Source organism: Cavia porcellus, unplaced genomic scaffold (assembly GCF_034190915.1).
Source record: "Cavia porcellus strain 051 isolate PalLab524CR breed Dunkin Hartley unplaced genomic scaffold, mCavPor4.1 scaffold_17, whole genome shotgun sequence".
In the NCBI taxonomy this organism is placed as follows: Eukaryota; Metazoa; Chordata; class Mammalia; order Rodentia; family Caviidae; genus Cavia; species Cavia porcellus.
The window spans coordinates 323,096-395,184 of NW_026947500.1; the positions used below are offsets into that span (position 1 = coordinate 323,096).

A 72,089-nucleotide genomic window follows, 5' to 3' on the forward strand; every position below is an offset into this window, starting at 1 on the left:
TCTGCCTGACTCAGTCAGGAGAACAGGGGCCTAAGGTGGGAAAAATAAATACATAAAGAAAACAGAGGGAAACAATGGAAGGGGTGTGTAGCTCAGTGGCAGAGCACTGGGGGTTTAACCCCCAATACCATACACAAAACAGTCTAGGCATAAAGAAATTACCTGAAATCCACACACTGTCAGAGCCAGGAACGAGCCCCGCTTGTATTTTACAGTGATGTTGTATATATTTAACATGCACTTACAATGCACACAATTTGCCTTCAAACTTGGGGTAATATTGTTTATATATTTAAATCTATTTTACTGAACAGGTTGTATGACTTATTTGCATATATTTTATGTTATTTTGAAGTGAAAAATGTAATTTTTTGAATGCTGCGTAGTATACTTTTGCAGACACACACCACCATTTATTGAACTAATTCCTTAGTCCAGAGTGTCTGTGGTTAAGTTCTGCATGTTGCTTCCTGGAGGTTTTCGTCCACACTGTACCAGCACTCTGGGTGTACTCCCATCCTCCCACCTTGGGCAACTGTCTGCTCAAGGCTTCTCCCCACCGAAAAACTTGAGGAGTTCACTTCCTTCCTGTTGAGTCCATCTATGTTCTGGGCATAAGCCCTTTGTTAGATATATGACTTACAACTACTTTCTCCCAGCCTGTGGATTGTGGCTTATTTTCAGTGTCTTTTACTTTGGACAGAGTCTAAGGAAACAGCTTTTCTCTGTTGGATGTGCATTTGGCATGCAGGAAGTCTGCGAGGGCGCGGGGATTTCCTCCTGCACCAGCGCTGTGGCCTGCTCGGAGTTCAGTGTCCTGTAATGCACAGGGCATGTGAGGACCCCATTTCAGGCTGGCTTTCAGGACGGCGCCCGCTTGTCCCGCCTTCATCCCCGGAACCTGGCTGTGTTCTTGGGCCGAGGCTCAGGCACGGGCGTCACTGCGGTCAGGCTGGACACAGGAACGCTGCTTGCCCGGCAGGTAGCACCTTCCTCGAAGGCCCAGAGGTACCCTAGGCTGGGACCTGCGGCCCTGGCTGTATCCAGTGAGCCCTAACACTGTGCGGTCACGCCACCTCTGGGCTCTGGGTTTCCTCATCTGAACCAGGGAAGTAAAATGGTAAAGGGGACGACCTCTCTGGTTACCGGCGAGGATGTGGCGCACAGCTTGGTGACAGGATTGAGGAGACACACAGGTGTGCACACGAGCATGCTCACACGCACACACACAAGGTCTGCACACACAGGCAGAGGCACGTGTGTGCTCGCATGCAGCTATTTGCCGTGGGAAGGGCTCGCGCTGCAGCCCGAGGCTCCGTGTGACCTGGGAAGGCACTGTTCCTCGGCACAGGCCAGGGGCAAAGAGGGCAGTTAGCTGAAGAGAGCGCGGGGGCTGTTCTGACCTCCCAGCCCTACCTGCAGCTCCCCGCTGGAGCCAGGGGACCTGGCGCAGGTCTCCGCTGGCCAGCAGGGGGCGCTCGCGCACCTGGCGCACAGCACTGAACACAGGTCTCTGGGCCTCAGTCCGTCGGGGCGATGGTGGGGTGTCTCCCCGCCGCCCCTGTGTAAGACCCCAGAGACCGTCCCCACTTCTTCCTGTTAGAGGAGGGAGCGAGCACTTGAAGAATGTCATCAACAAACAGATGCGTCAGGGAGTCAGGGCACCCATTCGGTGGCTGTCAGGTGGGGGCGACTGTGTGAACAACACGTGGTTTTATTTTGATAAAATATTTAGTAAGATATAATTACAATGCCAAAAACATCAAGTGGGATCCCAGGTGTCATTTCAAGTTTTTATCATTACTATTCATAATTTCTCGCTTTTTCCATTTAGGAGACAAAATTTAATAGTCTAGGATAAATAAAATTATTTTTATGTAGATTTTCAGAGAAGTTCACTTTTACAGTTGATTTGATTGAACGTGAAGATGCATCCCAATTTTATACTCGCAGTGTAATGAATTTTGTTTGCTGTTTTTTGTTCGGTTTTTGAGACAGCGTCTCATCATCATGTAGCCCAGGCTGCCTTGAACTCAAGGTGACCCTCCTGCCTCAGCTTCCCAAGTACTGGGATCACAAGTGTGTGCCACCACACCTGACTCGTTTATTTATATATTTAAATTGCATTTGCATACTGACTAATAAGATCGTAGGTATCAACTATGTACAACACAATGCCTTGAAAAGCATATATATAAAAAACTATATATATACATATATATAAAACATTATATATATACATATATATAACATTATATATATATGTATATACATATATATATATACATATATATGAGTAAATCTAGCTAATGAACGTATACATCCCCTCATGCAGTCATCATTTTTGGGGTGAGAACACCCAGTGCCAGGCTTGGCATTTTTCTAGAATGGAAACCTGTCCCGTGGTCACCAAGTTGTACGATGTAGCCCAGGGACTCATTGCTCTTCTGACTGAGATTTGGTACCCTTTGGCCAGCACCTCTCCACCTCCTCCAACTGCCCTCCCTCCCTCTCTCTGCTACTGTCTGAGTAGCTTCTTAGCTGCCACATACAAGAGGCACCCTGGCATCTATCACCTTGAGATAAACTGGCAAGGGCACTGCCTTTACCAGTTTATTTCCCCGTTTTAGAGGAGGTAGGCCTGGCTCATTTCCTGTGACACAATGTCAGCCAGGCCCAGCCTTGTTGGTATAATAGACAGGATTTCATCCTTTTGGGCTGAATAATACTCCGCACACACCACATTTTCTTTCTTTGCTGATGGCCACAGAGGTGGAGCCCATGTCCTGGCTACTGGGAACAAGGCTGCATTGCACTTGGATACACGGATGTCTCCGACATACTGATTTTCTTGTCCTGGAGTCCTGTGGTAGGCAGGCTTCCATGATAGGACCCAGCGCCGTGTGCTGGTAGCTGGGTGCCCAGGTGCTGAGCTGCCCCCCAGTGTCTCCACCTGTGCTCCTGCTCTAGGCCCTGGCAACACTGGAGGGCAGAGCGTCAGGCAACCCTCACTCCCTGCTCTCCAGAGGCAGTGAGGCATCATGGGAAGCTCCCTGGCCAGGAGACGAGGGCTTGGCTCCCCGCCTTGCTGCCTTCCAGCACCATGATGCAGAAGTGGCCCTGCCTGCTACACAGCACTGCTTAGAAACCGAGTCACACTCTGGGTGTGAAAGGGCACCTAATCGCAGAGGGAGGCCACTGTCCCGTGCCCAGGACTCCCTGTCCCTACTGTTCCTGCTCCTCAGCAGGCAAAGGCAGGCACATTCCTACCACAGGCAGCTCCTTAGCTCGGGGGACCCCAGTGGCTAAGGGGCCCACGGCTTAGACTTTCGACTAGAGGGGAGTCGGTTTTACAGATGGGAGGGGACTAACACACGGAGGGAAGAAGGAGGACCAGACAGAACAGGAGGTAAAAAGAATTCAACAGGGGCTGGGGATTTAGCTCAGTGCCATAAGGGCTGGCCTGGCAAGCACAAGGTCCTGAGTTCAATTTCAAGCACCAAAAACAAAAATCTCATTCAAATGTACCAACTCTGCAGTATGCATGTGATCATTATATGCTGGGCAAATGAAACATAGGCTAACAAAAATTTAAAAATATAAAAACAAGCCAGGCATGGTGGTGTATGCCTATAATTCCAGGATTCAGGAGGCTGAGGCAGGAGGTTTGCTGTGAGTTCAAAGCCAGCCTGGGCTACATAGGAGTTCAAGGAGAACCTGGACTGTATAGCAACACCCTGTCTCAAAGAAACAGTCAGTCAGTCAGGATAAGGATGAGCTAGAACTGAAAAGAACACTTTGACGTAACCACTTGTGTGTCTTCCTCCCATCCAGGGCACCCTGACCTATGCACCCTAAGCAACTTGGAAGCTCCATACCCTGTGCTGTTCTCTCTGACCCTTCCCTGACACCTGTCTCTGTACTCACCTATGTGGAAGCTTCTTGCCCTAGTATAAATTACTGCACAGTCGTGGCACAAGGTCAAAGAGGAAATGCCTACCACTTCCTGCTTCTTCTTCAGCCCTAATGCAACCCCTCTTCCTGTTTGCATGCACAGAGAATTCCAATCAGGCACCCCAATCCACCCCAGGCACCACTTCAATCAGAGGTCATAGACAGCGAGCCGCCATGGGTCGTGTGCTCCTTTCCACGTCCTGTTCGTTTTGTACTTTTGCTTCTCTATTGCTCCAGAATACTCTAATACCATGCAGTCACCAATTCCCTCCTGATTTAAACTCAGAAACAGCCACCAACTTTTGACCCAGTGCATGGGGAAGTGAACAGCTGAATCAAACAGGTTATTATCAGCTAGACAACAGGAAAGAATAGAACCTCCTTGATGCAATTAGAACAAAATTTGTGACCCAGAAAACAGATGTGATCACAAAGATCACCAAAGAAGACTGGCCATGGCAGGCACAGTCATCACTGACATTTGATAGTGATAGAAATGTCGCATTTGAACAAAATTTCTGGGTAAGTGGAAAAAAATTGGTCCCAGGAAGGTTTCAGTCGATGGGAAATAAAAAGGGGAAACATTGGAAATAGCTTAACTGAGTGTTATAGGGGATCAATCCAAGAATTAAATTGCCTTAACAGAGTCCATTCCAGAAAACCCATTCCCAAGGAAAATTCATCAAAGTTACGTGCTTCTGAGTTTCAAATATGTGTTTAAAAGGCTCTGGTGAGCTGGGTGTGGTGGTGCACGCCTGTGATCCCAGCCACTTGGAGGCTGAGGCTAGAGGATTGCAGGATGTTTGAGGCCAGCCTGGACTACAGAGTCTCAGTAAAGCAAACAAACCAAACAGACCAGACCACACAAGATGAAACCAAACCAAACCAAACCAGACCAGACCAGACAAACCAGACTAGACCAGACCAGAAAAATCAAAGCAGACCAAACCAAACAAAAAACAAAACAAAACAAAAACATCAAAAAACAAACGGAAACCAGTAAGAAAAACAAAACTCCAAAGAGCCCCATGGCTATTCCCCCAAGCTGTCACTAAGGAAGCAGGAAGCTGATCTTCATGCAGTGGCACCTGGTAGACATAGGAACATTGTATCCTGTGACAATCCAGGTTGGGTTTTATTATTAGATTATTATTATCATTAATTTGATTTTGGGGCTCACTTTGGGCCAGGCTGGTGTAGAACTAACGGCCTCTTGAAGAGCCCCCCCCCCCACCAGGCTTTCATGATTTTCTTTTATATATATATATATATATAGTCTTTTTGAGACAGGGAGTTCTGGCTGGCCTTGGGTTCACTCTGTAGCCCAAGCTGGTCTTGAATTCATAATAATCCCCCTGCCTCAGCCTCCTGAGTGCTGGGATTACAGGCATGCACTGCCACATCTGGCTTTTTCTTCTGATTTTAAAGTAAGTTAGAACATGTTTGAGAGCTCTGAAAAAGTACTATGGACCCTCAGCTATGTGGTCAGTGGATACACTGGCCATTGTGGGGACCCGGGTTAAGGCAGCAAAGCAAAAGCTTGGGCAAACCTGGGGAGGTATAGCCATCCTGCCCTTCCGAAGGCCCAGGGTGCAGGTTTGCAGCTCTTTGCCAGGTGCATTCTGTTCCTGCAGCCTAGAGCCTGCCTGGAACAAACCCCAGCTCTGTTGGTCCTGGAGCATGGGAGTTCCACTTCTGGAGAAGGTGAGCCCCATGACCTGGGCCTGGTCTTCTCTTCCGATCCAGCCCATGCTGGTGACCCTATCCCCTGTCTGGTGTCTGCTGCAGGCTGGCCCCTGGATGGTGTTACAAGTTCCTGGCCCTGTAGAATGTTGAGCAGCTTTCCCATGCTAGTGATATCCCTTTTCTACAAATGATGACATTAAACATGTCCCCAGCACTGTCCACCATTTCTTCTTGGACCACTCTAAGTAAGTTGAAAAATCACTGGACCTTCGGGTCTGCTTACTGCACGGGGAGGACTGGGCAGAGCGAGTTGCTTTGGAAAGTCCTGTTAATGATACCTACACCTGAAGACAACACCACTTTGGAGGACGAGAGGGCCATGCAGGCCCTCAGGAGGCTAAGGACCCCTGACTCTGGTGTAGAGGATGAGGGTGGCTCAGGAAGTGGCCTGCTGGGAGCTGGGTGAGAGGAGGGACTTTGGGAAGGGGCCTATGATCTGGGATGGGGGAGCAGGGTGGGATGTCACCCCCAAGACCTAAACTCCTTTCCCTCCCTGGGCATTGGGATTGTCCTTTGAGACCCGAGGACACTAGGGCATGTCTTCTAGAGGATTCTAGCACTGGCACCAGCTGAACAAACCAGGGCAGACTGTAGGTTTTCTGCTAACATCTCCTCCCTACCTCATCTGCCCACCCCACTGGAACTATGGATTTTTAAACTGTTTCTAGTTTTTTTGAGACTGAGTCTTGCTATACAGTTATAGTTCATGCTGACCTTCAACTCACCAAACAGCCGAGGCTGAGCTTGAGCTCTCGGCAATCCTCCTACCTCTGCCACCTGAGTACTGGGGATTATGGGTGTGTGCCACTGTGCCTGGCTACAGCATCATAAACATTAAAAAAAATTTTTTTAAACTAAAGTCATACATATTTGTCATGTGTTTGCTCATGAGACCTCTCAGCCTCATCTCACGCCAGAGAGTGACTTTCTTCTCTGGTCCCCAAAGATGCACCCCAGATTTCCTCAACTGTCCTGGTGATGGTTTCACTAGGTGCTCACAGGAGGCCAGGCAGGCACAGCTCTTCCTAGGCTCAGAAGCAGCAGGCCCTGGTTGCCCCACTGCCCCCTGTGCAAGTTTTCCTGCACCTCCTTGGTTCTCTCTGCTACTGCTCAGTGGCTTGCTTTGAAGTCTGTCATTTCGCAAAAATCCTCCTTCCTCGGGAAAAGGATTAGCAAAGCTACACAGCCCCTGCTGCTATTTAACATTTGGGAAATTCAGCAGTGCATATTCGAGATGTCAATCATCTCTGCCAGATGCAAATGGATCCCTTTTAACTAGAAACTGAGCAGCAAACATCTGAATTCATCACCAACACCACACTGAAATTCACATCTATTTTCTTTCTTTCTTTTTTTTTTTTTTTTGTCTTTTTCCTTTTTACTGGTACCAGGGATCGAACTCACGACCACCTGCTTCCAAGGCAGGAAATTCACATCTATTTTCAATTTGACATCCTTAATGAGTTAGTGCAATGAAAATCAGTATCTTAGCCTTATATTGTTGACTGTTTTCAACAGTTCTAAGAATGCAAACCTGGGACTGAAAAAATTGTCATTAAACAAAATCTCACAACTTTTTATTTTTGGTATTGGAAGTGTGAACTAAGGATTTTGCAGAGATGTAACCCAAGGCAGTGCTACAACTTGCAATGAATCTTCCTGTCTGAGCCTCACAAGGTGCTGGGATTACAAGTGTATGTTTCTATGCCCAGCATAATTTGCAATTTTCGTATACTCTAGCTATAATGTTAGTTTTTGGCCTCTAACACCTGAGAGTTCTATATTCAGAATGGGCTAAGGGGTGGAACATAATTCTAGTTGTTTGTTGGTATCTGTGTTAACATCAACATTTAAATTTAGTATTACCTTGCATTTGTTTAAATCAATGAGTTCTCTACTTTGTATTTTTTAGACAAGGTCTTGCTATATAGCTGTGGTTGGCCTTGAACTCACTATGTAGCGGGGCTGTCTCCAACTTGAGGCAATTCTCCTGCCTCAGCTCCTGGATTATAGACATGCGCTATCATGCTTGGCTGTCTTTATGGGATTAAAGCCCATGGGGTAAAAGGATCCATTTTGATACTCCAGGGCCAAGGTACAGATTTCTGCCCAATAAATGTTCCCCAAAGGCTTCTGAGATCTGGCCTTGGCCAGTCATCATCAAATTAAATGGCAGCCTTGGCTGGTCCAGTTTCTGGGCACTCAGGGTGAAAAGTGTTTGTTAGGGGTAAACTGTGACCCCCCAATTTATGTGTTCAGGTCCTAATCCCCAAGGCCTCAGATGTGACTGTATCTAAGGACAGGGTCTTTAAAGAGGTGACTAAGGTAGAATGAGGTCAGTCAAACTGAGCCAAATCCAGTGTGCCCCAGTGTCCTTCTGGGAAGGGGGAGGAATTCAGGTGACCTTGTGGGACAGGGCAAGGCTGATCCTGCAAGCCAAGGCAGGGTGGCTGCACAAGAAACCAAGGCTGCAAACATGGCACTTGGACTTCTGGCCTGCAGCCCCAGCAAAAGCTGCAGGGGTGCAGACTATAGGACAGCGCAGAGTTTAAACTACATTCTCCTTACTATTTCTAATTAGCAATCAACAGTTGATAATTACCCCTCTGGAAGGCAGGCCACCTTCCATCCGGGGCAAAGAGGGAAGCACCTGAGTGTGCGTGGCGGTGCTGAAGCAAACGTCCAGTGAGCAGCAAGCCCTGCACAAAGTGCAAAATCAAAGCTAGGGGAGCGGGTGACCTGCTCTGGCCCCAGACTGCTGCCCCCTTCTTGCCACTTCCCAATGATGGAGTAGAGAGAACAGTGGCTGTGGTGCTGACCAGCAGCCGGCTAACATCTGTGCCTGGCAGCTGGAAAAGGGGCTGTTTAGTCAGTAGGATTGCACCTCGTACCTGGAGGGGAAAGCGAGGCATGTGGTATGGTGCAGGAGGCACAGGAAGCCTCAGGGCCTGGGAACTCGCTCAGTGCTCTGGAGAGCAGGGGTAATCAGGGTGAGGCTTATGGTCCCAAGGAAGGAACTACAGAAAACCCAGCAGGCGCAGACCGGCAAATAAATCTAGTCACCCAGGTGAATCAGCAAGGGAGAGGGCGACCTGCTTTTGCTCAGGCTGCCCCTCCTCTCTCCACTGGGACCCCACTCCAGGAGGCCCCGCCAGGGTTGCATCTCCTCCTCACACACCTTTGTGGCCCACTCCATTTGCTGCACAACTGGCAGTCGCAAGTCAAAGCAGAACCTGCTGCCAGAAATCTGCCAGCTGGGGCCAAATAATTAAGAGGACAGACATTCAAGCGTATTCCTTTTAAGATAAAAACTTTATTGTACAATTTTATAAAGCAGCTTTACAGGAAGCACAGACAATCCAGTTACTTTGTATAGAAAAAAATACCTTTCCATCTGCAAAAAAATCAAGTTCTGCTGTATAGAAAACTAACATGTGCACCTTGTGCTTAAACTGCAGAGTCTGCACAGCCTTACAGAGGACCACCCTTCGGAAGGGCATCCGGTAAACACTTTATTGCATATTTAACACATGGTTTAGAACGCACATGTAGCACAGAGGAGGAACAAGACGAATGACCACTCATGTATATACAAACAAACATGAGTGTCCTAGGTGTCTGTGTTATGTATGTAGGTACACATACACACAGATGTGTATTCTGTAGCTGTGCACATTTATCTCAGAAGTGACTTACATGTTATATTCCTTGAGAAAAGACAACTTTAGACAGGGCAAAGAACAGTAAGTCATGATGGTACTCCTAAATCACATGACAGGATTGTGTGGCAGAATGAGATATCTAGGGAAGTTCGAAATGAGGACACTTATAAAAATAGGATGGATTGTCATCTGTCTGAGGTTGTCATTGGAATGGATTAAGTGGCCTTTTAAGTCTCCTTGTAATTCTAAACTTTTATGAATTTTGCTTTCTCTAAAGTGTTTATCATTTTGCTTCTTAAATTTCCTGTTAAGCTTTTTACATGTGACCCTTATTCATTCATTTGCTGGTCATGTATTTCACTCCCAATGCAGACATCCTGGTTGTGTGTTGGGGAAGAAAGCAAATATGAATGCGTCACTTAATCTGCTCATTCATATGGATATCTTCTGAAAACCCCTTTTGATTTAAAGCAATTTCAGGAAATGTTTTGCTGATTGGGCTGTATGTTGGTTAGTAGATGCACATAATAAATAGTAACACAATTCTATTGTCCAAGCAATTTTTTCCCAAAAGAATGAGACTGAATTATCCCTTAATATTTTAAACAGGAAATAAAAGAATACTGGATACATTGAACACCTGTTCTAAAGTTCAGATTTTGGTCCTGGTGATATTGCTCAGTGAACTGTCTTTTGCTGGCATATGTGTGGTCATTGGTTCAATATCCAGCCCTGCCCCCAATCAGATTTTCAAAACTTCAGGTGACAATAATGATGACATTATGATTTGGTGATTTGGATGGGGGGGAGAAGCTTATTTTAGGATAAAAGCAGACTTTTGAAACAACTTGAATTCTGTAGTTGGACAACTTTATAAGTGATAAACTTTGTTGAAGACAATTTTTTTTCAGTCCAGGGCCAAGTTTATGCTACACCACTGCTGTATCACTTACTAAGCTCTAAGATGCTTTTATTATTAATAAACTCAGCTCTAAGATACTTTTATTATTAATAAAACTTTGGCTTAACACACATAAAATGGATTGTTCGATGCCCGTGGTGGGAAATCTATAACATGAGTGCCACAGTGGTCTGTTTGTTCTCGTTGAGAGCTGTAAAAGGTTCACCAGTCTTGTAGACAGTCACATTCTGCAGATTATCATGAAGTTGAAAATAATGTCCAAGTCATTAAAAAGGAATTTGCAAACTGAAAAAGTACAATAAGGGAACATAAGATAGGTAGTTTATTTATCAGATGGTAAATCTGATTTTTACTTCTCTAGTGTGTTCTGCTGCACTTACGGGACCCTCTGAATTAGTAGGAATGTTGGAGAAGGGAAAGGAGGGGAAGGGAAAATAAAAATAATTCAGATATGTTATGCACATGCACATGTACATGTACATGTACCAACAGTATGTATTACAGACATGGAGTACTAATAAAAAATGAAAAATAAATTAATGGGAATATTAAATTCCAGATGGGATCCCTGAGCAAGAAAATATGACAGGTGAATCTGATGATTGATTTTATCTACTTTTAGGTTTTTTTCCTCTAAATAATGTTAGATTTACAGAAAAGTTGCAGATTTTTTCTTTTCTTCATTTATTTATATCAGTATGTCCTTGTGGGTATATATTTTATCCTGTAGATTATCATCCAGTGCTACTTTCTGTTTTTGTTTGTGTCATTGCTCCTAGGCCTTCAAATGATAGGGCTGGGAATTATGTATATGGTCGGTCTTGCTTACATAGGGGTTCAACATGCACAGATTAAAAAACACTGGGAAAAAATTGTATCTGTATTGAACATGTGTAGACTTTTTCCCTTGCCATTAGTCCTTAAACAGTGTAGTATAACAAGTATTAATATAGCATTTATATTTCATGAGATATTAAAAGTAATCTAGAGATGATATATATTAACACAGCATTTACATTTCATTAGGCTTTAAAAATAATTTAGAGATGATATATACTCGATATATGATGTGGGTAAGCAAAGAATATGACATTTTACAAAAGAAACTTAAGAACAGTGGTTTTTGTAATATGTCAGGGAAGGGAATCAGCCCTGTAACAATTGTGTACTTCTCTGTATATTAAATACCAAGAATTTATACTGATAGTTTGAATTCTAAGAGAACAGCAAGGCTTCTTCACCCCCAGTATCAAGAATTAAACCCCATAAGGGCAGTGTTTAGTTCATGACGTAAGTGCTTGCCTGGTAAGTGTGAAGTCATGAGTTTGATCCCTGTACAAAAAAAAAAAAAAAAAATATATAGAAACAAAGGATTGAACCCTAGGGTCTTGCTTTGCTTGGCCAGCTCTCTACCACTGAAGTATATCCCTTTTAAAAATTCTGGTTTTGAGACAGGGTCTTGCTACATTGCCCAAGTTGGCCTCTAAATTTTGATCCTCCTGTTTCAGCCTCAAAATAGCTGTGCCACCATGCCTAGCTGTAGGGGACTCACTTTTGGAATGCTCATCCTAAGTTAGAAATCATTTATACCCTTTTGCAGCATACAGTTCTGGTTTTTAGTGGATTTACAATATTGTGGAACTGTCACTATCGTCTAATTCAGAACATATTCATCATCCCCCAAATAACCCTATTCGAATCTAATTTCTGTCTGTGTGGGTTTGCCTATTATGGGTATTTTGTATAAATGGAGAGGTATATGTGGCCTTTTGTGTTAGCTTCTTTTGGCTAGCATAATTTTTTCAAGGTTTATCTATGTTGTAGCATGTATTAATACTTCAGTTTTTTAAATGGTTGAATGATATCCATTGTGTAATGTATCACATTTTATCCATCTGTGTGTCAGCTGGTGGAATTTGGTTTTTCTACCTTTTGGCTACCATGAAAAATGCTGTGAACATTCATGTACAATTTTTTTTGTTGGATATATGCTTTTAGTTCTTCTGGCAATATACCTAGGAGTAGAATTTCTAGATTATTGATTACTGTTTCTTTTTTTTTTTCTCTTTGTTTTTGGGTGCTGAGGATTGAGCCCGGGACCTGAGACGGGGTCTCAGAGCTATCTCTGGGCTACATCGTCTGCCCTATGCTTAACTTTCTGAGGAGCTATAACACTGTTACGGGTTCCCTTCTTAGGTGAAGGGTGTATTATGTTGTTTTGCACTTCAACAATTCTTTTCATACTCTTTGTTTTTTAATTTAGAGAAAAAATATGGAAAGCTTCAGGAACTTGCATGTCATCCTTGTGCAGGAGCCATGCTAATGTTCTCTGTATCATTCCAGTTTTAGTATATGTGCTGCCGAAGTGAGCAGTATTCTATTGTTTTTAAAGGGCTGTTGTTATTCCAGTGTGCACATGTACATTAACTCCGCCATTCAATGGATGGGTAGTTAGATAGTTTCCTCTTTTTTACAACTGTGAACAATGTGACTATAGATGACTTTCTTGTGTTTTTTTTTTTTTTATACACTGATACCAGGGATCGAACTCATGACCATGTGCTTGCAAGGCAGGCAATTATGCCACTGAGCTAAATCCCCAGCACCAACTCTCTTGTATTATTAGACAGGTTTCTGAAGGGGGAGATTCCTATGAGTAGGATTGACAAATAAAAAGTTAAATGTACATCTAGTTTTGCTAAGTAATCCTAGTTTTTTTTTTTTTTTTGTCTTTTTCCTTTTTATCGGTATTGGGAATCGAACTCATGACTGTTTGCTTGCAAAGCAGCCGCTTATGCCGCACAGCTCAATCCCCAGCCTCTTTTTTTTTGTCTTTTTTGAGACGAGGTCTCACTATGCAGTTGAGGCTGACCTTGAGCTCACTCTGTAGCCCAGGCTGGTCTCGAACTTGCAACGATTCTCCCACCTCAGCCTCCCGAGTGCTGGGATTACAGGCCTGAGTCATCACGCCTGGCTGAATTAATCCTAGTTTTCCTTCACATAACTGGTACCAGTGGCATTTCCACTAATAATGAATGAAAGTTTCTGTTTTTCTTTCCTACAGTCTATCTAATGGAATGTGTTATCAAGCTTTCCAGTATCTTATTTCATTCTTTCTATTTAAAAAAATGCAATAAGCCCTCCTCTTATTCCAATAGTACTAATAGTCAGAGATGGTTATATACACACACATAAAATGAGCCAACATAGAAAGTTTTTTTCATTTTATAACTTTGCTTTCACATTAATTATGGCATTGCTAGTCACAATAACTACAATAATATGCGTATCAGTGTAGGACCCGTGTCGCGAAGGAGACTCCAAGGGCTCCGCTCTCATGTAAGAACAAAGGGGTTTTTATTATTCCATGCGCACGGGGTTCTCCGAACAAGCAGGAACAGAGGGCCCCGAGTGTAGGTGAGGCAGGTGCTTTTAAGGGGAAAAAACCGCAAAGCAAGTGTTTTTTACAGAAGCCAATCATAGCAGTTAGAGCGGGATAGTCGGTGGTCTATCTATTTGTGGCTGGTTAGCTCATAAGGGATGACCAGCGGGTCAGAGTTAATTAACTGTCTTGTTCTGCACAACTTATCTTTAGGACACCTGGTTTCTGTATGGTTCGAGTTTGACATGCTTTACAACCCTGATTAGCGTAATCGGCAGGCTCTATCTCTGAGTTCCCTGGCACAGCACAGCCCGAGCATATTACAGTTACAGATGTTTTCTTTTTGATCCTCCCTCGGGGCTGAGTTTGGACTAAGTCATGAGGCCCAGTTCTGTTTTTAGCTGAGAAACAGCATCTTGTTTTTAACCTTTAAATTTCTGGTCCTTCATTACCCCCTTTTGTTGTATGTTACCTCTAATCCTAGAGGTTAGTCGTAGCTAAGGGAGTATATTGTTGTCTAAGGACCATTATTTTTACCTGAGAGACTTGGGAGTTAATAAACTGAGTTGTGCGATTTACAAAGAAACCTGCAGAGCCATCAAACTTGTTGACCCGAGTCTGGAAATTGTATTGCTGTCCACTTAGCTCTGACAATCTCGGGAGTTCCTGTGTCAAGGTCAGGTAAAGGGTTAAACTCATACACAAATCTCTCTGCACACAAGCAGGTTACTTTAAATAAGTGTAAATTAATGGGCCATTCTAGTTTTTTTTTTTTTTTTAGCTCTTTAGCGGAGAATAGAGGTGCCTAACAGTGATTAACAACCCTTGTTAGCTTGTTTTAGCACAACTTCTGTAGTTTGTAGAGGGCAACAATGTTTAACGTATCAATTAGGTGAGATTCTTGCAATTGTTTACAGAGGAGAGTATTGCTCAACATATCAATTAGGTCACTTAACATATCAGTTAGGGAAAAAGGACAAAAAAAAAAACGTAGCTTTTAGTAAGCCACGTTGTAGGTTTGTTATAATATACATATAACGAAGCTATTTTCTTAGAGTACAACATTCCCCACTGATTTGGGTCAGTGAGTCAAATCATTGACTCATTGGCATCTGTTTATAACCTTGCATGTGTCTTTAAAATCATAAGCTTTTAAGATCTTTGACATAGTTTATCAACTTTTTTACAACATAAGGCCCAGTAGGAGGAATAACAAAGGTCTTGCAGCTGTCATTAAAGCTGTTAACCAAAAGGAGAAAGTAAACCAACATTTAAATTTACTCTGTTTTATCATATAAGTAACAATTTTTAAGTCAGACGGAGGCCTCCTTGGGGTCTCTACAAAGGAGGAGAACACAAAATTATCAGTTATATTAGACAATCTTAAGCTTTAAAGTGTCCTTGGAAGAAATGACAGTTTACTTATCCGCAGGCTGATGGTGTTTTGAAGCTGGGACCTGCTTCCAGTGGGAACGTTGAATCCAGGCAGGCTTTCAGCTACTTTGACAGTCCATTGCGGCTCAAGAGATTTACGGTGAGGTCGCTAGCCTAGGTGTCTAGGCTCTTTAGTTCGCAGTGGGCAGCAGCGAAATAACCAGTGGATGGAAGTCAGAGCTAGCAGAAAAGTCTGGGGGAGACTTAATAAGATCTTGATTAGTTAAATCAGCTAATTTCTAGAAAACTTTAAGGATAAGAGGAAGATCTCTCACATAAAACCTCAAAAGAGGAAATATCTGCAACATAGGGGGTGCATCATGCATGCAAAAGGGGCAAAAGGAAAGGAGACTCACCTAGTCTTCACCAGTTTTTAAGGCCATTAGTAATTATAGTCTTTAAAATCTGACTTATCTTTTTACCTCTCCTGAACTCTGAGGCTGGTAAGCCCAATCAAGTTTTTTTAATTGATCTGCATAGCTTAGGTTAATTTGAGTTACTAGGCTATAAAAGCCAGGCCATTGTCGGACCCCACGGATAAAAAGGGAGACCAAATCAGGGAAACTGCTATCAGAGCTGACTCAGACTAAGTAGAAAACACTTTTACCTATCTAGTGAAAGGATCAACCATTATAAGTAAACACTTATATCCTTGAAATTCAGGCTTTTTATTTTTGTAATATCTATTTTTCAGTGTTTTTTAGGCATAGTCCCACGATAACCAGTGGTTTCTATTTGTTGCAGTACTTTTGGATTTACCAATTGGCACTGAGGGCATCTGAAGTTCACAGACTGGGCTAGCTTGATATGAGCCCCCAGGGATCTCTCGGAAGTTGAGCTGTCAGATGCTGGTCTTTCTAAGTGTAAATGGGCTCTGACAAAGAAAGTAGGTGTGATCAGCAGTAATGTCACGCTTATCTAAATCCCCACTGATTTTGGGGCTTTCTGGCTGTCTTTTGGAAGGTGGCATTTGCCAAATTATTTTTTCGTATAACAAATCATCTTCTGCCCAATGGCTTATACAGCAGATAGTAGCCACTCTCCTTGGCATCTAGATGGCAGCCAACAAGTCCAAATTTGGGGAGCATTTTAATTTTTTTTTGACCCCAGAAGACAATAAACACCATTTTTGATAAAGAGAACTTGAGGCCTCAGTGTGGGCAATGAGTTTAGCCCACTATGCTGATATCTCTCTGGCTCTAAGATTTGTTCCCATAGAACCTAAGATTTTGTGTAATGGCAGCTCCCATGACCCGCTTACCTTGATAGACGTAATTGTTTCCATCAGAGAAGTAGGATGGAACTCTAGATAGTAGCTTATCCACTAGATAAGGTCAAAGTCCCATGAGGTGATCAATGACCTCAGTACAATTGTGGTGAGGCAATGAGGGGCCATCCTCAGGCAGCAAAGTAGCTGAATTTGAAGCTTCTGTTTCCAGAAATAGTGCCTGATAATGTATGGCTCGGGAATTAGACATCCATCAGTCTGGTGGGGCCTTGATGAGAGTCTCCAGCGAATGGGAGGAAACAATTAAGAGTTTGTGTCCAAAAGTCAATTTCTAAGCCTCCTTTATGAGGGGGCCACTGAGGAAATCACTGCAGACAGGGTGGCCATCTGGCTGCCACAGAATCAAGTCTCTTGGAAAGATAGGCAACAGGCCTCTGCCAGGGTCTCAAACTCTGGATCAGTCCTATGGCTCCTAGAAATTTTGCACTTGTCTTTTAGTCACAGGGACTGGAATCTGTTAGATGGTTCACAACAACCAGTGTAGTCTTTCTTTGTGTAGACTGGTTCTGACAAGGTCGGGGGGACTAGCATCAGAGCAGTTCCTTTTTTGGTTGACCCCTCTGATGTGGTTGCTATTTTTTAAGTGGCTTGATCTGCCAAACTGTTTCCTAAGGTGACAGTGTCATCTCCTGTCTGGTGAGCCTTGTAATGAATAATAGCAACCTGTTGAGGCAGCCAGACAGCTGTCAGCAAGTCTAGAATCTGTGGAGCATTTTTAATCTTAGTCTCAGCTGAGGTTAGGAGACCTCACTCTTGATAGGTGGCTCCATGTATATATACAGTAGCAAAGGCATATCTACTGTCAGTAAAAAAAAAAAATGTTTACCTTCTTTATCGTGGCTAGTTTTAGCCTCTCAGTCAAAGCAACAAGCTCCGCCTTTTGGGCAGAGGTCCCAGGCTCTAACCGCTTAACCCAGATACCTTCTTTTCAGTGGTCATTGCTGCCCCGGCCACTCATTTGTCATTCTGGATGAAGCTGCTTTCATCGAATGGTTGTCGGCATTAGCTGGTCGGTAAGATCAGCCTGTAGGTTCCGCGGCAGTTCGAGGATGTCAGCACACTCATGGAGAGAGGTGTCCTTTGTTCCTTCGGATCATCATCAGGCATAAGGGTGGCTGGGTTTAAAGCTGAAGTCTTGAGTATCACTGACTCTGGGTCTAGAAGCAGGGCTTGACAGTAGAATTTTGGCGTTTGAGAGCCTTTTTTTAGGAGGGGTTTTGATAAGAGTCTCTAAACTGTGAGAGGTTACTATAGAAATTACTTGCCTAAAGTGAGTTTTCTCGCCTCCTTAAGTAGCATTGTCACAGTAGCTAGTATTCTTAGGCGGGGGGGGGGGGGGGTGGGGGGGGGGGGACATACTCTTGTCATTGGATCAAGTCTTTTGGAGAGGTAGGCTATAGGCCTCTTTCAAGGACCAATGTCCTGAGTTAGGACTCCTTTGGCAATGTCCCTGAGTTTATCTATGAACAAGGCGAAAGGCTTGGTAACGTCAGGGAGTCCCAGGGCTGGGGCCTCTGTCAAGGCGTGCTTGAGCTGCTGGAAGGCCTGTTTACATTCATCAGTCCAGTTCAGCGAATTTTGAGTTTCTCCCTTATGGGAGTCATATAGAGGCAAGCTTTTCAGTAAAATTTAGCCTACAGTATCCAACCGCCCCCAAAAACTCTCATCTGTTTTTTTTTTTTTTTTAAGTTTTCTCTCATAGAGCAATTTTAACACCTTGGTTATCTTTTTGTAAATTTTTTAGTTCTCAAAGACCTTTATGTGTTATCTCTATTAACTGGCTGAGGGGCATTTTTTAAACCTCTCAAACCTTTGTAATTTTTGTCTAACATGTGGGGCCGACTGAGTTACAAAGAGAACAACTGGCGATCCTGGGAAACCCCCTTACCTCTGGATGTCCAATCGGGGTGGCACAAAAGGAGAACATGGTTTTGGCATTCCGGATCAGAGAGCCGGCTTTATCTGGATGGCACACCACTTTTTGTCCAAGGGTGTCACGTGGCAGGCCATCATTTTACTGAAATTACATACTTAACAAAAAGAGGCTTTTACATAGGTAACAAAATTGTGCTGTATAATCTCCCAGATGTTTACAGCACATGCAAGAACTTGTATCTTATCTCTAGTATCACCTATAATCTCATTTTAATGGAAACATTTTGCAGCAAAGTACAATCTTATGAATACTTTTACCAAAACTGATCTAATACTGTCAAACTCTGAACACATTTACTTCTTGTCAAACCTGTTATTTGCAGTACTATAAAACAAGACAAATAAAATTTACATCTTCTTGAGCCTTTTACAACTTATAATATACCTCCCAAGCAAAGCTTTAATCTTTTTTTACATTCTGGCACAGCCAGATATCTTTATTTGAAGACCACTCTCTTTGTCCCTCTTTTTACTATTACCAGTCAATTACCTTTTTTCTCATTTTTCAGACAACATCAAAACTCTTAACAAAACCCTTGAAGTCACCTTTTAGTAGTCCAAAACATACTTATTTTATGTCCTTTTACCACATAAAAATGCTGTATTTTAAAAACAAAACTGTAACCTTTTAACTGGCTCAAATATAGTACGACCTGGTTTTTACTTGGTAAAAGTTGATACGATTTTTATGATTTTTAATAACCATAAATATACATATATATGTGCACATGTTTACATTTTAACCAGAGAGAAAAAAAATACTCTTTTTAAAAGGCATGCCGAGGTTGCAAGCAATCAATTGAAGACTTACATATTAAACAAGGTGCCATAACATTAAAGACATAAACAAAGGGTGCTTCTTGCACAGTTTGGTGAACTAAAGGAAATAATTTTTCTTATCATGAACCTTGAATCTAATAAGCCATATGGATCCTGCAACAGAAATGGGCAACCAGTCCCTAAGTTAGTAATAAGTTTAAACAGGCAACCAAGGAGGAAAATGGCCAATACTGTAGGGAGGGCATTTTTCCCTCAGCTGTACCATCATTAACCATGCCCTTCTTAACCTGGAGAGAAAGATTGTGAGCTCGATCCCGAACCTCGGGCCAATGGTCCAAGGTAAGGGAGAGAGGGGTTGAAGTCGTCTGTCCCATCTTATCCAGAAGGAAAAAGAACAATGTGACTATAGATGACTTTCTTGTTGTTTTGTTTTGTTTTGTTTTTTTTACACTGATACCAGGGATCAAACTCACGATCATGTGCTTGCAAGGCAGGCACTTATGCTGCTGAGCTAAATCCCCAGCCCTGACTCTCTTGTATTATTAGACAGGTGTCTTAAGGGGGAGATTCCTATGAGTAGGATTGACAAATAAAAAGTTAAATGTATATCTAGTTTTGCTAAGTAATCCTAGTTGTTTTTTTTTTGTTTTTTTTTTTTTGTTTGTTTGTTTGTTTTTTGGGTTTTTTTTTGTCTTTTTCCTTTTTATCGGTACCGGGAATCGAACTCATGACTGTTTGCTTACAAGGCAGGCGCTTATGCCGCAGAGCTAAATCCCCAGCCCTTTTTTTTGTCTTTTTTGAGACGAGGTCTCACTATGCAGTTGAGGCTGACCTTGAGCTCACTCTGTAGCCCAGGCTGGTCTTGAACTTGCAACGATTCTCCCACCTCAGCCTCCCGAGTGCTGGGATTACAGGCGTGAGTCATCACGCCTGGCTCAAGTAGTCCTAGTTTTCCTTCACATAACTGGTACCAGTTGCATTTCCACTAGTAATGAATGAAAGTTTCTGTTTTTCTTTCCTACAGTCTATCTAATGGAATGTGTTGTCAAGTTTTCCAATATCTTGATTTTATTCTTTCAATTTAAAAAAATGCTCTGTAGTCTTTCCAGTGCTTCCTAGTGGAAGGGCATTTAATGCCTGTGGTTAATAGGTTCTTACAGCTTGGAAATAGAATGCATTATTTGCTAATATGGTACTGAAACATAATTATGTGCTGGTGAAATTGATTCAAATGCAATTTTTAGCCTACTTCTCTTTGACGAAATCTTTTGTATTTAATGAAAATATTGCATCGACTCATTATACTTGTGGTCTGAAATAATTATGTTGTTTCCCAAAGGATATCTGAAATTGTAAGAAAGTCATTATCTTCCTGTAGAATTTGTGTGTAGATATAGTAGCTGTTGCTTCACATTGTGTTCTGTGTTAAGCAGTATACAACTGTACATACTGATACCCATGTTATGGTAGTTATTGTGACTAGTAATGCCATAATTAATGTGCAAACAAAGTTATAAAATGAAACTGAGGTTAGAATTTCTGGATTAGTATTATCCTATCAGATGGTAGTAGTGCTAAGAAACTAAGAAAAAATAAAAAATATCTGCATCATACAGGGTAATTCGATTTGCCCAGTGAAGCTAGAAATTTAAGTTCTTTCCCAGAAAGGATGATTCTCTACATGCTTAGAACACACTAATAATAAAACAGGGCTGAGGAGGTAACGCAGCAGTAGAGTGCATGTGTGAAGCCCTGCATTTGATCCCTAACAAAAAAAAAGGCCTTGAGATTTGGGAGCTTGTATTTTGGTAATGTGCTTCTCTTTCTCCCTCTCTCTCTCTCTCTCTCTCTCTCTCTCTCTCTCTCTCTCTCTCTCTCTCTGTGTGTGTGTTTGTGTGTGTGTGTGTGTGTGTGTGTGTGTGTGTGTGTGTGTGTTTGTCCTGGGGATTGAACCCTTCACACTGACACTCCAGCCCTTTGTATTTTAAGTCAGAGTCTTGCTGATCTGTCTACCTAGGCTGGAACTATTTATCCTTCTATTTCAACCTTAGGATTGTAAGCATGTACCACCACACCTGGCTTCTGGTGAATATGAACTGATGTTTCCAGGGGAACAGATGCTGAGTAGCGCTTGTGAATGGAATCATAAAAGTCTGGTACAGTCTTAAAGTAAAATCACCATTTGACAGTGTAATCTCTCAAACTTGGAACATTCAAGTTTATTGGTGACAGAGAGAACCCCATAAGAAAGTAACAGGATAGTGACTTATGTTATCCACATATATTTTCTCATTTTACTTATCAGTTGTTATTATTATTATTTTGTGGTGCTGGGGACTGAGCCCAAGGCCTAACATGCTGTCAGCTCCTAATTTTTTTATTTTGTGTTTATTTGTTGTATAAAGTTAAGATATACAACATGCTGTTTTGAAATAAATATACATGACAAATGATTTCTACAAGAAAAGCATTTAAACATAACCTTTCATCTCCCCCAGTTTTTGTGGTAAGAGTACCTAAAATGTCTCAGAAAATATCTAGTACACAGTGTAATAATTTTAACTAAAGCCTTCATGCTGTACTGTAGGTCTCCAGATTTATTCATCTAATGTAACTGTAACTTGCACTTTTAAAAAAACCTAAGTCTCATCCCCTTTCTTCTGTTTTTACATGAAGAGATTAGACAATATTCTGTCATCCCTGCCCATCTCCCTCTCTTTTAGTACTTGGAGTTGAATCCAGGGATACATGAGTTACATTCTTAATGCTTTATAATTTTTCATTTTGAAACAGGGTCTTGCTTAATTGCTCAGGTTTGGCTTGAACTTGTGATCGTCTTGCCTCAACCTCCCAAATGCTGAGATTATGGATGTGCACTACTACACTGAATGGGTGTTTCTCTGTTTTGTGTTTTGCTGGTTTCACTTAGCACTATATCTTTCATATTGTAGTAAGTGGCAAGATCTTTTTTTTTGGTTTCTTGAGGCAGTTTTATGATATGTAGCCTAGATGGCTTCAAACTCATGATTCTCCTGCCTTTGCCTTTTAAGTCTTGGGTTTACTGGTAGGCGCTACCACACCAAGTTAGGATCGCTTTTCTTAAAACTAAGTAACATTCCAGTTTCTTTATCTGCTTATCTGTCAACAGAGATTTAGGTGGTTTTAGTATTTTAGTTATTGTGAATAATGCTTCAGTAAATACAGATGTGCAGATGAGGTACTGATATTATTTCCTTAGTGTATACAGTCAGAAGAAAAATTGCTGGCTTATATGGAAGTGTTATTTTTAGTTTTTTGAGGAATATCCATAGTTTAATTACACAATGGCTGTTCCAGTTTACATTTCTATTAACAGTAAAAAAGTATTCTTTTTTTCTCTATATCCTCTTCAGCATTTTTCTCTCTTTTTTTAAAGTGTGGGTTCTGTCGCTTGAGATATTCTAATCTCTTGTCTTTTTGGTAATAGTTGTCCTAAAAGGTATAAGGTGGTACCTCATTGTGGTATAGATTTACATTTTTCTCATTGTGGTTTAGATTTACATTTCTCTAATGAGTGGGCAAGCTGGATACCTTTTAATAAATCTGTTGGTCACTTTTACAGTTTTTGTAGAAACATCTCCTTAGCTCCTTTGTCTATTTTTTACTAGTTGTTTGTGTGTGTGTTTTCTACTGAGTTATGTGAATCCTTTATATATTTGGGATATTAACCTTTTACTAAATATCTTGCAGGTCTTTTCTTGCACCCATAAGCTATCTTTGTTTTGTTGATTTCTTTGCTATATAGAAATAACTTATTTTAAGTGGCTCCTAGTTGTTCTAGTAGTAATGAACCAGTAATATAACAGTAACAGAGTGTAGCTTTTTTAAACTGGAGTTCCACTAGAAAGTTTAACTCTTAATATTCTCAGACCTTTGGACACATGTACATATAAAGAATTAACTTTTCTCCAGCATATCTAGAATGATTATCCTTGGGAGAATCAAGAAATATTCTCCCCAACTGTTTGTTGTGTGTGTTGTGTGCTACAGATGATGAGTCTCATTTGAGAAAGGTCCATAGGAATTGTAGACAGAATACCTTTTTTTCTTTTCTTTTCTTTTTTTTTTTTTTTGGTACTAGATAATTGAACTCAGGACTTTGTGCTTGCCAGGTAGGTGCTTGTGCCACTGAGCTATATTTTGGGCCCCATCTTGTTTGTTTTTTATTCTTTTAGACTACGACTGACTGGCTTAGTGCTGTTAGGCAAGTCTTAATCTCTAAATTTCCTAATGAGAATAATAGTTGCTATTTCATAGAACTAAAGTGAGGATTAAATTTTAAAAAAATCTTCTTGAATTACCTTTATCTAGTTTTATGGCTTTTACTACTTACTGTCTGTGTGCTGACTTCCTCCCTCTTTTACAGCTTAGACCCTTTCTTGAGATCCAGTGTTGTAATGCATTCTGTTTATTTTATATTTTGTTTGGCAAATAGGTATCTCAGACTAAATGTGTTCAACTGAAATGTGCTTCCTATCCTTATCAGTTTCTCTTAATCTGCTTATAGTAAATGGCAGCACCATTGACTAGTCAGTTGTATTTTTTTCCTTGTACCTTATAACCAGACCATCAGCAAATTTTCTTGATTTTGTCTTTTCAATATGTATACATATACATATGTAAACATACATATATACATCTATGTTTTGCAAATCTGAAGACTGAACCCAGGACCTTACTCACTGAGCTACATCCCCAGATTCTATATTTCTAATCCAATCACATTGCATCATCTCTGCCTTACTACCCTGATATAAACCATCATTATTTCTTAGCTAATTATAGTACATAATTTATTAACTGGTTTTCCTGATGCTTTTCACTTGACCTCCTAACAGACTATTATCTTTTTTTTTTTTTAATACTGGGGATCAAACTCACGACCTTGGATTTGCCAGGCAGGCCCTTATGCCACTGAGCTAAATCCTGGGTGGTAGAGGCTTTTATCTTTACAGCTAGAAAAAAAAAGTTTTTTTTTTTTTTTAAGATACTGGGGGTTGAACCCAGGACCTCATACCTACTTAACAAGTGCTCTACTATTGAGCTACAGCTCTAACACTAAATCTAGGTGTTTTTAAAACATACAGTTTCTTGAAGTGAAAAAATCTGGCTGCTTTTAAAAAGGGAGATGTAATGAACCAGAGTAATGAATAGAATAAAAATTTGGTATGTTTCATTTCTCTTGTTCATTTTGAGAGTGGTTTGCAGTGGTTTGGTTAATTACTCTATTAAGGAGTTTTTAAAAATTTGCTGTGTAAGGGATAAAACCAGATGCAAATTTACTTTATTATTTATTCCCATCTGTTTTAAGTTTGGATTCTCACTAAGTTGCCAAGGCTTGACTTAACCTTGTGATCTTCCTACCTCAGCCTCCTGGAATGGAAGGATTAAGGATATGAGCCACCATGCCCGGCTTTTAAATCACTGTTAATCTTGACACTCTGCACTGTTTTTCCTTTCTGGTAGTTTTGTTAGAAGAAACTATGTTGCTTGCCCTGAGATGTGTCTCATAGTTTCAGTCTGCTGATTGCATCTCTGCAATGTCATTTAACAGGTTTTTCTGTTTTCTGAATTTCCTGTAAGTTGATAGATTGTTTTTATTTTTGATTTTGGAATGAGTAATTCATAGGAGTGGGTTTGTTTCTTTTTCGAGGTACATACATAAGATCTTACTATCTTTTGTCATGTTAGCAGCTGTAATGATCATTGTTTAACTTTATTGATTCATTAGGGATTGTGAAGTAGCAGAACTCTATTATTCTGTCTTCGTACGTTGGATGGTGTTCTTTTGGAAAGCTCTTCAACACTGTAAATTGCATTTATGCCTGCACTGATACTGGGATAATTTGACAAGATTCTGTGTGGAATGCTTTTGAAGGAAGAGTAAAATTCATTATGAAAACTTGAGATTAATGACTAAATAGACTTTCTTCAAAGGACATGTCACCAATAAAAAGGTTAGAATCTGATCATGAAATCATTTGTGATAAAGAATGTGGAATTGGTCATCAGATTTTTTAAAAAGTAGGTCAGTATTCCTGTTAAGAAATTTCTGAAGTAATTTATGCAAGGTAGCAGTTACTGTTTTTTCTTTCTTTTCCTTTTTCTGTAACAGGGATTGAACCCAGAGCCTACATTCATCCTCAACTACATTACCAGCCCCTCTTTTAAATTTTTTATTATCAGACAAAGTCTCACTAAAGTTGGTCAGGCTGGCCTCCAACTTGCAGTCTTCTGTATTAGCAGCCCCCCTCTGCCCCCGCCCCATAGGTTGGGATTTCCAGTGTGTACCACTGCTAGTGACTCAGTGACTACTTTCTTAAGTAAAAATTCTCAGCATGTACTTGAGAACAGAACTGAAATACTGAGTTGATGTAACATTATGAATTAGATTGTTCCAGTGTGACTCCTTGACAAAAGGCTTTTAGAGTCAAATAAATTTGAGAAACAATGTATACTTAACCTTCTCTGGAATGCCATGGTGCTTATTGACATGTGAAAGACCTAAAGAAACCTGTTTAACTAAACATTCCCAAGTTTACTGGACCCCTCCCATCCAGCGTCCAGCCAAACTACTAATCTAAGGAATTAAATTTGGGAAATACTGGATTAGAGAATTTGAATAGCCAGGGATGAAGAGTGCATTTCCTACAGTGATGTGGAGGAGCTTTTGGTCGTGGTTGAATAATGAGACATTTTTTGCTGAGGAAAAATAAGAGATAAATATTGCTTTGTTTTATCTCAGCCTATTCTACTATATTTACTATACTTCTCAAGAAGCAGTATTGGAAAATGAAAGTCACTATATGATGTTTACTATGTCTAAGCAGTGTTTTTAGAGTTTTGTGTAGAGGGTACATTGTTGTTAGTCCTTGTGTAGGTGAAGAAGCCAAAGGACAATGGGATTAAGTAAATCATTCAAGGTTAAAGATGACATAGCAGAGCCAAGATCTGAATTTAGCTTGGCTCCAGAGTCTGTCTGCATAACCACCATCGTACACTGCAAGATAGGAAAAGTAGAGAGCATGAGATACAAATTAATTTAAGAAGGGGTTTAAAGTCTATTTGGCTTTTTTTTTTTTTTTTTTTTTTTTTTTTTTTTTTTTTTTTGGTACTAGGGATTGAGCTCACGACCTTTTGCTTGCCAGACAAGTGCTTATGCCGCTGAGCTAAATCCCTTGCCTTAAATTCTATTTGGAAGGAGCAGATGTATTTCCTTTAACTTTCAGGCAGCTAGGGTCATAAGAGAAGAATGTGAAGAGTTGGCTGTGTTCCAGTCAATATAGAAAACATGAAGACCTGGTGTAAGATCACCATCACAAAGAAGACCCCAAGGGACCAGCTCTCATGTAAATTCAAGGGATTTTATTGTCCATGCATGCGAGGAACTCTTCGACCGCACTCTGGTAGAGAGAGGTGCGAGAGCCCTGGGTAAGTGAGTACAGAGTATATATAGCCAAAAACCTCAAAGCAAGCATTGGTTACAGAAGCAGATGGCATTGGTTAATAGGGGTCCTGTCCTTTGTTTACTGGTGGGTGAGCTATCTGCTGCAGGTGGCTTGATGTTTGTGAAAACTCATATCCTGTCTGGCAGGATCGATAGTTTATGGTGGTCTTATTTTTGGGGACATCGGATCACAACTTACCTATCAAGTCTGAACATCTGGTTGTTCTGACTGAGTGACAAGGCAAGAGGGGTTTCCTGAATGTTTTAACTCTTCACTGGGAACTAGTATCCATAGAAGTAGTTACGAGTCCAAAAGAGGTACATTAAATGCAGGTAGAAGGCCAAGAGCACACTATACCAGAACTTCAGACTTAAAAATAAAATGAAGCTCATTTAACAGGATTTTCTCATCTTACAGTGAGACATGAGATAGTAGTTTGCTCATGAGCTTATAATAATCAAAGTTCATGTTAGTACACTGCATTGAAGTACTTTCACATGGGTTTCTCATTTGATCCTTTTAACTGTGAAAGGTAGTTAAGTTCCTTATTTTTCCACTGCATTGCTGTTTCTTAAATCTAAGTTTTCTGCTTATTAAAAGTTAATATTGGGAGTGGGATGTAGTTTAGTAGTATAGTGCTTGCCTGGCATGCAGAAAGCCATGGGTTTGATTCCAGCTTTAGCAAAAAGAAAATGTTCTCTATGCTATGTAACTTGTCTTAGTTAATTCTGTAATTTTTATAGCCTGAGAAATACTGAAAAAAATTTACCTTATTCTGGGGATTGGCTCCAGAACTTCATATGTGTTATGTAAGCACTGTACTACTGAGCTATATATCCTCTTAAAAGTTTTTCCTCCATTGTTGTTTCTTGATTCAGCCTTCCTATTACACAGCCGAAGCTAGCCTTGAACTTGCCTTACGGCCTGGTTTAGGACTGAATTCACTGAATATTGTATTCTTAATAGACACCATTGATAGGCATTTTGATCTTTTGCCTGTGTTGAAGTAAAGAAGTACACACAGGAGGCTAAGGCAGAGGATCAAAGTTTGAGACCAGCCTGGGCAACTATGCTATAGCCTCTCTGGATGATGCCATTGCCTTGTAGCACTCCTCAATTAGGTCCATAAGAAGCCACTCCCTTATCCATGACCAAAAACAGTATGATACTGTGCATGCTGATGCCCTATATAAAGCAACCTTTCTATACTCTTGGTTTATGTACTTTTCCACTTATACTGTACCTTAAGTCCTAATAAAGATCCTTCTAGGTGGTGTATTTTTGCCTGCTTATGATTTGTATCTTGAGTAGAACAAGCTGAGCTGATACACTAAGAGCTGATAACACCAAAGGCCACTGGTGCCCAAAGTAGCCACAACTGGCAACACTGAAGGCAACAGCAGCAGAAAACAACAGACAGCAACAAAAAACTGCCAGATGCCACCATTTCTGTGGCTAGAAAAATTCCCTAGTTCTGCCAGTAGCTGCTGGTTCCACACAGTGAGGTGGGCCATTAAAACTAAGAGCTAAACAAAAAAAAAAAATCTAAGAGCAGATGATAGTCCCTGGCATGCAAAGCTCAGTGGCACCAAAAGAGCTTCACTTTGCAAATTCACACTTTCTGCATTAATTTAGCAAGAATTCGTAGACAACTGGCAAGATTTTAGAAGGCCAACATTTTAGAAGACCTTCCTTTTTTGAAAAAGAGGGTGGGCAATGGCTAGAACAATAAAAAGGTGACCTAGGAACAGGTCCATTTCTAATTTCCACCTTATATATGTCCAAAAATCCACACCAGCCAGAGACAACTGCCTCCATAAAGTAACTTATACTCAAATATGTTTTTTACCTATTCACCTAGTCTTACTAATATGTAACTATGGGAGAAAGAGAGGAAAGAATTATATGTTCCGATTTCACCAGGATATGACCATCTTAGTTGCTCCTGCATGTACTGTTTATTGATTTTTTGGTTTGTTTTGTAGGCCTGGGAATTGAAACCAGGACTTTCACAATGAGCTACATCTACATTTCATTTCCATTTGTTTTTAATTTGAGATAGAATCTTGCTAAGTTGCCCAGGCTGGTCTCAAACTTTGATCCTCTGCCTTAGCCTCCTGTGTGTACTTCTTTACTTCAACACAGGCAAAAGATCAAAATGCCTATCAATGGTGTCTATTAAGAATACAATATTCAGTGAATTCAGTCCTAAACCAGGCCGTAAGGCAAGTTCAAGGCTAGCTTCGGCTGTGTAATAGGAAGGCTGAATCAAGAAACAACAATGGAGGAAAAACTTTTAAGAGGATATATAGCTCAGTAGTACAGTGCTTACATAACACATATGAAGTTCTGGAGCCAATCCCCAGAATAAGGTAAATTTTTTTCAGTATTTCTCAGGCTATAAAAATTACAGAATTAACTAAGACAAGTTACATAGCATAGAGAACATTTTCTTTTTGCTAAAGCTGGAATCAAACCCATGGCTTTCTGCATGCCAGGCAAGCACTATACTACTAAACTACATCCCACTCCCAATATTAACTTTTAATAAGCAGAAAACTTAGATTTAAGAAACAGCAATGCAGTGGAAAAATAAGGAACTTAACTACCTTTCACAGTTAAAAGGATCAAATGAGAAACCCATGTGAAAGTACTTCAATGCAGTGTACTAACATGAACTTTGATTATTATAAGCTCATGAGCAAACTACTATCTCATGTCTCACTGTAAGATGAGAAAATCCTGTTAAATGAGCTTCATTTTATTTTTAAGTCTGAAGTTCTGGTATAGTGTGCTCTTGGCCTTCTACCTGCATTTAATGTACCTCTTTTGGACTCGTAACTACTTCTATGGATACTAGTTCCCAGTGAAGAGTTAAAACATTCAGGAAACCCCTCTTGCCTTGTCACTCAGTCAGAACAACCAGATGTTCAGACTTGATAGGTAAGTTGTGATCCGATGTCCCCAAAAATAAGACCACCATAAACTATCGATCCTGCCAGACAGGATATGAGTTTTCACAAACATCAAGCCACCTGCAGCAGATAGCTCACCCACCAGTAAACAAAGGACAGGACCCCTATTAACCAATGCCATCTGCTTCTGTAACCAATGCTTGCTTTGAGGTTTTTGGCTATATATACTCTGTACTCACTTACCCAGGGCTCTCGCACCTCTCTCTACCAGAGTGCGGTCGAAGAGTTCCTCGCATGCATGGACAATAAAATCCCTTGAATTTACATGAGAGCTGGTCCCTTGGGGTCTTCTTTGTGATGGTGATCTTACACCAGGTCTTCATGTTTTCTATATTGACTGGAACACAGCCAACTCTTCACATTCTTCTCTTATGACCCTAGCTGCCTGAAAGTTAAAGGAAATACATCTGCTCCTTCCAAATAGAATTTAAGGCAAGGGATTTAGCTCAGCGGCATAAGCACTTGTCTGGCAAGCAAAAGGTCGTGAGCTCAATCCCTAGTACCAAAAAAAAAAAAAAAAAAAAAAAAAAAAAAAAAAAAAAAAAGCCAAATAGACTTTAAACCCCTTCTTAAATTAATTTGTATCTCATGCTCTCTACTTTTCCTATCTTGCAGTGTACGATGGTGGTTATGCAGACAGACTCTGGAGCCAAGCTAAATTCAGATCTTGGCTCTGCTATGTCATCTTTAACCTTGAATGATTTACTTAATCCCATTGTCCTTTGGCTTCTTCACCTACACAAGGACTAACAACAATGTACCCTCTACACAAAACTCTAAAAACACTGCTTAGACATAGTAAACATCATATAGTGACTTTCATTTTCCAATACTGCTTCTTGAGAAGTATAGTAAATATAGTAGAATAGGCTGAGATAAAACAAAGCAATATTTATCTCTTATTTTTCCTCAGCAAAAAATGTCTCATTATTCAACCACGACCAAAAGCTCCTCCACATCACTGTAGGAAATGCACTCTTCATCCCTGGCTATTCAAATTCTCTAATCCAGTATTTCCCAAATTTAATTCCTTAGATTAGTAGTTTGGCTGGACGCTGGATGGGAGGGGTCCAGTAAACTTGGGAATGTTTAGTTAAACAGGTTTCTTTAGGTCTTTCACATGTCAATAAGCACCATGGCATTCCAGAGAAGGTTAAGTATACATTGTTTCTCAAATTTATTTGACTCTAAAAGCCTTTTGTCAAGGAGTCACACTGGAACAATCTAATTCATAATGTTACATCAACTCAGTATTTCAGTTCTGTTCTCAAGTACATGCTGAGAATTTTTACTTAAGAAAGTAGTCACTGAGTCACTAGCAGTGGTACACACTGGAAATCCCAACCTATGGGGCGGGGGCAGAGGGGGGCTGCTAATACAGAAGACTGCAAGTTGGAGGCCAGCCTGACCAACTTTAGTGAGACTTTGTCTGATAATAAAAAATTTAAAAGAGGGGCTGGTAATGTAGTTGAGGATGAATGTAGGCTCTGGGTTCAATCCCTGTTACAGAAAAAGGAAAAGAAAGAAAAAACAGTAACTGCTACCTTGCATAAATTACTTCAGAAATTTCTTAACAGGAATACTGACCTACTTTTTAAAAAATCTGATGACCAATTCCACATTCTTTATCACAAATGATTTCATGATCAGATTCTAACCTTTTTATTGGTGACATGTCCTTTGAAGAAAGTCTATTTAGTCATTAATCTCAAGTTTTCATAATGAATTTTACTCTTCCTTCAAAAGCATTCCACACAGAATCTTGTCAAATTATCCCAGTATCAGTGCAGGCATAAATGCAATTTACAGTGTTGAAGAGCTTTCCAAAAGAACACCATCCAACGTACGAAGACAGAATAATAGAGTTCTGCTACTTCACAATCCCTAATGAATCAATAAAGTTAAACAATGATCATTACAGCTGCTAACATGACAAAAGATAGTAAGATCTTATGTATGTACCTCGAAAAAGAAACAAACCCACTCCTATGAATTACTCATTCCAAAATCAAAAATAAAAACAATCTATCAACTTACAGGAAATTCAGAAAACAGAAAAACCTGTTAAATGACATTGCAGAGATGCAATCAGCAGACTGAAACTATGAGACACATCTCAGGGCAAGCAACATAGTTTCTTCTAACAAAACTACCAGAAAGGAAAAACAGTGCAGAGTGTCAAGATTAACAGTGATTTAAAAGCCGGGCATGGTGGCTCATATCCTTAATCCTTCCATTCCAGGAGGCTGAGGTAGGAAGATCACAAGGTTAAGTCAAGCCTTGGCAACTTAGTGAGAATCCAAACTTAAAACAGATGGGAATAAATAATAAAGTAAATTTGCATCTGGTTTTATCCCTTACACAGCAAATTTTTAAAAACTCCTTAATAGAGTAATTAACCAAACCACTGCAAACCACTCTCAAAATGAACAAGAGAAATGAAACATACCAAATTTTTATTCTATTCATTACTCTGGTTCATTACATCTCCCTTTTTAAAAGCAGCCAGATTTTTTCACTTCAAGAAACTGTATGTTTTAAAAACACCTAGATTTAGTGTTAGAGCTGTAGCTCAATAGTAGAGCACTTGTTAAGTAGGTATGAGGTCCTGGGTTCAACCCCCAGTATCTTAAAAAAAAAAAAAACTTTTTTTTTCTAGCTGTAAAGATAAAAGCCTCTACCACCCAGGATTTAGCTCAGTGGCATAAGGGCCTGCCTGGCAAATCCAAGGTCGTGAGTTTGATCCCCAGTATTAAAAAAAAAAAGATAATAGTCTGTTAGGAGGTCAAGTGAAAAGCATCAGGAAAACCAGTTAATAAATTATGTACTATAATTAGCTAAGAAATAATGATGGTTTATATCAGGGTAGTAAGGCAGAGATGATGCAATGTGATTGGATTAGAAATATAGAATCTGGGGATGTAGCTCAGTGAGTAAGGTCCTGGGTTCAGTCTTCAGATTTGCAAAACATAGATGTATATATGTATGTTTACATATGTATATGTATACATATTGAAAAGACAAAATCAAGAAAATTTGCTGATGGTCTGGTTATAAGGTACAAGGAAAAAAATACAACTGACTAGTCAATGGTGCTGCCATTTACTATAAGCAGATTAAGAGAAACTGATAAGGATAGGAAGCACATTTCAGTTGAACACATTTAGTCTGAGATACCTATTTGCCAAACAAAATATAAAATAAACAGAATGCATTACAACACTGGATCTCAAGAAAGGGTCTAAGCTGTAAAAGAGGGAGGAAGTCAGCACACAGACAGTAAGTAGTAAAAGCCATAAAACTAGATAAAGGTAATTCAAGAAGATTTTTTTAAAATTTAATCCTCACTTTAGTTCTATGAAATAGCAACTATTATTCTCATTAGGAAATTTAGAGATTAAGACTTGCCTAACAGCACTAAGCCAGTCAGTCGTAGTCTAAAAGAATAAAAAACAAACAAGATGGGGCCCAAAATATAGCTCAGTGGCACAAGCACCTACCTGGCAAGCACAAAGTCCTGAGTTCAATTATCTAGTACCAAAAAAAAAAAAAAAGAAAAGAAAAGAAAAAAAGGTATTCTGTCTACAATTCCTATGGACCTTTCTCAAATGAGACTCATCATCTGTAGCACACAACACACACAACAAACAGTTGGGGAGAATATTTCTTGATTTTCCCAAGGATAATCATTCTAGATATGCTGGAGAAAAGTTAATTCTTTATATGTACATGTGTCCAAAGGTCTGAGAATATTAAGAGTTAAACTTTCTAGTGGAACTCCAGTTTAAAAAAGCTACACTCTGTTACTGTTATATTACTGGTTCATTACTACTAGAACAACTAGGAGCCACTTAAAATAAGTTATTTCTATATAGCAAAGAAATCAACAAAACAAAGATAGCTTATGGGTGCAAGAAAAGACCTGCAAGATATTTAGTAAAAGGTTAATATCCCAAATATATAAAGGATTCACATAACTCAGTAGAAAACACACACACAAACAACTAGTAAAAAATAGACAAAGGAGCTAAGGAGATGTTTCTACAAAAACTGTAAAAGTGACCAACAGATTTATTAAAAGGTATCCAGCTTGCCCACTCATTAGAGAAATGTAAATCTAAACCACAATGAGAAAAATGTAAATCTATACCACAATGAGGTACCACCTTATACCTTTTAGGACAACTATTACCAAAAAGACAAGAGATTAGAATATCTCAAGCGACAGAACCCACACTTTAAAAAAAGAGAGAAAAATGCTGAAGAGGATATAGAGAAAAAAAGAATACTTTTTTACTGTTAATAGAAATGTAAACTGGAACAGCCATTGTGTAATTAAACTATGGATATTCCTCAAAAAACTAAAAATAACACTTCCATATAAGCCAGCAATTTTTCTTCTGACTGTATACACTAAGGAAATAATATCAGTACCTCATCTGCACATCTGTATTTACTGAAGCATTATTCACAATAACTAAAATACTAAAACCACCTAAATCTCTGTTGACAGATAAGCAGATAAAGAAACTGGAATGTTACTTAGTTTTAAGAAAAGCGATCCTAACTTGGTGTGGTAGCGCCTACCAGTAAACCCAAGACTTAAAAGGCAAAGGCAGGAGAATCATGAGTTTGAAGCCATCTAGGCTACATATCATAAAACTGCCTCAAGAAACCAAAAAAAAAGATCTTGCCACTTACTACAATATGAAAGATATAGTGCTAAGTGAAACCAGCAAAACACAAAACAGAGAAACACCCATTCAGTGTAGTAGTGCACATCCATAATCTCAGCATTTGGGAGGTTGAGGCAAGACGATCACAAGTTCAAGCCAAACCTGAGCAATTAAGCAAGACCCTGTTTCAAAATGAAAAATTATAAAGCATTAAGAATGTAACTCATGTATCCCTGGATTCAACTCCAAGTACTAAAAGAGAGGGAGATGGGCAGGGATGACAGAATATTGTCTAATCTCTTCATGTAAAAACAGAAGAAAGGGGATGAGACTTAGGTTTTTTTAAAAGTGCAAGTTACAGTTACATTAGATGAATAAATCTGGAGACCTACAGTACAGCATGAAGGCTTTAGTTAAAATTATTACACTGTGTACTAGATATTTTCTGAGACATTTTAGGTACTCTTACCACAAAAACTGGGGGAGATGAAAGGTTATGTTTAAATGCTTTTCTTGTAGAAATCATTTGTCATGTATATTTATTTCAAAACAGCATGTTGTATATCTTAACTTTATACAACAAATAAACACAAAATAAAAAAATTAGGAGCTGACAGCATGTTAGGCCTTGGGCTCAGTCCCCAGCACCACAAAATAATAATAATAACAACTGATAAGTAAAATGAGAAAATATATGTGGATAACATAAGTCACTATCCTGTTACTTTCTTATGGGGTTCTCTCTGTCACCAATAAACTTGAATGTTCCAAGTTTGAGAGATTACACTGTCAAATGGTGATTTTACTTTAAGACTGTACCAGACTTTTATGATTCCATTCACAAGCGCTACTCAGCATCTGTTCCCCTGGAAACATCAGTTCATATTCACCAGAAGCCAGGTGTGGTGGTACATGCTTACAATCCTAAGGTTGAAATAGAAGGATAAATAGTTCCAGCCTAGGTAGACAGATCAGCAAGACTCTGACTTAAAATACAAAGGGCTGGAGTGTCAGTGTGAAGGGTTCAATCCCCAGGACAAACACACACACACACACACACACACACAAACACACACACAGAGAGAGAGAGAGAGAGAGAGAGAGAGAGAGAGAGAGAGAGAGAGAGAGAAAGAGAAGCACATTACCAAAATACAAGCTCCCAAATCTCAAGGCCTTTTTTTTTGTTAGGGATCAAATGCAGGGCTTCACACATGCACTCTACTGCTGCGTTACCTCCTCAGCCCTGTTTTATTATTAGTGTGTTCTAAGCATGTAGAGAATCATCCTTTCTGGGAAAGAACTTAAATTTCTAGCTTCACTGGGCAAATCGAATTACCCTGTATGATGCAGATATTTTTTATTTTTTCTTAGTTTCTTAGCACTACTACCATCTGATAGGATAATACTAATCCAGAAATTCTAACCTCAGTTTCATTTTATAACTTTGTTTGCACATTAATTATGGCATTACTAGTCACAATAACTACCATAACATGGGTATCAGTATGTACAGTTGTATACTGCTTAACACAGAACACAATGTGAAGCAACAGCTACTATATCTACACACAAATTCTACAGGAAGATAATGACTTTCTTACAATTTCAGATATCCTTTGGGAAACAACATAATTATTTCAGACCACAAGTATAATGAGTCGATGCAATATTTTCATTAAATACAAAAGATTTCGTCAAAGAGAAGTAGGCTAAAAATTGCATTTGAATCAATTTCACCAGCACATAATTATGTTTCAGTACCATATTAGCAAATAATGCATTCTATTTCCAAGCTGTAAGAACCTATTAACCACAGGCATTAAATGCCCTTCCACTAGGAAGCACTGGAAAGACTACAGAGCATTTTTTTAAATTGAAAGAATAAAATCAAGATATTGGAAAACTTGACAACACATTCCATTAGATAGACTGTAGGAAAGAAAAACAGAAACTTTCATTCATTACTAGTGGAAATGCAACTGGTACCAGTTATGTGAAGGAAAACTAGGACTACTTGAGCCAGGCGTGATGACTCACGCCTGTAATCCCAGCACTCGGGAGGCTGAGGTGGGAGAATCATTGCAAGTTCAAGACCAGCCTGGGCTACAGAGTGAGCTCAAGGTCAGCCTCAACTGCATAGTGAGACCTCGTCTCAAAAAAGACAAAAAAAAGGGCTGGGGATTTAGCTCTGCGGCATAAGCGCCTGCCTTGTAAGCAAACAGTCATGAGTTCGATTCCCGGTACCGATAAAAAGGAAAAAGACAAAAAAAAAACCCAAAAAACAAAAAAAAAAAAAAAAAAAAAACTAGGATTACTTAGCAAAACTAGATATACATTTAACTTTTTATTTGTCAATCCTACTCATAGGAATCTCCCCCTTAAGACACCTGTCTAATAATACAAGAGAGTCAGGGCTGGGGATTTAGCTCAGCAGCATAAGTGCCTGCCTTGCAAGCACATGATCGTGAGTTTGATCCCTGGTATCAGTGTAAAAAAAACAAAACAAAACAAAACACAAGAAAGTCATCTATAGTCACATTGTTCTTTTTCCTTCTGGATAAGATGGGACAGACGACTTCAACCCCTCTCTCCCTTACCTTGGACCATTGGCCCGAGGTTCGGGATCGAGCTCACAATCTTTCTCTCCAGGTTAAGAAGGGCATGGTTAATGATGGTACAGCTGAGGGAAAAATGCCCTCCCTACAGTATTGGCCATTTTCCTCCTTGGTTGCCTGTTTAAACTTATTACTAACTTAGGGACTGGTTGCCCATTTCTGTTGCAGGATCCATATGGCTTATTAGATTCAAGGTTCATGATAAGAAAAATTATTTCCTTTAGTTCACCAAACTGTGCAAGAAGCACCCTTTGTTTATGTCTTTAATGTTATGGCACCTTGTTTAATATGTAAGTCTTCAATTGATTGCTTGCAACCTCGGCATGCCTTTTAAAAAGAGTATTTTTTTTCTCTCTGGTTAAAATGTAAACATGTGCACATATATATGTATATTTATGGTTATTAAAAATCATAAAAATCGTATCAACTTTTACCAAGTAAAAACCAGGTCGTACTATATTTGAGCCAGTTAAAAGGCTACAGTTTTGTTTTTAAAATACAGCATTTTTATGTGGTAAAAGGACATAAAATAAGTATGTTTTGGACTACTAAAAGGTGACTTCAAGGGTTTTGTTAAGAGTTTTGATGTTGTCTGAAAAATGAGAAAAAAGGTAATTGACTGGTAATAGTAAAAAGAGGGACAAAGAGAGTGGTCTTCAAATAAAGATATCTGGCTGTGCCAGAATGTAAAAAAAGATTAAAGCTTAGCTTGGGAGGTATATTATAAGTTGTAAAAGGCTCAAGAAGATGTAAATTTTATTTGTCTTGTTTTATAGTACTGCAAATAACAGGTTTGACAAGAAGTAAATGTGTTCAGAGTTTGACAGTATTAGATCAGTTTTGGTAAAAGTATTCATAAGATTGTACTTTGCTGCAAAATGTTTCCATTAAAATGAGATTATAGGTGATACTAGAGATAAGATACAAGTTCTTGCATGTGCTGTAAACATCTGGGAGATTATACAGCACAATTTTGTTACCTATGTAAAAGCCTCTTTTTGTTAAGTATGTAATTTCAGTAAAATGATGGCCTGCCACGTGACACCCTTGGACAAAAAGTGGTGTGCCATCCAGATAAAGCCGGCTCTCTGATCCGGAATGCCAAAACCATGTTCTCCTTTTGTGCCACCCCGATTGGACATCCAGAGGTAAGGGGGTTTCCCAGGATCGCCAGTTGTTCTCTTTGTAACTCAGTCGGCCCCACATGTTAGACAAAAATTACAAAGGTTTGAGAGGTTTAAAAAATGCCCCTCAGCCAGTTAATAGAGATAACACATAAAGGTCTTTGAGAACTAAAAAATTTACAAAAAGATAACCAAGGTGTTAAAATTGCTCTATGAGAGAAAACTTAAAAAAAAAAAAAAACAGATGAGAGTTTTTGGGGGCGGTTGGATACTGTAGGCTAAATTTTACTGAAAAGCTTGCCTCTATATGACTCCCATAAGGGAGAAACTCAAAATTCGCTGAACTGGACTGATGAATGTAAACAGGCCTTCCAGCAGCTCAAGCACGCCTTGACAGAGGCCCCAGCCCTGGGACTCCCTGACGTTACCAAGCCTTTCGCCTTGTTCATAGATAAACTCAGGGACATTGCCAAAGGAGTCCTAACTCAGGACATTGGTCCTTGAAAGAGGCCTATAGCCTACCTCTCCAAAAGACTTGATCCAATGACAAGAGTATGCCCCCCCCCCCCCGCCTAAGAATACTAGCTACTGTGACAATGCTACTTAAGGAGGCGAGAAAACTCACTTTAGGCAAGTAATTTCTATAGTAACCTCTCACAGTTTAGAGACTCTTATCAAAACCCCTCCTAAAAAAAGGCTCTCAAACGCCAAAATTCTACTGTCAAGCCCTGCTTCTAGACCCAGAGTCAGTGATACTCAAGACTTCAGCTTTAAACCCAGCCACCCTTATGCCTGATGATGATCCGAAGGAACAAAGGACACCTCTCTCCATGAGTGTGCTGACATCCTCGAACTGCCGCGGAACCTACAGGCTGATCTTACCGACCAGCTAATGCCGACAACCATTCGATGAAAGCAGCTTCATCCAGAATGACAAATGAGTGGCCGGGGCAGCAATGACCACTGAAAAGAAGGTATCTGGGTTAAGCGGTTAGAGCCTGGGACCTCTGCCCAAAAGGCGGAGCTTGTTGCTTTGACTGAGAGGCTAAAACTAGCCACGATAAAGAAGGTAAACATTTTTTTTTTTTACTGACAGTAGATATGCCTTTGCTACTGTATATATACATGGAGCCACCTATCAAGAGTGAGGTCTCCTAACCTCAGCTGAGACTAAGATTAAAAATGCTCCACAGATTCTAGACTTGCTGACAGCTGTCTGGCTGCCTCAACAGGTTGCTATTATTCATTACAAGGCTCACCAGACAGGAGATGACACTGTCACCTTAGGAAACAGTTTGGCAGATCAAGCCACTTAAAAAATAGCAACCACATCAGAGGGGTCAACCAAAAAAGGAACTGCTCTGATGCTAGTCCCCCCGACCTTGTCAGAACCAGTCTACACAAAGAAAGACTACACTGGTTGTTGTGAACCATCTAACAGATTCCAGTCCCTGTGACTAAAAGACAAGTGCAAAATTTCTAGGAGCCATAGGACTGATCCAGAGTTTGAGACCCTGGCAGAGGCCTGTTGCCTATCTTTCCAAGAGACTTGATTCTGTGGCAGCCAGATGGCCACCCTGTCTGCAGTGATTTCCTCAGTGGCCCCCTCATAAAGGAGGCTTAGAAATTGACTTTTGGACACAAACTCTTAATTGTTTCCTCCCATTCGCTGGAGACTCTCATCAAGGCCCCACCAGACTGATGGATGTCTAATTCCCGAGCCATACATTATCAGGCACTATTTCTGGAAACAGAAGCTTCAAATTCAGCTACTTTGCTGCCTGAGGATGGCCCCTCATTGCCTCACCACAATTGTACTGAGGTCATTGATCACCTCATGGGACTTTGACCTTATCTAGTGGATAAGCTACTATCTAGAGTTCCATCCTACTTCTCTGATGGAAACAATTACGTCTATCAAGGTAAGCGGGTCATGGGAGCTGCCATTACACAAAATCTTAGGTTCTATGGGAACAAATCTTAGAGCCAGAGAGATATCAGCATAGTGGGCTAAACTCATTGCCCACACTGAGGCCTCAAGTTCTCTTTATCAAAAATGGTGTTTATTGTCTTCTGGGGTCAAAAAAAAATTAAAATGCTCCCCAAATTTGGACTTGTTGGCTGCCATCTAGATGCCAAGGAGAGTGGCTACTATCTGCTGTATAAGCCATTGGGCAGAAGATGATTTGTTATACGAAAAAATAATTTGGCAAATGCCACCTTCCAAAAGACAGCCAGAAAGCCCCAAAATCAGTGGGGATTGAGATAAGCGTGACATTACTGCTGATCACACCTACTTTCTTTGTCAGAGCCCATTTACACTTAGAAAGACCAGCATCTGACAGCTCAACTTCCGAGAGATCCCTGGGGGCTCATATCAAGCTAGCCCAGTCTGTGAACTTCAGATGCCCTCAGTGCCAATTGGTAAATCCAAAAGTACTGCAACAAATAGAAACCACTGGTTATCGTGGGACTATGCCTAAAAAACACTGAAAAATAGATATTACAAAAATAAAAAGCCTGAATTTCAAGGATATAAGTGTTTACTTATAATGGTTGATCCTTTCACTAGATAGGTAAAAGTGTTTTCTACTTAGTCTGAGTCAGCTCTGATAGCAGTTTCCCTGATTTGGTCTCCCTTTTTATCCGTGGGGTCCGACAATGGCCTGGCTTTTATAGCCTAGTAACTCAAATTAACCTAAGCTATGCAGATCAATTAAAAAAACTTGATTGGGCTTACCAGCCTCAGAGTTCAGGAGAGGTAAAAAGATAAGTCAGATTTTAAAGACTATAATTACTAATGGCCTTAAAAACTGGTGAAGACTAGGTGAGTCTCCTTTCCTTTTGCCCCTTTTGCATGCATGATGCACCCCCTATGTTGCAGATATTTCCTCTTTTGAGGTTTTATGTGAGAGATCTTCCTCTTATCCTTAAAGTTTTCTAGAAATTAGCTGATTTAACTAATCAAGATCTTATTAAGTCTCCCCCAGACTTTTCTGCTAGCTCTGACTTCCATCCACTGGTTATTTCGCTGCTGCCCACTGCGAACTAAAGAGCCTAGACACTTAGGCTAGCGACCTCACCGTAAATCTCTTGAGCCGCAATGGACTGTCAAAGTAGCTGAAAGCCTGCCTGGATTCAACGTTCCCACTGGAAGCAGGTCCCAGTTTCAAAACACCATCAGCCTGCGGATAAGTAAACTGTCATTTCTTCCAAGGACACTTTAAAGCTTAAGATTGTCTAATATAACTGATAATTTTGTGTTCTCCTCCTTTGTAGAGACCCCAAGGAGGCCTCCGTCTGACTTAAAAATTGTTACTTATATGATAAAACAGAGTAAATTTAAATGTTGGTTTACTTTCTCCTTTTGGTTAACAGCTTTAATGACAGCTGCAAGACCTTTGTTATTCCTCCTACTGGGCCTTATGTTGTAAAAAAGTTGATAAACTATGTCAAAGATCTTAAAAGCTTATGATTTTAAAGACACATGCAAGGTTATAAACAGATGCCAATGAGTCAATGATTTGACTCACTGACCCAAATCAGTGGGGAATGTTGTACTCTAAGAAAATAGCTTCGTTATATGTATATTATAACAAACCTACAACGTGGCTTACTAAAAGCTACGTTTTTTTTTTTTTGTCCTTTTTCCCTAACTGATATGTTAAGTGACCTAATTGATATGTTGAGCAATACTCTCCTCTGTAAACAATTGCAAGAATCTCACCTAATTGATACGTTAAACATTGTTGCCCTCTACAAACTACAGAAGTTGTGCTAAAACAAGCTAACAAGGGTTGTTAATCACTGTTAGGCACCTCTATTCTCCGCTAAAGAGCTAAAAAAAAAAAAAAAAAACTAGAATGGCCCATTAATTTACACTTATTTAAAGTAACCTGCTTGTGTGCAGAGAGATTTGTGTATGAGTTTAACCCTTTACCTGACCTTGACACAGGAACTCCCGAGATTGTCAGAGCTAAGTGGACAGCAATACAATTTCCAGACTCGGGTCAACAAGTTTGATGGCTCTGCAGGTTTCTTTGTAAATCGCACAACTCAGTTTATTAACTCCCAAGTCTCTCAGGTAAAAATAATGGTCCTTAGACAACAATATACTCCCTTAGCTACGACTAACCTCTAGGATTAGAGGTAACATACAACAAAAGGGGGGAATGAAGGACCAGAAATTTAAAGGTTAAAAACAAGATGCTGTTTCTCAGCTAAAAACAGAACTGGGCCTCATGACTTAGTCCAAACTCAGCCCCGAGGGAGGATCAAAAAGAAAACATCTGTAACTGTAATATGCTCGGGCTGTGCTGTGCCAGGGAACTCAGAGATAGAGCCTGCCGATTACGCTAATCAGGGTTGTAAAGCATGTCAAACTCGAACCATACAGAAACCAGGTGTCCTAAAGATAAGTTGTGCAGAACAAGACAGTTAATTAACTCTGACCCGCTGGTCATCCCTTATGAGCTAACCAGCCACAAATAGATAGACCACCGACTATCCCGCTCTAACTGCTATGATTGGCTTCTGTAAAAAACACTTGCTTTGCGGTTTTTTCCCCTTAAAAGCACCTGCCTCACCTACACTCGGGGCCCTCTGTTCCTGCTTGTTCGGAGAACCCCGTGCGCATGGAATAATAAAAACCCCTTTGTTCTTACATGAGAGCGGAGCCCTTGGAGTCTCCTTCGCGACACGGGTCCTACACTGATACGCATATTATTGTAGTTATTGTGACTAGCAATGCCATAATTAATGTGAAAGCAAAGTTATAAAATGAAAAAAACTTTCTATGTTGGCTCATTTTATGTGTGTGTATATAACCATCTCTGACTATTAGTACTATTGGAATAAGAGGAGGGCTTATTGCATTTTTTTAAATAGAAAGAATGAAATAAGATACTGGAAAGCTTGATAACACATTCCATTAGATAGACTGTAGGAAAGAAAAACAGAAACTTTCATTCATTATTAGTGGAAATGCCACTGGTACCAGTTATGTGAAGGAAAACTAGGATTAATTCAGCCAGGCGTGATGACTCAGGCCTGTAATCCCAGCACTCGGGAGGCTGAGGTGGGAGAATCGTTGCAAGTTCGAGACCAGCCTGGGCTACAGAGTGAGCTCAAGGTCAGCCTCAACTGCATAGTGAGACCTCGTCTCAAAAAAGACAAAAAAAAAGAGGCTGGGGATTGAGCTGTGCGGCATAAGCGCCTGCTTTGCAAGCAAACAGTCATGAGTTCGATTCCCAATACCGATAAAAAGGAAAAAGACAAAAAAAAAAAAAAAAACTAGGATTACTTAGCAAAACTAGATGTACATTTAACTTTTTATTTGTCAATCCTACTCATAGGAATCTCCCCCTTCAGAAACCTGTCTAATAATACAAGAGAGTTGGTGCTGGGGATTTAGCTCAGTGGCATAATTGCCTGCCTTGCAAGCACATGGTCATGAGTTCGATCCCTGGTATCAGTGTATAAAAAAAAAAAAAAAACACAAGAAAGTCATCTATAGTCACATTGTTCACAGTTGTAAAAAAGAGGAAACTATCTAACTACCCATCCATTGAATGGCGGAGTTAATGTACATGTGCACACTGGAATAACAACAGCCCTTTAAAAACAATAGAATACTGCTCACTTCGGCAGCACATATACTAAAACTGGAATGATACAGAGAACATTAGCATGGCTCCTGCACAAGGATGACATGCAAGTTCCTGAAGCTTTCCATATTTTTTCTCTAAATTAAAAAACAAAGAGTATGAAAAGAATTGTTGAAGTGCAAAACAACATAATACACCCTTCACCTAAGAAGGGAACCCGTAACAGTGTTATAGTTCCTCAGAAAGTTAAGCATAGGGCAGACGATGTAGCCCAGAGATAGCTCTGAGACCCCGTCTCAGGTCCCGGGCTCAATCCTCAGCACCCAAAAACAAAGAGAAAAAAAAAAAGAAACAGTAATCAATAATCTAGAAATTCTACTCCTAGGTATATTGCCAGAAGAACTAAAAGCATATATCCAACAAAAAAAATTGTACATGAATGTTCACAGCATTTTTCATGGTAGCCAAAAGGTAGAAAAACCAAATTCCACCAGCTGACACACAGATGGATAAAATGTGATACATTACACAATGGATATCATTCAACCATTTAAAAAACTGAAGTATTAATACATGCTACAACATAGATAAACCTTGAAAAAATTATGCTAGCCAAAAGAAGCTAACACAAAAGGCCACATATACCTCTCCATTTATACAAAATACCCATAATAGGCAAACCCACACAGACAGAAATTAGATTCGAATAGGGTTATTTGGGGGATGATGAATATGTTCTGAATTAGACGATAGTGACAGTTCCACAATATTGTAAATCCACTAAAAACCAGAACTGTATGCTGCAAAAGGGTATAAATGATTTCTAACTTAGGATGAGCATTCCAAAAGTGAGTCCCCTACAGCTAGGCATGGTGGCACAGCTATTTTGAGGCTGAACCAGGAGGATCAAAATTTAGAGGCCAACTTGGGCAATGTAGCAAGACCCTGTCTCAAAACCAGAATTTTTAAAAGGGATATACTTCAGTGGTAGAGAGCTGGCCAAGCAAAGCAAGACCCTAGGGTTCAATCCTTTGTTTCTATATATATATATATATTTTTTTTTTGTACAGGGATCAAACTCATGACTTCACACTTACCAGGCAAGCACTTACGTCATGAACTAAACACTGCCCTTATGGGGTTTAATTCTTGATACTGGGGGTGAAGAAGCCTTGCTGTTCTCTTAGAATTCAAAGTATCAGTATAAATTCTTGGTATTCAATATACAGAGAAGTACACAATTGTTACAGGGCTGATTCCCTTCCCTGACATATTACAAAAACCACTGTTCTTAAGTTTCTTTTGTAAAATGTCATATTCTTTGCTTACCCACATCATATATCGAGTATATATCATCTCTAAATTATTTTTAAAGCCTAATGAAATGTAAATGCTGTGTTAATATATATCATCTCTAGATTACTTTTAATATCTCATGAAATATAAATGCTATATTAATACTTGTTATACTACACTGTTTAAGGACTAATGGCAAGGGAAAAAGTCTACACATGTTCAATACAGATACAATTTTTTCCCAGTGTTTTTTAATCTGTGCATGTTGAACCCCTATGTAAGCAAGACCGACATATACATATACATAATTCCCAGCCCTATCATTTGAAGGCCTAGGAGCAATGACACAAACAAAAACAGAAAGTAGCACTGGATGATAATCTACAGGATAAAATATATACCCACAAGGACATACTGATATAAATAAATGAAGAAAAGAAAAAATCTGCAACTTTTCTGTAAATCTAACATTATTTAGAGGAAAAAAACCTAAAAGTAGATAAAATCAATCATCAGATTCACCTGTCATATTTTCTTGCTCAGGGATCCCATCTGGAATTTAATATTCCCATTAATTTATTTTTCATTTTTTATTAGTACTCCATGTCTGTAATACATACTGTTGGTACATGTACATGTACATGTGCATGTGCATAACATATCTGAATTATTTTTATTTTCCCTTCCCCTCCTTTCCCTTCTCCAACATTCCTACTAATTCAGAGGGTCCCGTAAGTGCAGCAGAACACACTAGAGAAGTAAAAATCAGATTTACCATCTGATAAATAAACTACCTATCTTATGTTCCCTTATTGTACTTTTTCAGTTTGCAAATTCCTTTTTAATGACTTGGACATTATTTTCAACTTCATGATAATCTGCAGAATGTGACTGTCTACAAGACTGGTGAACCTTTTACAGCTCTCAACGAGAACAAACAGACCACTGTGGCACTCATGTTATAGATTTCCCACCACGGGCATCGAACAATCCATTTTATGTGTGTTAAGCCAAAGTTTTATTAATAATAAAAGTATCTTAGAGCTGAGTTTATTAATAATAAAAGCATCTTAGAGCTTAGTAAGTGATACAGCAGTGGTGTAGCATAAACTTGGCCCTGGACTGAAAAAAAATTGTCTTCAACAAAGTTTATCACTTATAAAGTTGTCCAACTACAGAATTCAAGTTGTTTCAAAAGTCTGCTTTTATCCTAAAATAAGCTTCTCCCCCCCATCCAAATCACCAAGTCATAATGTCATCATTATTGTCACCTGAAGTTTTGAAAATCTGATTGGGGGCAGGGCTGGATATTGAACCAATGACCACACATATGCCAGCAAAAGACAGTTCATTGAGCAATATCACCAGGACCAAAATCTGAACTTTAGAACAGGTGTTCAATGTATCCAGTATTCTTTTATTTCCTGTTTAAAATATTAAGGGATAATTCAGTCTCATTCTTTTGGGAAAAAATTGCTTGGACAATAGAATTGTGTTACTATTTATTATGTGCATCTACTAACCAACATACAGCCCAATCAGCAAAACATTTCCTGAAATTGCTTTAAATCAAAAGGGGTTTTCAGAAGATATCCATATGAATGAGCAGATTAAGTGACGCATTCATATTTGCTTTCTTCCCCAACACACAACCAGGATGTCTGCATTGGGAGTGAAATACATGACCAGCAAATGAATGAATAAGGGTCACATGTAAAAAGCTTAACAGGAAATTTAAGAAGCAAAATGATAAACACTTTAGAGAAAGCAAAATTCATAAAAGTTTAGAATTACAAGGAGACTTAAAAGGCCACTTAATCCATTCCAATGACAACCTCAGACAGATGACAATCCATCCTATTTTTATAAGTGTCCTCATTTCGAACTTCCCTAGATATCTCATTCTGCCACACAATCCTGTCATGTGATTTAGGAGTACCATCATGACTTACTGTTCTTTGCCCTGTCTAAAGTTGTCTTTTCTCAAGGAATATAACATGTAAGTCACTTCTGAGATAAATGTGCACAGCTACAGAATACACATCTGTGTGTATGTGTACCTACATACATAACACAGACACCTAGGACACTCATGTTTGTTTGTATATACATGAGTGGTCATTCGTCTTGTTCCTCCTCTGTGCTACATGTGCGTTCTAAACCATGTGTTAAATATGCAATAAAGTGTTTACCGGATGCCCTTCCGAAGGGTGGTCCTCTGTAAGGCTGTGCAGACTCTGCAGTTTAAGTACAAGGTGCACATGTTAGTTTTCTATACAGCAGAACTTGATTTTTTTGCAGATGGAAAGGTATTTTTTTCTATACAAAGTAAATGGATTGTCTGTGCTTCCTGTAAAGCTGCTGTATAAAATTGTACAATAAAGTTTTTATCTTAAAAGGAATACGCTTGAATGTCTGTCCTCTTAATTATTTGGCCCCAGCTGGCAGATTTCTGGCAGCAGGTTCTGCTTTGACTTGCGACTGCCAGTTGAGCAGCAAATGGAGTGGGCCACAAAGGTGTGTGAGGAGGAGATGCAACCCTGGCGGGGCCTCCTGGAGTGGGGTCCCAGTGGAGAGAGGAGGGGCAGCCTGAGCAAAAGCAGGTCGCCCTCTCCCTTGCTGATTCACCTGGGTGACTAGATTTATTTGCCGGTCTGCGCCTGCTGGGTTTTCTGTAGTTCCTTCCTTGGGACCATAAGCCTCACCCTGATTACCCCTGCTCTCCAGAGCACTGAGCAAGTTCCCAGGCCCTGAGGCTTCCTGTGCCTCCTGCACCATACCACATGCCTCGCTTTCCCCTCCAGGTACGAGGTGCAATCCTACTGACTAAACAGCCCCTTTTCCAGCTGCCAGGCACAGATGTTAGCCGGCTGCTGGTCAGCACCACAGCCACTGTTCTCTCTACTCCATCATTGGGAAGTGGCAAGAAGGGGGCAGCAGTCTGGGGCCAGAGCAGGTCACCCGCTCCCCTAGCTTTGATTTTGCACTTTGTGCAGGGCTTGCTGCTCACTGGACGTTTGCTTCAGCACCGCCACGCACACTCAGGTGCTTCCCTCTTTGCCCCGGATGGAAGGTGGCCTGCCTTCCAGAGGGGTAATTATCAACTGTTGATTGCTAATTAGAAATAGTAAGGAGAATGTAGTTTAAACTCTGCGCTGTCCTATAGTCTGCACCCCTGCAGCTTTTGCTGGGGCTGCAGGCCAGAAGTCCAAGTGCCATGTTTGCAGCCTTGGTTTCTTGTGCAGCCACCCTGCCTTGGCTTGCAGGATCAGCCTTGCCCTGTCCCACAAGGTCACCTGAATTCCTCCCCCTTCCCAGAAGGACACTGGGGCACACTGGATTTGGCTCAGTTTGACTGACCTCATTCTACCTTAGTCACCTCTTTAAAGACCCTGTCCTTAGATACAGTCACATCTGAGGCCTTGGGGATTAGGACCTGAACACATAAATTGGGGGGTCACAGTTTACCCCTAACAAACACTTTTCACCCTGAGTGCCCAGAAACTGGACCAGCCAAGGCTGCCATTTAATTTGATGATGACTGGCCAAGGCCAGATCTCAGAAGCCTTTGGGGAACATTTATTGGGCAGAAATCTGTACCTTGGCCCTGGAGTATCAAAATGGATCCTTTTACCCCATGGGCTTTAATCCCATAAAGACAGCCAAGCATGATAGCGCATGTCTATAATCCAGGAGCTGAGGCAGGAGAATTGCCTCAAGTTGGAGACAGCCCCGCTACATAGTGAGTTCAAGGCCAACCACAGCTATATAGCAAGACCTTGTCTAAAAAATACAAAGTAGAGAACTCATTGATTTAAACAAATGCAAGGTAATACTAAATTTAAATGTTGATGTTAACACAGATACCAACAAACAACTAGAATTATGTTCCACCCCTTAGCCCATTCTGAATATAGAACTCTCAGGTGTTAGAGGCCAAAAACTAACATTATAGCTAGAGTATACGAAAATTGCAAATTATGCTGGGCATAGAAACATACACTTGTAATCCCAGCACCTTGTGAGGCTCAGACAGGAAGATTCATTGCAAGTTGTAGCACTGCCTTGGGTTACATCTCTGCAAAATCCTTAGTTCACACTTCCAATACCAAAAATAAAAAGTTGTGAGATTTTGTTTAATGACAATTTTTTCAGTCCCAGGTTTGCATTCTTAGAACTGTTGAAAACAGTCAACAATATAAGGCTAAGATACTGATTTTCATTGCACTAACTCATTAAGGATGTCAAATTGAAAATAGATGTGAATTTCCTGCCTTGGAAGCAGGTGGTCGTGAGTTCGATCCCTGGTACCGGTAAAAAGGAAAAAGACAAAAAAAAAAAAAAAAAAAAAGAAAGAAAATAGATGTGAATTTCAGTGTGGTGTTGGTGATGAATTCAGATGTTTGCTGCTCAGTTTCTAGTTAAAAGGGATCCATTTGCATCTGGCAGAGATGATTGACATCTCGAATATGCACTGCTGAATTTCCCAAATGTTAAATAGCAGCAGGGGCTGTGTAGCTTTGCTAATCCTTTTCCCGAGGAAGGAGGATTTTTGCGAAATGACAGACTTCAAAGCAAGCCACTGAGCAGTAGCAGAGAGAACCAAGGAGGTGCAGGAAAACTTGCACAGGGGGCAGTGGGGCAACCAGGGCCTGCTGCTTCTGAGCCTAGGAAGAGCTGTGCCTGCCTGGCCTCCTGTGAGCACCTAGTGAAACCATCACCAGGACAGTTGAGGAAATCTGGGGTGCATCTTTGGGGACCAGAGAAGAAAGTCACTCTCTGGCGTGAGATGAGGCTGAGAGGTCTCATGAGCAAACACATGACAAATATGTATGACTTTAGTTTAAAAAAATTTTTTTTAATGTTTATGATGCTGTAGCCAGGCACAGTGGCACACACCCATAATCCCCAGTACTCAGGTGGCAGAGGTAGGAGGATTGCCGAGAGCTCAAGCTCAGCCTCGGCTGTTTGGTGAGTTGAAGGTCAGCATGAACTATAACTGTATAGCAAGACTCAGTCTCAAAAAAACTAGAAACAGTTTAAAAATCCATAGTTCCAGTGGGGTGGGCAGATGAGGTAGGGAGGAGATGTTAGCAGAAAACCTACAGTCTGCCCTGGTTTGTTCAGCTGGTGCCAGTGCTAGAATCCTCTAGAAGACATGCCCTAGTGTCCTCGGGTCTCAAAGGACAATCCCAATGCCCAGGGAGGGAAAGGAGTTTAGGTCTTGGGGGTGACATCCCACCCTGCTCCCCCATCCCAGATCATAGGCCCCTTCCCAAAGTCCCTCCTCTCACCCAGCTCCCAGCAGGCCACTTCCTGAGCCACCCTCATCCTCTACACCAGAGTCAGGGGTCCTTAGCCTCCTGAGGGCCTGCATGGCCCTCTCGTCCTCCAAAGTGGTGTTGTCTTCAGGTGTAGGTATCATTAACAGGACTTTCCAAAGCAACTCGCTCTGCCCAGTCCTCCCCGTGCAGTAAGCAGACCCGAAGGTCCAGTGATTTTTCAACTTACTTAGAGTGGTCCAAGAAGAAATGGTGGACAGTGCTGGGGACATGTTTAATGTCATCATTTGTAGAAAAGGGATATCACTAGCATGGGAAAGCTGCTCAACATTCTACAGGGCCAGGAACTTGTAACACCATCCAGGGGCCAGCCTGCAGCAGACACCAGACAGGGGATAGGGTCACCAGCATGGGCTGGATCGGAAGAGAAGACCAGGCCCAGGTCATGGGGCTCACCTTCTCCAGAAGTGGAACTCCCATGCTCCAGGACCAACAGAGCTGGGGTTTGTTCCAGGCAGGCTCTAGGCTGCAGGAACAGAATGCACCTGGCAAAGAGCTGCAAACCTGCACCCTGGGCCTTCGGAAGGGCAGGATGGCTATACCTCCCCAGGTTTGCCCAAGCTTTTGCTTTGCTGCCTTAACCCGGGTCCCCACAATGGCCAGTGTATCCACTGACCACATAGCTGAGGGTCCATAGTACTTTTTCAGAGTTCTCAAACATGTTCTAACTTACTTTAAAATCAGAAGAAAAAGCCAGATGTGGCAGTGCATGCCTGTAATCCCAGCACTCAGGAGGCTGAGGCAGGGGGATTATTATGAATTCAAGACCAGCTTGGGCTACAGAGTGAACCCAAGGCCAGCCAGAACTCCCTGTCTCAAAAAGACTATATATATATATATAAAAGAAAATCATGAAAGCCTGGTGGGGGGGGGGCTCTTCAAGAGGCCGTTAGTTCTACACCAGCCTGGCCCAAAGTGAGCCCCAAAATCAAATTAATGATAATAATAATCTAATAATAAAACCCAACCTGGATTGTCACAGGATACAATGTTCCTATGTCTACCAGGTGCCACTGCATGAAGATCAGCTTCCTGCTTCCTTAGTGACAGCTTGGGGGAATAGCCATGGGGCTCTTTGGAGTTTTGTTTTTCTTACTGGTTTCCGTTTGTTTTTTGATGTTTTTGTTTTGTTTTGTTTTTTGTTTGGTTTGGTCTGCTTTGATTTTTCTGGTCTGGTCTAGTCTGGTTTGTCTGGTCTGGTCTGGTTTGGTTTGGTTTGGTTTCATCTTGTGTGGTCTGGTCTGTTTGGTTTGTTTGCTTTACTGAGACTCTGTAGTCCAGGCTGGCCTCAAACATCCTGCAATCCTCCAGCCTCAGCCTCAAACTTGCCTCAATTTCCCTTGGTTGCAAAATGTATTGGTCATGAATATGAATTAGGGTTCACTGTCAAGCCCTGTGAAAATCTTTTGAAGCCGAAAATTAAATACATTATTTCAAAACACACACATCAATTCACATCATCCCCTGCAATTTTCACTTACCACTAAACATTCATGAGAGAGCAACAGAACAAGACAGACTAAGCTAGCTAAGGTTCATGCTTCATTGGAGTTCATTTGCTTTAATTACATTGTCTTGATATGTCTGGTGCTACAGTATATGAAGTTCTACCCAAAGATTTCAAGGAAAGAGACACTGTGGTAACTACTTTTATGTCGGAATATCTTGTGGTGAAACACCATTTTGCTTAAATGGTTATGTTTTGACCTGCGCTGTTTTGTTGTTATGCCCTCTTTTATCTCAATCTCCTTTTTTTATTATTTACTTTTTTATTTTTATCTTTTTAATTAATGGAAAAATAACTAAAAAATAGAATATACTATAGTAACCCACTTTGATTTCCTATTAACTTGATTTGAAACCCTGTATTGCTCTTACCATCTTGTTTTGACTGATTTTCCTCTATTCTATTTTGCTTGATAGTACCAAGTTCAAAAGTATAGGCAACAACTGTGAAGACAATAAGATTCATTATGACGCCCATTCTGGTTGACCTTCTTTTGAAGTCCTGTAATGTCTACAATGTTTTGGTCTTATTCTTTACTGTTTTGTTCAATTTTATTATAACTGATGATATAGGGAATTCTTTTTAAGATAGCAAGAGGCAGTATGGTAACCATTATTGATCACCTAGTGTTTTGTTTTTACATTATGTATTATGTCCATCCTTTTGATTTGACTGACTCCATTCTGTTATGTCACATTTGGTTTTACTCTCTTCAAAAAAAGTAATAAGAACTGTGGGAGTAATAAAACCCAAAATGTGTAATTGTATTGTACAAAAGAGAGGAAAAGAAAGTGCTCTAAAGGATATAACTGCATGTATATTTAAGTGTATAAGATAGATAACCATATTACTGAGTTTTGTTGGATCATTGAACAGAACTATTTGCAGTCTCACTGTTTGAAAGTCCACTTTATATGCTTTAATTTTGTAATTTGAACAACTATTTCTAAGATGACAATATGTAATCTATTAACTAATGATTTCCTACTGTTTATTTTTTCTGAAATTCTGTATAACTTGTACACTTTTTCTGTTTTTTTCTCCTTAAATAAAATTTTTTAAAAATCAAATGAGATAATAAAACAAAAGTTATACTATCTAATGGAAATGAAATTCAACTAGAAAGAAATAACACAGTGAACGCCCCACATCTAAATAAGGTATGAAGGCCAGACTTCATGGCACATGCCTGTCACCTCAGTACTCAGGAGGCAGAGGCAAGAGGATCACTGCAAGTTCAAGGCCAGCTTGAACTACAAAGTGAGTTGTTCAAGGCCAGCCTTAACTGCATAGTGAAACCTTGTCTCAAAGAGAGAGAGACAGAGAGAGATAGAGAGAGAGAGAGAGAGAGAGAGAGAGAGAGAGAGAGGGAGAGGGAGAGAGAGATGGGAGAGGGAGAGAGAGAGAGGAAGGAAGGAAAAAAAATTTTCATTTCCATTATGGTACCAATAATTCAAGAACTAACTGATTCAAATAGAATTACAGTATTATGACAAGCAATGATGCAGAGCTTGAAATTTCTGCACTGGATTTAAGGTTTCAAACCAAAATTTCAAACCAAAAACTTAATAACTGGGTTTCCTATCCAGCTGGTGAATTTGAAGTGAACTGGAACTGCAAAAAAAAAAAAAAAGGAAGATCAATAATTTTATCTTCTTCTTTTAAATAAAGATCATCATAATCCTGAGACATCAAGTTTTTCTCCTGGTCTATAGAAATTTTTCTCTGCTCTAGGTCTAATATGATATTTATTACTATCATCTGTTTTTACTGAAGTTTCAGCTCCAAATTTGGGGGATAAGCCTGACTGGTAGAATGGGGGAGCCAATAGACATCTGATCTCTACTCATCTCCCTTAACAAGTCTCTTAACAGCTGCATAAATATGTTTTAAATGTACTTCATGTCTTATTGTGGGAAACCATAATAGCAGCAAAGAATTTCACAAATTAATGATATCTGTAAGATTACAAATTAATGATATTTGAGAGTTGGGAAAGAATCCAGTTGTACAGAATCTGCACCAAACTCTTGATTTAAAGGGAAGAAACCAGGCTAATAAGGTTACATAAAATCATAGCTCACAGTTAGCAAAAACAGGCCTAGATACCCAATCACTTTATCCATACTACAAATATACTAACTTCAATAAAAATGTTTCTCTTCAATGTAACACAGTCATAAACTAGAAAAATATAAGGTTAAAATATGAAGAATCAAATTAGTTTATACTTTCTGGTAAAAGTTACATGTTTAAACCCAAAAGCTTTGTAATGATACACTTAAATTTTGAGTCAATACAGAGTAAAATGTATAAAACAGAAAGTTTCTAATAAAGTTACTAATATAAACTTTCTCTAAATTTTCTGCTCTTTCTTGCTTTTGCAAACTTCACAGATCAAAGATACAACACTAAAGCCCTCATTATTTTGATCTGCTTTCTAGCAGATGTGTAACAGAGCACTAGCCCTACTGGAGTTCTGATGGGAACTGTGAACACTGTGAGTAAAATTGTAGTCACCTTCCTTTCTTGTGTATTGGATATAGCATTCTTCCATCATCATCTTATTATTCTCTACTGGCTTTAAAGATGATCAAGTTACCTGAATCATTAAAAATCTTGACACTGTGTTCTGCTTTTAACCAGTGCCCTACCCATATTTCATAAATCACACTTGAATGATGCTCATGTAATGCTTCAACTTAATGCATATTACTCATATTACTGCAGTCCAGCTGCCTTTCTTCACCTGCATTAAAGGGGTTCTTATTCAGAAGACTAAAATTATTGTAGCTAAATCTTTCGATGGGCTATTTACACCTTTTATTTGATAAAGTGAAAAACATACCAAGTTAATGTAGTACTAGAATATCTGTAAGAGAAGTTACTTTGAGTTTCCAGAATATACATAAGAGAAAATACCTCAAGATTCTGATTTAGTGGAAAAATGAAAGTAAGCACAAGACATAACTCAAAGACAAGTACAACAGAGTCAGACTACTCTGAAGGAAAGAAGAACCAGAAAAGAAGGATGAGGAAAGACAGACAGAGAGAGAGAGAGAGAGAGAGAGAGAGAGAGAGAGACAGACAGAGAGAGAAAGGAATTTGGTATTTGTGTTTCTTAAAATCATTCTGTTGTTTGATTAGATAGAAAGGAAGGAAATAGAATCAAGACAGAAAGAGGGGGTGGAGCAAATGGAAGAAGACAAGATGGCAGAGACTGGCAAGGCAGTAAGCCACCATGTAGAAACCTCACAGTAACACAGCTGAAGAGACTTTTTTAATCATGGAAGTGTCTTTGTGTTGTGGAAATGAAAACCATTCTCACATATTCCCCTCTTAGGTGCACTTGTTAATTTTATGAAAATTCTTTCTGAAGGAGGAATTCTGCAATCATGGGAAATGAGGCCACACGAAGTGAGTTCCAGCACACTGGCATGGGCCAGGAGAAAATTTAAGAGCATCACTCCCAGCAGTTAAGTGCCTGCCCCGCTTTCAGACACACTAGACCAAGCTCAGGAGGTATACCAGGCCCGAGTAGACCATGCCCAGTGACCTTCTTCAATCAGGGGAGCTGAGGGCATGTGAGGTGATTTCCAGCACAACAGTGCTAACCAGGGGAGAGTTTTGGATGATCACACACAGTGGATAGGAGCCCACCCACCTTCCAGGGACACTGGAGGTGACAAGGGAGATTCTGTGAGCCTGACTGGACCACACTTAGCAATCTCCATTCAGTTCCAGGAGCCATGGGCATAGGAGGCAATTTCCAACATGCCCAGGAGAAAGTCTGGAACATCACTGGAAACAAGGAAATATAGGAAAATGACAAGACAAAAGACCAAAATGCAATCTCAAAACTCCAGCCCATCCCAAGAAACCTTAGGAGTCATATATAGAGAAGAAAATATATGTCATACACTTGAAATACCTGAGATAATAGCAACTGAAATAAAGAAGCAACTCTGAAAAGTTTTAAAGGAATTCAAACTAGAAATAATCTCCCAGGTAAAATAAATGATAAACACATGTAAAGAAGACATATTTAAAAAATGAGAGGAACAATGCAAAAAGATAGAATCCCTGGATGAATGATATAAGAAACAAACAGAATACATGAAACAGATTCAGAGACATATACAGGAAATCAAAACTTCCATTGAAAGTTGTCAAAACTGCCTCAACGAAAGTGAAGATAGAATTTCAGACCTCGAAGACAAGATTGTAGCGAGTGAACAGGAAAGGAAATATCTTTTTTTTTGTTGTTTTGTTTTTTTTCCTTTTTATCGGTACCAGGGATGGAACTCACGACTACCTGCTTGCAAGGCAGGCACTTATGCCACTGAGCTAAATCCCCAGCCAAGGAAATATCTTTTAAGAATGACAAGGAATCAGGAAAAAACAAGTCTACAGGTGCAAGACAATGCAAACAAAAACAACAAAAGATTGATAGGGATAAGTGAAAAAGAAGGGGTCAAAACAAATGATATTAAGAGGCTAATTACAGAACTAATAGCTGAAAATTTCCCAAATATGAAAATGGAAACTGACATTAGGATTAGTGCAGCATAAAGACCTCCAAACAGCCATAACCAAAATAAAACTACACTCAGACATATAATAATCACCATCCCAGAAATCCAACAGAAAAATAGAATATTAAAAGCTATTGGAGATAAAAGACAGATCACATATAAAGGAAAACCTATCAAAATCACAACAGACTTCTCAACACAAACAATGAAGTCAAGAAGAGCAAGGAGTGAAGTATTTCAGATCCTATAAGAAAAAGACTCCCAACTTAGACTGATGTACCCTAAGAAACTGTCCTTCAAAATGGATGGAGAAATAGGATACTTGCATGACAAAAAATGGCTAAAGAACTTCATAATCACCAAACCAACCCTGCAAAGAATACTGAAAGACATTCTAGATACACATAGAAACCACTAAGCAAGGCAGACAAACAGAATTGAAAGGTAAAGATGCAACAGCAGAAAGAAAACATATAAACAATAAACCAATATATAACAGTTATAACCATTAATATAAATGGTCTCAATGCACCAATTAAAAGTAACAGGCTGGCAGAATGGGTCAAGAAACAACATCCAGTCATATGCTGTCTACAGGAAACCCATCTAACCCAAAAGGAAACTCATAGACTGAAAGTCAAAGGTGGGAAAAAAATACTTCATGCAACAGGAACCCAAAAAAAAGTAGTGGTAGCTATTCTGTTTGCAGACAAAGTGAACTTCAAACCAAGAATGATCCTAAGAGATAAAAAAGGTCACTACTTACTAGTTAGGGGAAAACTTCAAGAGGAAGAGTTAACAATCTTAAATATATATGCACCAAATTCCAGAGCACCCAGCTATACAAAGCAAGTATTAAAAGAAATGAAAAATCAAATAAACAATAACACAATTATAACAGAAGACCTTAACACACCATTGCCACCAAGGGACAGATCAACCACACAGAAAATCAGCAAAGAAATAACAGAACTGAATTACACCTGTGAACAAGTGGACTTGATAGATGTATACAGTGTTCCATCCAACAACATCAGGATATACATTCTTCTCAGGAGTACGTGGGACATTCTCTAAAATAGACAATATACTAGCCCACAGAACATACTTAAGTAAATGCAAAAGAATTGAAATTATCCCATGCATGTTATCAGATCATAGCACCATGAAATTAGAAATTAATGATAAAAGAAATTGCAACAACACCACAAACACATGGAAATTGAATTACATACTTATGAGCAATCAGTGGGTCACAGAAGAAATTACAGAAGAAATTAAACAATACCTATAAGCAAACAAAAATACAAATAGAACTTAACGGAATCTGTGAGATGCAATGAAAGCAGTCTTCAGAGGAAAATTTATTGCACCAAGTTCCCACATCAGGAAGACAGAACAAAAACAAATTAACAACCTGACGCTACACCTCAAACATCTAGAAAAAGAAGAGCAAGTCAAGACCAAAGCAAAAAGAAGGCAGCAAATTATAAAAATCAGAGCAGAAATTAACACAATAGAGACTACAAAAACAATCCAAAGAATCAAGAATCAAAGAGTTGGTTCTCTGAAAGAATAAATAAAATTGATAAGCCCCTAGCCAATCTTATATTAAAAAGATAAGAAAAAGCTCAAATTCATGCAATAAGGAATGAAAAAGGTGAAGTCACTACAGACTCTGTGGAATACAGAAGACCATCAACACCTATTTCAAAACCCTCTTTTCTCATAGGTTTGATAACACAGGAAAAACATGGACAGATTCCTAGAAACATATGAAGTACCAAGCTGGGTCAAGAAGATGTAAAACTGCTGAATAACTCAATTTCTATTAATGAAATTGAAAATGTAATTAAATAAAATTCTTACCTACAAAGAAGAGCCCAGGCCCATGCAGATTCACTGCAGAATACTGCATGAAATACAATGAAGACTTAATGTCAACAGTCCTCAAATTCTTCAGTGAAATTGAAAGGGAAGCAATTCTTCCTAAGTCATTCCTGGAAGCAAATATTATTCTAGTACCAAAACCTGAGAAAACCCAACTAAAAAAGAGAACTACAGGCCAATCTCCCTAACGAACACAGATGCAAAAATCCTCAATAAAATATTGGCAAACAGGATGCAGCAAATCATCAAGAAGATTATACAACATGACCAGGTGGGATTCATCCCAGGCATGCAGGGATGGTTCAACATATGTAAACCAATAAATTTAATCCACCATATCAATAGAGCCAAAAGTAAGATTCACATAATCATTTCTATAGGTGCAGAAAAAGCTTTTGATAAGGTCCAACACTCATTCATGATAAGAACCTTGCAGAAAATTGGAATAGATGTTCTTTACCTCAATATAATAAAGGCCATCTACAACAACAGCCAGCATCATATTAAATGGCCAAAAACTGAAGGCCTTTACCTTAAAATCAGGCACAAGACAAAAATGTCCCTTATCTCCACTCCTATTCAACATAGTACTGGAAATAATAGCCAGAGCCATTAGACAAAAGACAAATAAAAGGGGTAAAGTTACAAAAGGAGAAAGTTAAATTATCATTATTTGTGAATGACATGATACTCTACATAGAAGACCCCTAAACTCCATTGAAAGACTCCTAGATATAATAAATAAATTCAGAAATGTAGCTGGATACACAGTCAATACTTAAAAATCAATAAGAGAGAAATAAGAGAAGCCACACCTTCACACTAGCATCCAAAATAAATGAAATATTTAGTAATTAATCTCACAAAAGAAGTAAAAGATCTATATAGGGAAAATTATAATACCCTGAAAAAAGAAATCGATAGGATCTCAGAAAATGAAAAGACATCCCTTGTTCATAGATAAGAATAAATATTGGGAAAATGGCCATTCTCCCAAAACTGTAATACAGATTCAATGCAATCCCAATGTACCATCAACATACCTCACAGATCTAGGGAAATCACTCTTAAAATTCATCTGGAACCACAGGAGACCTAGAATAGCAAAGGCAATTCTAAGCAACAGAGGCAATGCAGGAAGCATCACAATCCCTGACTTGAAGTTATACTACGAAGCTACTGTAATAGAATCAACAAGGTAAAGATCAATGGAATAGATTAGAAGATACAACCACAACTACAAACACACTCAACCACCTTATCTTTGATAAAGGGGCCAAACAGGTTCACTGGAAGAACAACAATCTGTTTAATAAATGGTGCTGGATAAACCAGCTCTCCGTATGCCATGAACTAAAACTAGACTCATGCCTATCACCATGTACTAAATTAAAATCTAAATGAATCAAAGATCTGAATATTAAATCAGAAACACTAAATCTATTGGAAGACAAATTGGGTAAACAACTTGAAGACATAGGGGTAGGTAGGGAATTCATGAACAGGAATCAAACTGCACGGGAACTACTTCCCAGAATCAATAACTGGGATCACCTCTTATTAAAGACTTTCTGCATGTCAAAAGAAATCTCTAGCACAGTATAAAGAAAATCCACAAAGTGAAAAAAAAATCTTACTGAACTGTCTCTCAGACAAAGGAGTTCTGCCTAAAACATATAAAGAATTTTTTAAAAATCAGACCTCCAAAATTCAAAGACCCAATCCAAAAATGGGCATCTGAGATGAATACACACTTCTCAGATGAAGAAATACAAATGACAAGTAAATACATGACCATAATTGGTCATTAGAGAAATGCAAATTACATCTCACTCCTGAAAGAATGGCCAGGATCAAGAAAACCAACAACAACAAATGCTGGAGAGGCTGTGGGGAAAAAGGAACTATCCTGAACTGTTGGTAGGTGTATAGACTGGTGCAACATTGTGGAGGTCAGTCTGGAGATTTCTCAAAAAGCTGGGATTGGAAGTCCCATTTGTTCCAGCTATCCCACTTCTAGGTATATTCCCAGAAGAACTGAAAGCATCTACCACAGTGATATATGTGCACTCATGTTTATAGCAGCACAATTTGTAATTGCCAGATCTTGGAAACAACCTAAGTGTCCATCAACTGAGGAATGGATAAAAAACTTGTGGTATTTTTGTACAATGGAGTACTACTCGGCTATAAAGAATTATCACATTGAGATATTTATAAATAAATGGATACAATTTGAGACCATACTCATAAGCAAAATAAATCAAACTCACATGTATAAATACTGTATAGTCTCCCTAGTGTAAGAAATAGTAAGAGTACATAAGATTTTGTGGTAATCATGATTCCCCATTACATTGCTTTGATAGCCTTATAATGTTTTCATTCGTTAGTTGGAATGGTTTTATTGTTTTGTTTGATTTTATTATGTGTGATGGGATGAACAGCTATTTTGAAGAAAACAAGACATTATGACTGCCATTGCTGATTTAATATCATCTTGCTTTGAAGTCCTACCATGCTTTTATTCTTCTCTTTCCATTTGTTCTATCATGTTGTATCTTATTGTATTTTAATATGTGTGACCATATAAACAATTTTTATGGGAACTGAGATAATATAATAGCCATTGTTCATTTTCTGTTATTTGGTTCTGAATGCCCTGTAATACTTTCATTTCCTTGAATGGTTTTATACTATTTTTTAATGTTTGATACTATTGTATATGAAGTTATGCCCAACTATTTCAAAGAAAGAGATATTATGGTAGCTACTGTTAATATCGAGTTGCGTTGTGGTGAAGTACTGTGTTGGTTACATTGTTCTATTCTGATCTGCTTTGTTCTGTCCTCTTTTGTCTTAATCTCTTTAAAATTAAAAAAAGTAAAAGGTGAGGGAATTCCCAGGTAAATTGGGAGTTGAGTCTTAAATCTATATTAATTTGATAGAGAACAGAAATCAGAGAGACAACTGTGATAAAGAAAGGTTAGAAGCGCAGAAATCTTGGAAAGGCATGTGATATCCAGGATTGTAACACATGAGATTTGAGTCATTTCTTCCACAAATCCTACTTTGGGCAATGCTCACCCATGAGGTGTATGTTTCTAACATATGCCTCAGAAAAATGTGCCTCTGTTGACTTTTCCCAGCTACTTAGAACAGGTGTATTCTTTAATTTGCATAACAACGTTGTGTCTTGATTTCCTTCTGGCATTTCTGGTCTTTCCTTTGCAATCTCTTTGTGGTTTCTACTTTTTTTCTATATCCTTTAGATGGTGGTATACATTAGCTTTCTCCCATAAGACCTCTTTTCATTTTACATACTCTAATTTATATGGCCCAATTTCATGCCTCCAAACATGATCTAATTGCTGAGAACACTGAAGTAATATCTTTAAACTTCTCTTCTAAGTATAAACTTTGTATCTATTTATCTAGTAGATATCCCACTATGGACATCCCATATAGGCAACTTCAATCAACTAAGTATCAATTTATTATTTCTCAAAAATCGTCTTTTTTTCCACTTTTTTTTAGTTTTAAATTCTTTCAAAATTAGAAATTGTGGTGAAAACACAATCTACAGGTTCACCCATGGTATATTCAAACAAGGAAGCATAATATATCTGTTAAACAAATCATGATAGCCTCCATGAGCTGATGTAAATACTATTATGTGAATAAAATTATATGCAATACTGAATGTTAGTATGCTCCCTTTTCTGTGAGAAAGAAGAGAAGAGAAAATATACATAGACACAGATGTATTATGTAATAAATAGAAAAGAACATCGGGGAAAATTTTTCCAAAGCTAATAAAAATAATTACAGATGTAGAATGGAAGGAAGGGGGACAAACAGGCAGAATTTTACTGAGCTTTTTAAATATAACTGACTCTTGAGTTATACAGGCATTCTCTACAGCCAACAAAATGCAATCAAAACAAGGATTTTTTTTAAATTGTAAAATGTAATATATACTAGCTCAAGCATATAACAAACCAATAGCACAACCATATGATAAAATATTTGTAGTAATCAATAAACCCAGTTTTCTGATACATGTACTATCAATGCAATATAATGTAAGGATAAAAAGAAATGCAAATAAATTTTGAATTTGACTTTTATGCAAGCTATTAATGTAGTAATTTTGAAGCCAGTTGTTATGTATTATTGAATGCAACTTGGTAGTAAATATATTGATGTTGCTAAAACAAAAATTCAAATGTCAGAGAAAACACAAATGATATAATTGTAGAATGACAGAGACTAGAAGTAACTTTATGATGTCAGAATTTAATTGTAGGTATTAATATAAATTCAAAAATACCTTTATTGATCAATGACATATAGACATTGGTAATGATAGGTGTAAATGTATTTTAGCTCTGTCAACTGAAAGAGTACAGAAGCAATGAGCATGCTATAACTCAGATTCTATTTTTCTAATTATTATTATTCTACAATAAGCAATACGTGAGAATCCCTGGAGAAACAGCTGGCTCTAGCTCTTAGGCAGTCATATTGTTTTGTGCCAGAAAGTAAAAAGGGATAAAAATTTGTTAGAAATACGTTAAAAGAGTGTACTAGAAGAATGTACTTATTCAAAGGTGATTTATACTGAGCTAATTAGGAATAAAATATTATGATATCTGAAACTTGTGTTGAGTAACAGAGAAAAAATTCATTGAATCTAGATGAAAGAGTTCACTGTACTTATCTTTTCACTTTTATCTCTTCTACAGGCTCAATATTTTTTAAAAAGTTTAGCGAGAAAAATTACCAGTTCCTCCTCTGTGTTCCCTAAATCTATACCATTTGTACCTGATGCACATTCCCAACTAAGGTTCTTGATACATGAATTTCTGACTGGCCTCTTCTGCACAGGCAGGTCATAGCACAGTCTTCAAAATAGCTTCTCTTTCTCTTCTATTTGTGTTTCCAATTACACCAACCTCTAATCCCAAACTATTCTCAAAGAACACAGACACAAGGGCCATTTTCAAAATATCATTCTTATGACATCATTTCCATGGGTAAGACACAGCGATAGCTTTCTCCATCCTTCAGTCTCTTTAACATGAAGTCCTGACCATCTCAGTGCTCCAGCCTTATTTTTTATGTCTTTGCTCCTCTGCAGATAGAGAACTCTGACTCCTGAAAATAAATGTCTAAATGCACCATATTCATTTGGCCACAACCTCATGTCACTTTTTGTTTAGAAAAGTTCTTGCCAAGCTCCCATTCCACCTATTTGAGTAATGTCTTGCCTTCAGCTGGAAGCCTGGCTGTTACTCCCTCCAAAGCTTCATGAGATCATAGGTGGGGCCTTTGGGAGGTGACTGGCTTTTGAGTGCTATACTGCTAGCATGATATATATTTTTTTAATCGGTACCAGGGATTGAATTCACGACTGCCTGCTTGCAAGGCAGGTGCTTATGCCGCTGAGCTAAATCCCCAGCCCCTCCTAGCATGATATTTGAAAGTAGAGTCAGGTCAGAGAAAAATCACTGGGAGTGGCTTGTAAAGACTTATCTCTTCCTCCTACTACTTCTGTCTCTGCTTCACCTACCATGATGTGAGCAGCTCTCCTCTGACTTTCTCCTCTGCCATGCCATCCTGCCTTGGAGTTATTTGACTACACACTTAAATATGAGCCAAAACAAACCTCTCCTCCTTTAAATTGTGGGTGTCAAGTATTTTGTCTCAGCAATGAAGGAATTGACTTAGACACATCCTCCAGAGAGCTATCCCATACATGTTTCCCTGGAGTGACACATACATTCCCTCAAGACCTTTCTGTTATTCTCACAGCACTAAATCACAAAGTAATTGTGAGTTTATTTTCAGCATACATCTCCATGACATAAGGCTTGAGTTCAGTGGTTTTCACTTACCATGAGACAGACATTCAGCAAATGGCCTTAAAAAGAATGAGTAAATTAACAAATGTTCTGTAAATATTTAATTCCATATTGTAGAAAAAATTTATCTATTTTACCCATAATAATATATTTGGGGAGGGAATGATGGCCAATAGTAAGAATAAAAATGTGCAAAATACCCTTGAAAAATTAGAAATAAATATGAATGGAGAAAACTGTAGAAATGCTCAGTGAGAGAAAAGAGACAAAACTAGTTGTCAGGTCATTATGGGGAATCTATGGGCCCATATAAACAATCAAAAAAAACAACAACAAATACATTATTTTGGATTTTTTCCCCTGTCTGTAAAATAAAAATAGTAGAATGAGTTTCTGATCTCTCTGTTAATCCTAAAATACAAGGAAGTTCATGAAGAAACTCTATTTAGTACGAAGACATATATCTATAGAAGGTATTACTTTTCAATTCAGCTGCTTAAATTTAGAATTGTTATATGGGTATTTAGAAATAATACTGCAGAGTTTTGAGGTCATTAAGATTACACTGGCAGTGTCAGAGAGATGAAGTGACTCAAGCCACTTGGAGTCTTCATTTCACAACTTTCTACAGGTGCTGGACACAAACTTACAGGATTTAATATGTACTTTGCTACAAGCAAAACTTACAGGATTTAATATTTATTTTGCTTTTCTCTAGTCTTATTTCTTTCTATTTCCTATTTCTCCCTTTTAGAATGGGAATTTCCCCATTGCAAATGATGTGCAATCATATGTCGAATTAACATTTATTTTGTACATTTTTGCAACACATAATGAGAACGTTCATCATGGGAAATCAATATGTATCTGCAATATCTTAATATAGTTTGCTTTTTGTTCTCCTCCTCTTCTTTCCCTCTTCCTCCATTCTTGATCCTCTTTCCATTTGTAAAAGATTCTTTTTTTAATTTTTGCAGGAGGTCACAGCTAAAACTTTGCCTTGGGTCTCAGGGGAGTCTTTGAACTTGGATTTTTAATTAATGCTAGAACTTAGTTAAGACTGGTGAGTCTTAGAGATGCACTAACTGCATTTTGCAGGATGAGATGAACATAAGTGTCTGGGGAATATTATGGAACGTTATGGCTGAATGTTATGGTTTAGATCTGAGATGTTCTCCACACTTCTCATGTGTGTGGAAAGTTGATTGGATCATGGGGCACTACACTCATCAGTGAATCCATTCATTGATGAGTTCAGCAGATGATGTGTTGTTAGAAGGATGAGCCTGTCAGAAGAGGTGAGTCACTGGGTGTGTGACATAGAAGGATGTATTCAGATGCCTGGCTCCTTCCTTTTCCTCTCTGCTTCTTGACACCATGGGTTGAGCACCTTCTCTTCTGCCAAGTCCTTCCACCAAGCTGTTGAATTGTTATTTCCTGATTCCTTGTTATTTTTAAGAGATTTTCCCTTTCACAATCACCAGCCACCATCCTGTCTTCAAAATATGAAACTCTATCTTCACTTTCATTCAAGCAGTTTTGCCAGACTTCAGTGGAACTTTTAATTTTCTGCATATCTCTTTGAGTCTGTTTCATGCACTCCAGTTCTCTACATTATTCATTCAAAGTTTCTCTCATTCTCCTATGCTCCTCTTTTTTTCTATCTATGTCTTCTTTAGCTATGCTCAGAAACCCTTTTATTATGTTTGTCATTTCTTTTACCTGAGATATTATTTCTGATCTGATTTCTTTCACAGCCTCATAAAGTAGTTTCTTTATTTTGGTTGCCATCATCCCAGAAATTTCAGGTGTGCAACTTGTGCTTTCTTCCATGTCTAAGTCTCCTGGACTTGCCCTGTTTAGAGATCACCTTTTTCTTCCTTGCTTTGACATTTTCCTGGGTTCCTCTGGATGAGCGGGTTGTGGAGGTCGCTGGCACTTTCCAGGATGACCACTCATCCTCAGTGTAGGGGTGGGTTATGCACCTGGCTATCTCCTAACCCATCTTCCCCAGGAGGGAGTGGAGTGCAGGGAGGGCCTCTCTACACACTTGTGGCTTCTCCAAGGCATAGCTGGCTAGTTCTCCTGGCTCACACTGTCTTCCCACTGGAGAGTCCCAGTGACAGCCCTTATGCACACAGGGGCTGGGCTGACTATTTCTGCCCATCCATGCTGGTTGTCCATGGGAAAGTTCCAATTGCACATAAAAATAGTTCTTAGACTAGATTGAGGGAAAATATTGTCAGCTATCTCTGGGTCAAGAATCAAATGGCCTACAAATTCCCAAGCATAAATTGTCTGCTGCATTTCTAGGGATTTGAAGAACTAAGAATAGCTCCTTGGCCATGTAAATGTGACCGGAAGCAAGCAAGCAGAACAAGTAGCAGAAGAGCACGAGGAGGAAGTGTCTGAAGTTGCATGTCCAGTAGAACTTTCTTCCTTGGTGACAATATTTTACATTCTCTTCACTCCAGTATGATAGCCACTGGTGTCTGCTGAATGCCTGAAATATGGCTGGTACTTGGTAGAAAAGACCCCAGCATTTGGCCCTGAGCAAATGTGAGGCAGAGCCTTGAGGAAAATCAAAAATCATCAGGGAACAATTTGGAGTTTTCCTATTTCTCGAAATAGCTGGTGGCACTTCATTCTATCATTGATACACTATAATTGGTAAAGCATGACAAATGTGACATAAAAACGTGGCATGCATCAGTTCTTTTATCATCTATTTTTTTCACATCTGCTCTTTGTTCCTTAGCAAATTTTAAAAAGTAGCTGCACCCTTGGTCTACAGGTATAGCTAAGGTGCATTTTTCATAAACAGTGGTGGGATTTGCTTTCTTTTTCCACATTTACAAGATTACCCTGAATTACTTTTTCTGATCCAGTCATGGAAAAACTCAAGATTAAAATATTTGCTTACCAAAACTATTCATCATCACCTTCTCTTATGCAGAATTTTATTTGTAAGCATCTGTTACAAAAGTACACAGAGAAATTGCAAAAGACATAGCTGTTAGAAGCAGCACCTCAGAGGACACAGTTTTCGTTAGTAGTGACATGCAATTTCACTTTCTTGAATTTTGATGGTGACACCATTTTTTATTACCACCCATAAAATTTAAGAAGTCAAACACTAGAACCAAAGAATTCCTTAGCCAATTTCAATTATGCCAGCTGCAGTGATATCAGATTTGCCCTTACACTATTACTTTCATTTCCTGCACAGCTCTGCTAATTTTCTGTTGCCATCAAATACATGTGTTCTGAGTCCATTAAGGGAACTGCTGAGGATGCGCTGACCTACTGGCCAGTTTAGCAGGTGGTGAGTTGATTAAGGTTAGTAAATCTACATTGTATCATATAATAGAGCTATAAATTCAGGTTTACGTGTTTACTTTCTCATACATCTCTATTGAGATGCTTTTAGAAAGGAAAAACAGTAAGTTGTTCCCATCTTCTTATCTTCAATGGTCCTCCTACTTTGATTTTACTGCAATAGTTGTTGATTATTTGATGATTATGTTTTAACTCCAAGTTAGCAGAACACAGAGCTTGAATACTAGCAACATGCTTATGTTGTTAAGGAAGTCTATCTTATTTGATTTTTCATCCTTAGAACAGCACCCTAAAAGGTTGCTTTAAGCAGATATACAGGCCAAAGAACTGAAATCAGAAATTCCACACAACCAGTAATCTTTCTGTTAGGTATAGTCCCCAAAGAACTTAAGACATCACACTATGGAAATACAATATATGCCTAACAATTTTTACAGCAGTTCAATTTATAATAGCTGAATTATAGAAATTACAGCCTGTGTACCTAAAACAAATGACTGGATAACGAAAATGGTATTTATATATAACAAAATACTAGAAAATACAATGTTGAGTGAAATAAATCAGACACACAAGCTTAAATATTGTATGGTCTCTCTCATTTTAATAAGGTGAAATACAAACAAAGAGACTAATAAAGGACAAATAGCAGTGGACAAGGAGATGAATCTCCTGCAATAGGAGGTCCAAGGGACAAAATGTTAGGGGTGAGGAGGAGGGGAAGGGAAAACAAGTAGGATAAAGATTTGTCATGAAAAAATAAATAAATAAAAATTAAATTAAAAAGATTTGCCACATACAAGAACCTAATAACTTTCATTTAATGGAAACATTATATGCCATAACATGAGCTAACATTAATAATATCAACAAGGATGAAAAATAAGACAAGGTAATTGGAGAAAAAAGGAGGGAGGGGAAGAAAGAAGAAGGGATTTTAAAAAATAAAAGACAAGATGTGGCATGTATACGTAACCACTTCCCAAGGTGACTGTAAACTGCATGAACTGTCATCATGTACTAATAAAAAATAAGGATTTAAATTTAAAAAGGAAGAAATGTTGCCTTGTGGCCAGTGATAGTTACACCAATTAATGTGCTGAAAAATTGACAATCTACTTCTGAGTCCTGGCTCTGTCCCATAGGGACACAAATTGATCTTTATGTCCTTGTGTATAATCAGGATATAAAGATGCCTAAAGAAATGCTTATACATTTCAGACTGGTGAGGGGATCAAATAGCATCATGTTTACAGAAGAGCTTTATAAAGTTTTTCCATACTTGAAAAGTTTTAAATTTTTATTCATCCATTTTATTCCCACTGGTTTCCAGAAGGAGTTTTAGTTCAGTTACAACAGAAGGTACGTGACTAGTATGACAGTTAAAGCACAGACAATATAACAGTTCATATAATGAAAATAACAGTTGTTTTGGAAAATCTACATTAAGAATAGTTGTATCAATTGAACACTAAACTCAGATTTGAATGAAGGCAAAACACAGAACACACTTAGGCATTTAGTTCTCCTAAATCGCAAAATGAAATATGCTCATTCATTAAGAGAGACAGAAATTTTCCTCCCATTAAAGACTAAGAGGACCTGGTTGTGGGGTTGTGTTGTGGACACACATCTGTCCACTCTTAAATTGCAGTTAGGTATGGTGACATGATGGTTTCTAGCCAATGAGATGGGAACCTAGTCCTCAAAAACCCTTCACAGGATCCCCCATGCTCCTTCCCTTCCTATCAGTGTGATGCATGACTGATCCGGCCTGCGGACCAATCTATGGGTCTCAACCTGGAGAGGGGATCGGGGATGGGGGCAGGACAAGAGAAAAGAGAGATGGAGACAGGATGAGATTCCAATCGAGTCTCGTTTATTTTTAAAATGGTTACAACTTATATAGGGTGGGGGCGGGCCATAGGCAGGAAGAAGGCTTAATCTGATAGGTCATCATCATATCCGGATATATGATGTAAGCAGGAGAGGATTATGGGTAATGTAGGCAGGCTGAAACAGGAAGTTTGCTTGTCATGTGCATTGCAGGCAAGGGGAGGATCATGGGAAATGTAGGCTGACACACAAAATGCCCTCAGGCAGGAGGGGCAGGGCAGCAGCAGCTATTTAAAACCGCTCCCTACATCTCCTCCCTTATTATTATATATATTTTTTGGAACATGGCAGGCCCTGGGAGGACAGCGCCTGCCTTGGGTCAAGGACTCCTCATATGAACCCAATCGAGCCTTACCCGTCATGGGCCTGCAGGACAGCTGTTGGTCCTGGACCTGTCTTAGGTGGCTGATTGGCATTACATATGTGTCCTAGTTGCCCGTCTCTGACTGCCTGTCCAGTGCCTCAGGGCGTCTGGGCCACAGCATCATGTGGGCCGTCAGTGGGTGAATTTTCCCGATAAGTTTGTTGTTCTGCCATTTCCAACCGATGGTAATATACCTGAATGGGCTTTGCCATAAATGTGTCAACCTTGTTATTAATGTTATTAATGAGTGTTATGATCCTCTGGAAAACACAAAGTCCTACAGTAAGCAGCAACAGCAAGGCAGCTAGGGGTCCCAAGAGGGGGGCAATGTAAGGGGAGAGATCCTCCCACATGGAGGAGAAGGTGGTTGCTCCGATGCACTCCTTTTCTCTCTCTTCGAGGTGCTCTCTCAGTTTACTCATGGACTCTTTGACTACTCCCGAGTGGTCAGCATAAAAACAACACTCTTCCTTGAGGGCTGCACATAAGCCACCCTCCTTCATAAACAGGAGGTCTAGTCCTCTTTTATTTTGCAGGACTACCTCAGATAGAGACGTCAGGGACACCTGTAGAGCTGTCACAGATGCTTCTATTTCTTTTAAATCCTGATCTACTGCTGCCTGTAATTGAGCTAGATGCTTATCTCCCAACACTAGAGCTGTGGTCCCTGTCCCTATTCCCGTTGCTACTCCTAACCCTAGTAACACAGCTAAGGTGAATGTCACAGGTTCTCTCTTAGATATATAGCCGGTCTGCGATGCCTGGAGGTAGTAGTCTCCTGGGTGGAAGGTTATGCGTGGAAGAACCTGTACAAGAACACAAAAATCTGTAGACTTGTTAAAAACAGCAGTTGCTATACAGGGTGATAGGCCAAAATTGCAGGCCCAAGACGTTCCTGGGGGTGGAATGAGGTAATTATTTGGCTTGAATTTGGAATGAAGCTGGGCACAGAGTTGTGCTGCCAGTGCTGGTGGACGGCTGGAATCCCCAAGACAAGTTTCTCTACCTGAGACATCAGGGAGAGTCAGCTTGTGGTGATTGTTCCAGTCACAGGCAGATGAGCTAGAAGAACTGATAAAGGTTAAATTGAGGGCCTTTCCTTCATAATATGGGGGAGGAGCAGCCAAGCATAACCAACATGATTGGGTGAGATCAGGTTGGGTATGATTTAAAGCCATGTATGCTCCTTTAATCAAACTGAATAGGTTAGAATGTGAATATTGAGGGGCAGGTACATGATCTGTCTGGTGTAGCGGAGCTTGAGAAACTGTTATGGCTGAGGGACTTACTGTAGTTATTTGAACAGTAGTAACAGGATCTGTAGTGGGCTGATTGTATTTTGGATTTGGATGTAAGGGAATAGAAAAAAAGCAATCTTTAAGATCAATGACAATTTTAAAAAATCCCAGAGGAATGGCACTGGGTGAAGGGAGTCCTGGCTGCAGATGTCCCATTAAGACCATGGTCTTATTTACTGCCCTAAGGTCTTGTAGCAGCCTCCATTTCCCTGACTTTTTTCGAATAACAAAGATGGGTGTGTTCCAAGGGGAATCACTGGGGACAATGTGGCCTGCATCTAACTGGTCCTGCACTAGCTGCTGTGCGGCTGCAAGCTTTTCAGAGGTAAGGGGCCACTGATCGACCCAAACAGGTTTGTCTGATAACCAAGTAATCTCTTTTGCATGGGCCGCAGGAAGGTCAATGACCCCTATTGAAAATGGCCTAGGCCTGCTTTAGAGGGGTTTGGAGTTGGGGAAATAGGCACTTTAATGCCTGAGCCTCGTTTGCCTAAACCTTGATTAGGAAGGAAGCCCTGAGTGAGCATTTGTTTGGTGACTACAGCATTGGGACTGCCCATCATCATTCCCATTTGAGTTAGCAAATCTCTGCCCCACAAGTTAAGGGGCAGCCCCTCTACAATATAGGGCTGTATGTGCCCCTGATTGTTCTCACTATCTTTCTAGGTAAGTAGACTGGCACTACGTTGTGGATTTTTAGATTGTCCAATCCCTTGTAAATGCATCATAGTGGTTTCTAAGGGCCATGTGGGAGGCCAGTCCTCCTTTCTAATGACTGTTACATCAGCACCTGTATCTATGAGCCCTGAGAAACTTTTCCCATTAAGCAATAAAGACATAAGGGGTTTATCTTTGGAAATGAATTGAGCCCAATATATATCTGAGGATCCAAGGGAAGAATTTCCCCTGTAGGAAGCCACAGCTGCATTAGAAGTTTGAACTAAAGGCAGCAGCACCAACTGAGCAATACGTTGTCCTTGGCTAATGGAAACTAGGCCAGAGATAGAGGATGCCATGACAACAATTTCGCCAGTATAGTCGTTATCTATGACTCCTGGAACAACTTGTAACCCTTTTAATATTGTGCTGCCGCGTCCAAGAATTAACCCACGAGTGCCCTTGGGAAGAGGGCCATAAATCCCGGTGGGGATGGCTTTGGGCAGCCTCTT

General features: G+C 39.5%; 2 non-coding genes across 2 annotated transcripts; one reads left to right on the top strand and one right to left on the bottom strand.

Annotated features, from left to right (window-relative positions):
* Positions 1-12,550: 12,550 nt before the first annotated feature.
* LOC111755137 (U6 spliceosomal RNA) lies at positions 12,551-12,657 on the bottom strand. Its single transcript, XR_002789718.1, has one exon. It is a non-coding gene; the product is annotated as a U6 spliceosomal RNA (small nuclear RNA).
* A 30,956-nt stretch (positions 12,658-43,613) lies between these two features.
* Positions 43,614-43,720, top strand: LOC134471251 (U6 spliceosomal RNA). The gene has a single exon (XR_010040538.1). It is a non-coding gene; the product is annotated as a U6 spliceosomal RNA (small nuclear RNA).
* The last annotated feature ends 28,369 nt before the right edge of the window (positions 43,721-72,089 follow it).